Source organism: Centruroides sculpturatus, unplaced genomic scaffold (genome assembly GCF_000671375.1).
Source record: "Centruroides sculpturatus isolate CEXI.00-Female unplaced genomic scaffold, Cexi_2.0 scaffold1542, whole genome shotgun sequence".
NCBI lineage: Eukaryota > Metazoa > Arthropoda > Arachnida > Scorpiones > Buthidae > Centruroides > Centruroides sculpturatus.
In genome coordinates this window covers 86,918-159,006 of record NW_019386062.1, presented here as the reverse complement: position 1 = coordinate 159,006, position 72,089 = coordinate 86,918, and positions in this window count along the sequence as shown.

The window sequence follows — 72,089 nt, the reverse complement described above, 5'->3', positions numbered from 1 at the left end:
CTCTTATTTAGAAACTAGGAAATGAATTAATTTTTAAACGTAGATAATTTTAAAGTAAAATACGAGAAAGTATTTTACTTTTAACGTATCAATCGATTTTAAAGTCTTCCATAACTATTAAAGACAAGAAAGTATCTTCTACGCCTCGAATTCTATGTTTTATTAACGTGTATTTATATATTTCTTACTTTTCACTCTTGAGGCAATACATAGGTGTATATAAAATTTCGACTGGTTAATATATTTCTTGTAATCTTATAATATAATCGAGATGGGTTGATAATAACAATAACAATAATAACAACTCTACAACCTTGCCGTGGTGGAAGAGATTCAGGAATTTTACTGATCCATAAGGAAATGCAGGCTGGAACACAAGTTCCTGGTAGAGATACCCGTACTTGTAAGGTCTATAGGGAGAAATAAAGCTAAGAGTGACCACACTCACATTGTGTGGAGATATTTATCATGGTAGTAACCAGGTATAAGTGAGATATCGGCTCGGACGTCTCCTGGGTTAACAAGATCCGCGTTCGTGAGTTAGGTATTTTTGGGCACGAGAAAGACATTTTCGTAAAAAGAATATTAGTAACAATATTCACCAACGTGGCGCTTCCAGCGCTGCAAGCAACAAACATTATCACTTCTGAAGGCCATGAACAGTGTGCTCGATAGAAAATCTTTTGTCATGCTTCCCATTTGTACTGCGATATCGTCTTTCAAGACTGTCAAATTTATAGGCTGTCTTCAATAAATCACACTTTTCAAGTGTCCCGGAAATGACACCGTTTGTTCTTTAGTCGCAGCACCGAAAGTTCCACAGTGGCGAGTTTTGGTTTTTTTTTTCGGAAATATCTTTCGCATATCTCGAAATGTTGCCATACAGATTTTAACTAGAGGAGAAGGTGGTATTATGGAACCCCAATTACATTTTAGTGAATTGTAAACAAGGTATCATAACTACACCCACATTTTTTGTGGAAAAAGTANCTATTAATTAATAGTATAAAATTAATTTTTGAAACAAAACTGTACTATACGTAAATTATTTCTGAAATTTCTGGTATTTTAGTTTGTTTCCTAATTTAATATAAAAATTGTCTACTAGATACAGCACAGATTAAACAAATGTTCTGTATCTAATTTAATTAGTTATTGTAACAGGCCTGTGCTTAAAAATTGGTGAAGGAACACATATTACATAATTTAGTATAAAGGATCAACACAATGCCATGGATGAGGATGAACAGTGATTACAGGAAATTATGATATTTACCAAAGATACCGTTGGTAAATGCCATTATTATTTTTTAAAATTTTCGAAATTTCTGCATAAAACAACATAGGAAGGATACTTGAATGTAGAAAACAAATTCCACAAATGGAATGCATTATAACGTGACAGAGAAGTGAATTGTGCATTGTAAGACATAAACACGAGAAATATGGATACGAATTCCATTTTGTATCTTTATAAAAAATTGAAAACTCAATTAAACTGGGTCAACTGCGTAATTATAAATAAAATATTCATTTATTATTTTTATAAAAAATTGAAAACTCAATTAAACTGGGTCAATTGCGTAATTATAAATAAAATATTCATTTATAATTATAATTAGACTAGCTGTTACCCGCGGCTTTGCCAGCGCGGATTTTGCAAGCAAACCCCATTTATATTCAGTATTTCAACAACCATAGTAATTGTTATACAACACCTACCGCTGAGAGTGATGAGAATTACCGAGAATTAAACGAACTATTTTTCAATTTGATCAATTTTATGGAACGTTTACAATCGTTCTATAATCGAACCAATATGCAATAACAAATTCAAATTTAAAACGGTTCGAACATTTGGTTAAAAAATCGAAACATATAAAAATATTTATAAAAATGTCTGAAATGTTATTAATTTAATACACCTAAGTCCTTAATAAAAACTAAACGTACTTATAAACAAAAAAAAACCCATTTAAAATAGTACAGTTGAAGCCGTTCTTCCGGTTATACCTTAATTCTTTCCTTCTTCCCCCGCAGCGGAATTTCGAAAAATCTATTCTTAATTAATGTGCATTTCCATGACGTACCCTAACGGTGTACCAAATTTCACCTTTTTAGGTTCAGCGGTTTGCTCTGAGCGATAATGAATCAGTCAATCATTCATTCATTCAGTCAGGACAAGTAATTTTATATATTTGGATAAATGTTATTAATTGTATAAAATTATATAAATAAAATTTGTATTTAAGAACCGATAAAATGTGTTATTGCTTAGCATAGAAGAAAGTGTAACTGTGAAAATAATTAAACTTATATAATTATTAATGTATTTTAAACTAAATAAATTATGCTAGAAACCTGAAAATATTTTTAAAAGTAGTTTTATTGTGAGAAGAGGAGATTTTACTTTGTTTTCTGCTGTGGATGTAAATCTTAACAATAAACTCTTATTTACTAACTAAAAAAATGAATTAATTTTTAAATGTAGATAATTTTAAAGTGAAATACGAGAAATTAATTGTATGATTATACTATAAAATTAAATAATGTTTTAAACGTATCAATCGATTTTAAAATCTTCCATAACTAGAAAAGACAAGAAAGTATCTTCTACGCCTCGAATTATTTATTAACGTGTATTTATATATTCTTCTTTGGCCTTAGTCCCGATTAACAGCGGGGTCGGCACATCTGGATTGATTTTATTTTGAATTTCTATTTGGCCTGATCATGGGCCTGATCTGGGTGTAGGCCTACGGCTTGCAGGTCATGACGTAGCGTGTCCACCCAACGCTGCCTCGGGCGGCCCCTTAAGCGGAACACAGATACCTCCAAATTTAGGCCCATGTGAATGATGGAGTCGGTGTCAGTACGGATCACATGGCCATAAAGGCGCAGGCGCCACTCGCGCGCTTTCTCGTTGATCTCAGCAATGCCATACCGTGCTCTGATGTCTACGTTGGGTACTCGATTAAGTCTGGTAAGGCCACTCATCCAACGCAACATCCTAGTCTCCATAGTAGCATGTCGACGACCTTCGTAGTTGGCTTGCACCCGGCTCCATACAGTGCGACAGGCCGGACGATGGTTCGCTAAATCTTTGACTTAAGTTGGTCCTTGATGCGTCGGTCGCACAGCACACTTGCTATTGAGCGCCACTTCTGCCAGGCGGCATTGACGTGTGCAACTGCCTCATGGTACAAGTCTCCGTTGGCAGAGATCACAGACCCAAGATATTTAAACTGCTCAGCTCGGGGTAGGCTGACGCCATCGACAATGAATGTGCCTTCCTCAGTCGGGGTTGTCGTTAAGTACTCCGTCTTCTTCAGGTTCAGTTAGAGGCCATGTTGTGCAAGGCGACTACACCACATCTGGACGAGCTGCTGCAGGTCGATCTNTTGAACAATTACAAAATACACAGCAAATGTTAGGAATCGCGATCGTATAATTTGCCACCAACATTAATAACATAGGCAAGATACTTGAATGTGGAAAACAAATTCCACAAATGGAACGCATTATGACAAGAGAAACAAATGATTTGTGCATTTATATGTCAATATTTATAAGTTTATAATAATAAAATCAAGTTTTACATAACATATATAATTAGATGTTGTGATATTTGGTAAATAATTTATTCAAATTAATATTACGAAAATAAATTGTTTGACTTAAATAAAATTGGGCTGCAATTTAAAAAAGTTGTAGACTTATAAATTCCGACTGAGGCGTTTCGTTTGTCTGTTCGTCAACTTTCCATAATGTATAGAACAAAGTTAGACAGATAAAAGACGAGACCGGATAAGGATACAGTAAGGCCTTAAGTATATAAGAACTTCCGATGAAACCGGAAGTCAGGTTATTTCAATTTAAAAATGTTTCCCCTGAAAGATGACCCACACGATTTTATTACTAAAGGAAAGTATGATGTATGAAGTGGGGAGATCATACTTTAAACTATGAAAATATAGAACAAATTTAATGTAGACAGTGAGGTTTAGATTAGGAAATTATGGAAACAGTTGAGAAAATGCAAGCACTCGTAAAATAATTGGTACAGGAAGAGATAAAAATCAATCCAAACAATACAAGTATGTAAAATCTCAACTTCTTGTATGGAACTCGCCCAACCAAAATCCTAATTCTCATGAAGATAACGATAGTGATAAATGTAAATCTAATAAGGGAACGATCATCTGATAAGCAGAACGACTTTGATATGCTTAAAAAGTCTCATTAGAAGATAGCATGATAAGTGCTAAGAAATTATATTGCAAGTTAAACATGCCATATATTATTAAAAACACGTTTTTTCCTTTCTGTATATTGCATATTAATGTACTAAAGTTTACATTTAGTTAACATTTTCTATTAAAAATAAACACGAATTTTACAAAAATAAAACATATATCCACTATTCTTGAATTAGCTAATATAAACTAATCGGACGAGAACCAGGATAATACAGCTCTTATCTTTAAATTTGGGTCATTCTACTCTTTTACGAAATAATTACAAGAATTTTTTTATGTATTTTACAATTACGAAACATAACGATAATTCAAATATTAAGAAACTTTTCCGTTATTTGTGGTTGGGTGTATTCTGCCATTTAAGACATCCATTCTAAAAACAAACATAAACAGTTGAATTAGTAAAGGAAATTTTTTAGAAATTTAATGTTTACCTACGAAAATAATTTCATATCATTTCATATTTTTCATTTTTTTAGAAATTTAAATCGCAAGGAATTTCTAAGCAAAAATTCCTTTGATTTCATAAATTTAACTGTTTATTGACGATTTATTCTCCAAACTTCAAAAATTACAAATATTTCCAAGATTTCTCATACGATTGTTTACATGTTTACATAAATGTTCGTTGCAAGAGAAGATTCAATTTTGGTTTATACCAATACATTCTTAAATGTATCTCTGAGCAAAATTGTTGACGATTTAGTAATCGAGACTCACACACTCGAACTATTAAGCGTTTAAAAGCATAACAATATATAACTCTGTCTTATTAAGCATCAACAGTTGAAAACAAAGTTTCTAAAAAGTTCTAAATTTCATCGCCTAGTAACTTTGTTTTATTACTTATTTCGAGCTGAAATAAACATGGAACAAGAGATTGAACTGTGTTTGAGATGTTATCTTCAACCGTTGCTATCCATGGCCTTAGTGTTCGGTGTGGATCCTTTCGTAGAATGCAGTTGCCAATGTCCGACTACAAGCAACTCTCTGACCAAGTTCCTGAAAGCCTTCTATTTTAATTTGGTAGAATACATTTCATTTCTTAATTTATTTCTATTCTTTCTTTGTAATATTCCGGGATTGGACGAATATGTTCCTTGTTTTGAAGCTTGGAAAATAGTTGGAAAAGACACATCTATCCCTAAATTAGGAATGACTCTTTACGTGCTGATTTATACATTAGCGAACAGTGTCCTGAAGAAAAAAAAGATGAATACAAGAATTAAATTACGAAATGTTACAATTTCGGATAAAGAACGTTTTAATAATCAATTAAACTTTACTTCCAAGAATATCTTTCTTCGTATTTGTTGTCTCATTCCAGCGCTAGAAATTACAATTACTCTTGTGTTTTATCTGGCATTCAAAGCGGGATATCAATCATATAATGAAGCACTTTTTTGCAATGTAGCATTGGGATTTTCTATGACGTATGCTATTGGAATACATCTGATTATTTGGGATGTTTTCCTTCTTGTCGTTTTAGTACTTAAAACTGGATTTCTGAATTTATCGAAAGAACTTTCATTAATTAATAAGAACAGCAGAAATTTATATTATCGAATAGAATCGATAATCCTTTGTCACGATCAATTGTGGCTGTTTGTTAATCACATGAACAACGACTATCACTGTATAATATCTGTCGGATATTTTATTTTAATGCTGAATACATGTTTATTCATTTATATTTCGTTATTTATAAAGATGCACAGCGCCGTAACGATAATATTTATCGTTTCAACATCATTTTCAATTGCAGTATGCCTTATAGTCGCCATTTTAGCGTCTATGTCAATTGCCGCGGTGAGATTTTTCTCATTAATTATATAATTGTGTATATTGTAATAAATGTAAATTTGTTGTTTAAGATGCAGAATGGCTTTCAAGACATTCGAAAATTCGCAGACTGTAATTTGTCGCTTGAACAGAAGCTAAAGGTAAGTATTTGTGAAGTTCGTGTATGATTATAAAGCCATTCATTTAAAAGTTTTAAATATACTATCGTTAATAATACTAATAATACTATTGTCCACGTAATGAAAATGAATAATCTACTTGTTTTAGACATTTCTTTGAATTGGTTATAATACATAAAATGCCACCGTACATGATAATTAACAGAAATAACATCTTAATGAATACAGTAGATACGATATGTCCAAAAATTATAAAGGGATTACAGTTGAATACACAATAATGTTACCTTCCTTATTAATTACATTAAAAATATGTCCCAATAACTTAAATATTGTATCCTGACAATTAATACTGCCAGTTTTCTGGCACCATTTAAATTGAAATTATTGTTTAACCCAGTTTGCATGTATGGTTAAGGATATTATTTTTTAGGCAAATTAAATTTCATAGATTTATGTCTAACGGTTAGCGTTGTCTGGAGACTTTTCTTCTTATACAATAGTCATTTACAAGTTATTAAAATCCGTGAGAGAATTGATTTACTTAGAAAAATTACAGAACGTGATGACGAAGATCTCAATCTTCGTCATCACGTTCAGTAATTTCTAAAAATTTCCTTAATGATTGATCATTTTATATTTCAGATAACTTTGATGTTTTTATTAATTTTTGTGCTCTTTTGTTACTTTTTAATACAGAATTGTCAACGATAGGCAGAGATGTGTCGAAATATTGCCGATCTGCTCAAATATTTGAGAATCTGTTGATTTCACTTTCTTTCCGATTTTAACAATAATTATTTGCCTTTTACAAAAACGAATTCCATGTATATTAAATAGCAGATTTATAATTACAATACACGTTCATTAGTGTATTTGTGTCTCGACTAGTAATTTGTTTCTTTGAACAGAAATTATAATTACTGCCTTTATTCTTTTGAAACAATATCATTTTAAATGTCGAGAAGTGACGTCACTTAAAATGATTGCATTTATAATTAAACAACGCGCCTTGTAATTATCATAAAATGCATATGATTGTTTAAATTGTTAAATTCATTTTTGACAATAAAACGTTATGTCAAATTAGACAATTCATGCCAATGATTTTCTTGAGCAGATTTTAAATTTTATGAAGAGATTCGGAAAAGCTTCTTTATCGATTTCAGTGGAAGACTTCTTCAGCATTACAAAAAAGTTTCCCATCAAGGTAAAATCTTTAAACGATAAAGATAAGTAATTTAATGCTCCGTGGTTGAGAGACATTAAAATATTTTTAACCGCGATGGCTCATTTTCTCGTCTTTCTCGTCCCCCTGAAATCAATTGAAAATACTACTGATCATCGGTAGTTGGTGTCTGGTCCTCGCCCAATCGACAAAATAGCCGTGTGAAGTATTCCGATATAATTCCCATTTATAAACAAAGCTAATTTCATATACAATAGCCCTTTGCACATCTCTCGTGCGTTGAATCACCTTATCCCGTAGAAATAATCCGTTCTTTCGCAATATAGTAAAGCATCGCTTACCGTTTTTTCCCCTCCCTTATATAAAGTGTGTATTTCATTTGTCGATATCTGAACGTATTTTATAAGGAAATTATTTACTAATAATTGATTTCTGACTATTATTTAATATGGAAACTTTGTCGATATTTCTATCTTTAATGCTATAATAAAAATTTTTCTTATAAGTTAAAAATCTAACAAAAAGCTTCGTAACTTTCCCGGCTGTTAAAAGATTATATTTATAATGTAATTTTTATATAGGATGATGGAGAAGTATTTAACGTATACGGACGGTAGTAAAAACATAGTTATAATCTAATATTTAAACATACTTTGTGTATTAGAAGGAATGATCACATTATTATTTTTTTTTTCCCCTTTTTTTTTGCTGGTTAAAAATCGAGGACGTGAAGAAATAATAGGATAGTGTGTAGTATCTGGAGGAAAGACGGAATTAATAAACATTTTAATCGTTATTAGCATTTAGAATATATTATAAAACCTTCTCACTATCCCGAACATTAAGCCTTTTGCCATTTTATAATAATTTATCACGACAGATGCCGACACGTATATTTTTTAATGGAAGGTTAGGCAACTCCTGCTTGATTTTTCTGTTAGCTTTAACTTAACTTAGCGAAAGACCTTCAACAGATTTTTGTGTTTCGGATAGTGGCAAACTGGTATGCAACTCTACGGGAATTTAACATGGCTGCATTTATTGTACGTGCCCTAATGTAAGAAAATGATTTATAAATATATTATTGAAATATTCATTTTTCATTATAAATAAAATTTTCTCGAATATATTTAATCTTTCAGATTTCCTAGCCCATTTTCCATAAAACATTAGCCATTGTTTTATTAGAATATTCAANTGTACGTGCCCTAATGTAAGAAAATGATTTATAAATATATTATTGAAATATTCATTTTTCATTATAAATAAAATTTTCTCGAATATATTTAATCTTTTGTAGCCCATTTTCTATGAAACATTAGCCATTGTTTTATTAGAATATACAAACTGTTTTTCGTTTTCTTTTTGTGTGAATCACACAGATTAATATTTTCTACATCATGCAAAAAAAAAAAAGAAAAATAGAAATTTCAGTTTCTAAATAGTAATTGAAGCAAATATCTGATATTTGAAAACTCCAAAAATATTTCATTAATTTATTTATCAAATTATTGTTCTTATTTCGGCCCTTTTGAAAGTTTTCAAAAACGTACAGTATTGTAATTCAATGAAATAAGTTTACTGATGACTTGTCCAATTTCCATTTCAAATGTAATAGTTGAAGAAGGGGAAAAAGTGCTTATTTATTACATTTACAGCGTTAAGAAAAACGAAATTACTCTGGTACAATATTTGTAATATGTTTCTCTGCAGATGGCCAATTCTCTGTACTCCATATTCTCCAGTCTGTGGAATTTGAGAAGCATCCAGCAACATAACGAAAGATGCACAGAAATATCACTTTTTGATGCACTAACACACAATTCAGAAATGAAGTAAGAACTACAAAAGACGAAAATGAAAATTTATTCGGAAGTTAAAGGGAAACCGAAACTTGTACAAAAGAACTTGAATTATATTAAAATAATAAAGTATTCTGTACTTTTCTACTTGTGTTTCGTTTTATTCATCGTGTACTTATACTCTTATAGACAGCGAAACATTTAATTTCTTCAATCAATTATAAAAATTATTAGTTGAATATTTTTGTGGATGATTTACAGTGCAGTTAATTAATTTTATTCAAAAAATGTAATTCAAATAATTACAAAAATTAATTATGATAAATTGTCGGAATGGTAAATCTTTATTCAATTTTTATAGAAATTATTAGTGCGAACGTAATAACGATAATAATAAGTGGTAATAATATTAAAGGAATGATACAATTTCCTGTAGAACGACCCAACATTAAGTAATCAATTAATATTATGTTTGGCCGGCACCTCACCGTTAAAATGAATGAATTAAGTATTAAACTTTAGCTCTTTTGACACGGTATTTTTTCGCTTCCAGAATCTACTGTGCCAGATGAAGAAAGGAAGAAAATAAAGCTTTTTTTTTAAGCTATTTTTGAATTTTTCTTTTGCTATAGTTTCGGAACTGCTTTATAGAAAATCTTGAAATTGTGCACAGTACCAAAGAAAACAATTACCTTTCGAACGAGATATTCAAAATTACCTTTGACGTTTAGGGGCAGAAAAATCGACCCCCAAAATTGGCAATTCTGATTTCTGTATATACGATCCGTCGGTGACTCTTTACATGGCGGATAGTCACGTCCGTAACTCTCGATAATTTACAGAATTAGCTCATACTAAGTAGCAAATTGAATGTATAGCAAACATTTCGTTGGTGGATAAAAATAAATTTATTTATTACTTAATACTTTTGAAAATGAAAAGAAATAAAGTACATTATCAGTACAGGGCCTGAAAAATACACAATTGTCAGGTGAAAGCGAAGAAATAAATCTCTTAGTTCGGCTTCACTGCAAAACTCCAGAAGAGTGAATGTTATGGGAAAACTGTATTTAGCGTACGAACGGTGTCAAATCACACCATATTTGTTAAGTAATACAAAGAAGACGAGCGAATGTTAACTATAAAGGAAATACAAAGTTTCTAAACCTGGATTAAGAATCTCGACTCTTGCCATTCCTTCTCTAATACTTAAGAAGCATATCAAATTACGAGATAAAGTTCTTCTATAATAAATGTCTAGAAAAAATTCAACATGACAGATATACGTATAAAATATTCTTTTAGAATATTTTAGTATACTGCGCTAAAAGAAATGAGGCTGGAGTTTCTTTTAATAAGGCTCGAACATCAATAGACACAACATTTCAATCTTTAACCATGTTCTGAACATTCATTTATTTTTATTTTTGTCGTCTATATAAATTAATTTGTACATATTATATTTTTCTAGTTTTATATTATTTAATCTCTTTCTGATTAAAAATAAATTAATTTATTCTCTGTTCTCCGCGAATAATGCGTGTGTATTATTTGTCTAATATTTTCGAAATACAAACACGCAGCAAATATTACGAATTGCAATAGTGGAAACCCGAATCGAAAACATAAACAACATATTTGAATGCAGAAAACAAATTCTACAAATTCGAGGCATTGTGACGTGACAGAGAAGTGATTTGTGCGTTGTAGGACACAAAGGAAACAAATATGGACACGAATTCCATTTTGTATCTTTATTATGGAATGTAAACACGGCTACATCTATGTGAATTGCGTAAGTTTAATGAGACGTTCTTTAGTAATTATAATTACAAAAATATTTCATTCGAGTCTATTTATTATTCTGTTATGTCAATTTGTAAGAAACATAAAATTAAAACATTACTATAGTTACTGTAGTAATGTAAACTATAATTTCACACTATATATACCATAGTATAGTATATACCAAGGGTCGCCAAACTTTTTTAACCTTCGGCCCCCAACAACTTCCATAATGTCACATTGACCCCCACCGTAAAGTTTTATTACAAGTGCAAGTGTATGAGAAAAAAAAACGAAAGAAAGAGAAATGATTTTACTATGCATTTCCTTTAATTTGACATACTTTAGATTTATTTGTAACTCACAATCAGTGAGACGGGTGAGCTTAATGTTCCTTCGGAAGATTAGCAATATTTGGGTTAAAATTTATTAGCTTTAGTGTTAAATCACCTCGAAGTTCCACATTTAACTTATTTCTCTGTTTGGTTAAGATGATATTAACACGGCTAAAACCAGCTTCGACTATGTATGAACTTAGAAATGCCAAGAAAAGTGGATTTACAATATCACAAAGTTTGTTGTATTTTTTTGTTATGTTTACATTCGTCCAGAAATTGCTTAAAGTTAAATTTTTGAAAAGTGTTTTTGCTTCAAAGTCTTCTAATAATTCTATAATTTCATCTTGCAGATTGATGTCGATGTTTTCGATCTGAGCGGAAAATGGCACCATAATCCATTCTGGGATATCGATATTTTCTAAATCTGCAAAACGCACTTTAAAATCATTGCTCAATTTTTGAAGATGATTTGTATATATTTTCAAGTCTTCATGTATTATTTGCAATTTTATTAGATTTGAAAGGTACTGAAAATCTTTACATAACAATGAAGATTTAAAAAAGTTTAATTTAACTTGGAAGCCTAAAAGAATTGTCCGAGCTTGAATAATTGTGACATCTTCACCTTGGAGCCTTGTTTGAACGTTATTGAATTTTACAAATAAGTCCGCTAAATAAAAAATGTGGTTCTTATGTTTTTGTAGTTCATCACTCAGAACAGAATTTATTTCGGTAAGAAATTCTATCGTAGAATCAAATAACTCAACGAGCCTTTGTAAACATGCATCTGACTTCGGTGTGTAAAAGTAACTGGTTTGTTAATTCGTCATTTTTCTCACAAAGTTTGGAAAACAATCTCAATTTAAGAGGGTGGGCTCTAATTTGATTAATAGATTTAATACAAAACTGTAAAGCGAGGTTAACAATAAACGAGGCGTTGCAGCTTTAGGCGTATAATTATTTTTTTCTTTTAACAAATAGATACACAACTAAAAACCGCAGTGCGTAGTTTATTGGATCTAAGAAAAACAAGGCTAGCCCGTTAGCGAAGTGGGATACAACAGTTAAGTTGGTCTACCCCCTTGAGAGATAGTAGTAATGAAAAATCTTTTGTTCTAATTGCTTCATTCCAGGAACCCCTACCATCCTCGAAACTTACTTGTAGAAGTCCCGCAAACGTCAACCGGACTAATTTTCTATTTTTTTTTTTCTGATTCGCTTTCACTCCAACGTGAATATTTAAAATCAAAAATTAAAAAAAATGGTTTTTTCAGAGCGTAATTTTGAAATTAAGCGAGCATTAAGGGGCAGCTAGTGAGCAGTGGTTGGGTCACTAGTGAAGCAGTAGTAACCGAAACTTGGTTAGAAACTTGTAGTAGTTACTTTTATTCTCTTTATAGAACGCTTTACAGTATTTACGTGGAATACTAAAATTAAATGAACAGCGTCTAAAAATGACTATAGAGTTGCTAGTTAGCGTACTGAGAATACAAGCTTATGAATGCTACGAATGCTTGACGTGCTATGTAAGTAAGAACCGGAGCACGGACTCGGCAATTTCTGTCCGTCCTGTGAGACGTGATCTATAGCCATTTTACATGTTGACAGGTAGCTGTACTATTAAATTCATTGAAACAATAATATGTATAGCTAAATTTGTGATTTTTAGTTTCAATTTTTCCATCTACCCCCCAATCGACCCCCTAGCCGCATCGACCCCCCAATAATGTTACATCGACCACTTTGGCGACCCCTGGTATATACTGTAGTATAGTATATATAGTGTATAATTATAGTTTGTTATATTCTATAAATTATTTATTTAAATTAATTATAAAAAGTAAATTTTTTTCGTCAGATAATTATTGTAGTTACAGTATATTTTAATTGTAAATATGAATTTAAATTCATTAAAATTTTTTTCATCCTGATTAAGTGACATTTTTTCTTCCATGTTGTGTATAATTATTCTTCGTGCAATTCGTGAACTGAGCTCTTTCCAACGTGTATCATCCCTCTTTATAAATAGATTAACACTTAAAAATTTCCAGTTTTTCCTTTGAGAAAGACTATTTTTTATTATAACTTATTTATCCCCAAATGCATTTCGCCAGTACACTGGCCTTCTCAGTAGGGCTCCAAGCTGCACAATACAATTCAATTAGCCAATCACTACAACTATCTATTACAATTTAGCAAATGGTTTATAGTTCGGAAGGTTTCACGTCTCCGTAAGTCATACAAGAAGAAAAATTCGAATTTTCGTGTATTCACATACAGTACAATAAAGTGTTTAAATTGTGGCAACAGATTGTATGTGGGAAGTATTTTCACGTAAATACAGTCGACTCCAATATAACGTGCGTTCCTATAACGGAAATTTCTATAAGGTAGCGAAAAAATTGTAGCAACATTCGTATAAAGGAGCTCCTAAAACGTCGTCGCCGACTCGTTTCGCGACAAGATTGATAGAATCTGGACCAATAGTGGATGAGCAGCCGAACTACTTTCTTCCGCCCTGCGCTACGCTACAGAGAGGCTAAATTGAGTTTATTATCGTCTGTACAGTATGTAAATTAGGTACCGTAAGTCTAATACAGCACTAATTTTATACATTTCTTGTGAAAGAAACATTTCTTATTCAACGGCCATAAAAATTATTTCTATTAATGATGTCTCCAGAGGTCAAGTTATTTTTCTGCGAAAAATTCGTTATCAGAAATCGCGGCAGCCGTTTCGTGTGCTGTTCCGCGACGAAAACAAGCTTTGAGCAACGGCGTAGTCGAACGGTGCACACTCGGTAAGTAATCCTATAATTTTTTGTTTATAGCATAGTTTATACAGATTATTCCCAAAAAGTTATACGTGTTTTGGAAATGTTGAGTGGAATTAATCTAGAATCGGTTAATTTTATAGAAGAAAACCTTTCAAACAGCCTTATTCCGTAAACTTCACACGTGTCGGGCTGCGATTGGCTCATGTAGTTAATGATTCCTACAACGTAAAATTCGATTAACGTGGAACGCATCTAAGCGTTATAGGGGATCTACTGTATTGCGTTTATAGAAAAGTTATTGAACTGCAATTTGAAAAAATCGTAGGCATATAAAGCTGCATGGATTGGAGCATTGTTTTCTGCAAACACTTAGAAGGCACTTCCAATTGTTTTACTAAATGAAAGACCTAAGGTAAAATAAAAGCAATAGCATTCATTCTACCACTAACGAAAGTAAATATTAGGTTTAAATCCTGTCAACGAGTAACACTATTACCTGGTTGCTAGAGTACATTTGTTCTTCACTTCTTACATCGTAGCAATATTTCAGATCATGTGAACCATCGAAAGCTAATTCCATTAGTAAACAAAATCTGTCTCAATCTGTGTTTCAAGACAGGAATGTCTATCCCGTGGCTCACTGCACTCTAAACTTTCCACGTACATTTTCATTTATTTTGGTATTGTATGTCGTAACAATTATTCTTGTTATACTGGATACACAGTGATGATGTAATGACGTAATTGGTGCTAGAAAACTATTATAAACAATGCTTTTCGTGCATGAAAAACATCAAAACTGTTGAAAAAAATAGGTTGAATAATTCCTATTTAACTAACATTCGTAGAATTAAGACTAATACCATGAAAGCAGATATTGACAATACATTAAAATAAAGGTAATATCAAAAATCGTATCGAATTTATTTTTATTTTTTATGGGTATGATTTTTTTTACCGTCAATAATACAGTATTTTTGTAATTATATATATTTGTTATTAAAATTTGATATTCAGATTTTCAACTTTCAAAACCATATATTTATATGAAATATCCTTGTGGCTTGTTCAATATACGTAAATTTGTAATTTGGCCGATTAGGAAAATCAATTGGACAACCGTATTTTAGGATATCATTTCTTTGGCCAGCTCAATTTGGTACTTTTATTAGTAACAGATAAAGATTGCTCAGTCTTTCGTTACACTATAGTCCAGGAATGGCCAACATACAGCCCGTGGGCCAGATCCGGCACGTCTAATGAATTTATGTGGCCCATGATCAATCTTTCAATATTAGCTACTGAAGTCCGAATAGCTCAATGAAAAATTCTGACGCCTAAAAAAATTCAACAATTCACTGAGCGTATAGAGGTAATCCTCCATTACAAATCTTATCCTAAGTACAGCGTAGAATGTTAATAAAGCATGATAACGTGAAAAATGTACCTGTAATCTCTATCTACAATTTAGTCCCTACGGGGTGACACCACAATGAGATCTCGCACCACCTCAAAATCTTCCTAGGGCAGCCTTTGGTTTTCTTTCCAATTCGGCCCTGGGGCAAAAATTGTTGGCTATAGTCGCTTATAAGTCTTACAAAGTCTTGATGTAATGACGATAATTTTAAGGTAATATTAAAGATTTCTTTAGTAATTTGTAGTTTCTGTTTTTCCGGTAACTTTGACAGACTTTCATAGTTCGGGGTTTTCATAGCTTGTGAAATCAAAATGTTGTACAGGATTTTAACATCCTTTTTTGAATTAAAATGATTTCCTTTATAATTAAAAACGCGCCTTGTATTTATTATAAATGTGTAATTATATTTCACAAATTAAACTTATTTTTTGACAATTAATTATTGCACCAGATTAGACAATTCACGCCAATGATTTGTTTGAACAGATTTTGAATTTAATGAAAAGATCCTTTGTCGATTTCAGCAGAAGACTTCTTCAACATAACAAGAAATTTCTTAATGTAAAACTTCTAAACGTTACAGATAAGTAATATAATGCTCCATGGTAGAGAGACATTAAAATATTACATAACGAGGATTGTTTATTCTAATGGTGTAGTGTCAGACGGTGGTAAATTGGTGCTCTACCAACGAAGTGCCAACGGGTAACGTTCCGGAATGTGAATTTTTACTTTACTGACTGTTATATATAACACAGGGAAAGTATGGCGATCAGGAAAAATACTTCCCATTAGATTTTTACACTTTTGGGATGAAATGACGTTTCAAACGTGAAATACAAAAAACTTCCAGGGTAATTTCAGTATGTATGGAATTCATAAACTCATTTCTTTCGAAATTAAAACTTGTAAATACGAGTTAATAGAAATTAAAAGTTGCATAGATCCTAATTGTTTCGTTCACCGTAGTACATGCATGTAAGGGTTTTGATATAGCATATGGTGCTAATATAATGCTACACAACAGGCAATTTATAAATTTATTAGTAATCTTTTATGTTCTGATATAAATGGATGGAATTAGCCCAAAATTCAGAATTATTGCTAGTTGGAAAGATTCAAATCGATGCGAATAAAAATAGCTTTTTAGGCAGGTAGTTCCATTTGTAAAAGATTCAGACTTACGACAACGAATAAATAAATAAATAAATGAACGAAGTCTTCATTGAAGAATGTATATTTGAAAGCAAACATTTTCGCATCCTGAACAAACAAAAAGGAAATATTTTTAAAATATGAGTTTACATTTGAAATGGAATATTATAATTATAAAAATTAATATTTGATTAGTATTATAATTAACTAAAGAAGTTGTTAATACCACATTATGTAACAATTGAATTATTCTAAGTGTGTTGTATGCAAATCGTTCACTTATGTAAGTGGCCAAAATATTTAAATATGTTTCAAATACAAATATTTCATCATCATTATTATATTGAAGTATTATTAGTGCATTTCTGGTTGATAGGATCTTCTAACCGTGTCCATTTTTTCTTGACCCATGCTTTATTTTTCCAATTCATGCCACAGCATCTCATCGATGCTGTGGCATAAATTGGAGTAGCAAATGCTGTGGCATGAATTGGAGTAGCAGTACAAGATGTCAGGTACAGAGAGCGATGAAATAGCATTTCATGCTATTTCATCGCTCCGTCTGTACCTGACATCTTGTACTGCTCACAAAAAGTCTTGAATTCTCGAGGTCTTGTGGGTACCAGTCTAGGATTAGGATAATTGCATTCCATCTGTTGTCTTCTCTTCTGGTCTATTGCCATTTTGAACGTTTGATCTTCTCTATGATATATGGTTGCCTTTGCTCGATCTCTGTTCCAAGTGATTCGCTGTTTCTCTTCTTGCAATGCTCAGAATTCAACTTTTTCTACTTATTTGTGTAATCTGTAGACTCAGTATTGTTTTCTTTATTAGTGTCCAAATTTAGGCTCCGCAGGTTAATGCAGGAAGAACCGAAACAAATACCAAAGACCGGAATTTATGTATAAGTGTTCCAAAATGCCAAATATTTGACGTAATTCGGTGTTTTAAAATAGAAAAGGACAGAATTTCTTGTGCAGTACTTGAAAATTGAAATACTGCAGTAAATTCTTTCAGTGTAGAAGTATTTGAAAATATTTCACTTGTTTTTTCACAAACAATAAATGTTGTTTGCAATGTTTAATTTATTTATTTAACAATAATATAACAATAAAACATTAACAATATAACAATATAACAATATAAACAATATAACAACAATAAAACATCCGAATAATATATAATACATATAATACACATCCGAAAAAATATATATATATGAATATATATATATATTTTTCGGATGTCTATTAATTCAAAAACCAGCGTGAAAAATTTTTATCGCGATTTTAATGAACCTTTAATGGCGCACGATTGACGCTTAATTGTTTTTATGGGATTTTTTAAAATTTGTTAATTTTTATATAAATAAAAAAATTGTATATGTATGCATATGGATTATTCTTGTATATACAATCCGTCGGCCACTCTTTACACGTCCGCGACTCTCAATAATTTACAGAATTAGCTCATACAAATTAGCAAATTGAATGTAAAGCAAACATTTTGTTGGCCGATAAAAATAAATTTCTTTATTACTTAATACTTTTGAAAATGAGAATAAATAAAGTACATTTCCAGAACAAGGCCAGAAAAATAGACAAATGTCAGTTGAAAGCGAAGAAATAAAACTCGCTTTTCGGCTTCACTGCAAAACCCCAGCCGAGTAAATGTTACACGAAAACTGTATTTAGCTTACGAGACGGTATCAAATCACACCTTATTTATTAATTAATCGAAAGAAGACGAACGAATGTTAACGATAAAGGAAATACAAAGTTTGTAAACCTTGATTAAGAATCTCGACTCTTGCCATTCAAATACTCAAGAAACAAATCAAATTACGAAATAAGTTCTATAATAAATATCTTGAAAAAATTCAACATATTAGATATACGTATAAAATATTCGTTTAGAATATTTTAGTATACTGTACTAAAAGAAATGAGGCAAGAGTTTCTCTCAATCTGCCTCGAACAACAACAAAATAGACACAACAACATTTCAATCTTTAACAATGTTCTGAAAACATTAGTTTATTTTTATTTATGTCGTTTATATAAATTAATGTTTACATATTATATTTTTATAGTTTTATATTATTTAAACTATTTCCAACTAAAAATAAATTAATTTATTCTCTGTTCTCCGCGAATAATGCGTGTGTGTTATTTGTCGAATGATACGAAATACAAACACGCAGCAAATATTACGAATTGCAATCGTGGAAATTGCTACCCAAATCGAAAACGTAAACAACATATTTGAATGCAGAAAACAAATTCTACAAATTCGAGGCATTACGACGTGACAGACAAGTGATTCCTGCGTTGTAGGACACAAAGGAGACAAATATGGACACGAATTCCATTTTGTATCTTTATTATGAAATGTAAACACGGCTAGATCTATGTGAATTGCGTAAGTTTAATGAGACGTTCTTTTCTAATTATAATTACAAAAATATTTCAATCGCGTTAAGCTATTTATTATTTCGTATTTGTCAGTTTGTAACAAACCTAAAATTAAAACATTACTATAGTATATATAGCGTGAGAACCGAAGGAGTAGAGCGCCAAGCGTTTCTCGACTTATCGGCTTCTTTGTCAGGGGATGGCTTGGGTAATTGAGTGGGAGAGATAGCGAGGTCCTGACAAGGTGGCGGATGTATTCAAGGATGAGACACAATTAAGGATAAGATATACATATTTAATTAACAACAAGCGATACAGATCAAGTATATTCAAATTCAATTAAAAAGAAAAAAATGTAATAATAATAACTTATTATTACATTTTATAATAATAAGTTATTTTATTATAACACTTATTATATAATAAATGATATAATAAGTGCATCAGGCCTTAAGTATATAAGAACTTCTGATGCAAACCGCAAGTCAGGTTATTTCATTTCATAAATTTTCCTTGTGAAAGATGACCCACACGACTCTATTGCAAAAGAAAAGTATGATGTATGGAGGCGAGTTGCTACTAATATTAAGTTGAGAGGTACTATTTTAAACTATAAAAATATTAAAAAAGTTAATCAGATTAACGTAGACAATGACGTTTTGATTAGGAAATTATGCAAACAGTTGAGAAAATACAAGCGCTAAAATAATTGGTACAAGAAGAGATAAAAATCAATCCAAACAATACAAATATGTAAAATCTCAACTTCTTGTATGGAACTCGTCGATCATTTGAGAAGAAGAACGACTTTGATATATTTAAGGAGTGTCATCAGAAGATAGCGTGATAAGTGCTAAAAAACGATATTGCGGGTTAAACATGCCATATATTATTAAAAACACGGTTTACCCCTCTTTCCTTGAGTGCTGTATATTGCTTATTAATGTACTAAAGTTTACAATTAGTTTACATTTTCTATTAGGAATACACACGAATTTTGCAAAAATAAAACTTATATCCACTATTTTTGAATTAGCTAATATGAACTAATCGGACAAGGACCAGGTTAATACAGCTTTTATCTTTAACATCATTTTGAGACATTCTACCCCTTTACAAAATATTTACAAGATTTTTTATGTATTTTACAATTACGAAACATAACGATAATTCAAATATTAAGAAACTTTGCTGTTATTTATGGTTGTGTGTATTCTGCGATTTAAGACATCCATCCATTGTAATGACATAAATAAACTGTTGCAATAGTAAATCAGATCTCTTTTAGTAATTTAATTGTGTGTCTACAAACAGAATGCCATACCGCATCCTTCATTCTTATGTCTAACATTCCATTGACGATTTGTTCTGCAAACTTCAAAACTTATAAATAATTCCAAGATTTGTCATACGATTGTTTACATATTTAACATAAATGTTCGTTGCAACAGAAGACTCGAGTCATATGCTTTGGAATATACCAATACATTCTTAAAAGTATCTCTGAGCAGAATTGTTGACGATTTAGTAATCGAGACTCCACACACTCGAACTATTAAGCGTTTAAAAGCACAACAATATATAAATCAGTTTTATCAAGCATCAACATTTGAAGTAAGTTTGTAAAAGTTCTAAATTTCATCTCATAGCAACTTCATTTTATTACTTATTTCGAGTTGAAATAAACATGGAAATTGAACTGTGTTTGAAATGTTATCTTCAACCGTTGCTATCCATGGCCTTAGTGTTCGGTGTGGATCCTTTCGTACAATGCAATTGCCAATGTTCGACTAGAAGCAATTCTCTGACCAAGTTCCTGAAAGCCTTCTATTTTAATTTGGTGGAATACATTTCATTTCTTAATTTACTTTTAGTCCTTCTTTTCAACATTCCGGGAATGGTCAAATATGTTCCTTGTTTTACAGTATGGAAAGTAATTGGAAAAGACACATCTATCCCAAAATTAGGAATGACTCTTTACGTACTGATTTATACATTAGCAAATAGTGTCTTGAAGAGAAAAAAGATGAATACAAGAATTGAATTACGAAATGTTACAATTTCGGATAAAGAACGTTTGAATAATCAATTAAACTTTAGTTCCAAGACAACCTTTCTTCAGATTTTTTGTTGCCTTCCAGAACTAGAAATTATAAATACGTTTTTTTTTATCTGGCATTCAAAGCGGGACATCAATCATATAATGAAGCAATTTTCTGCAATGTAGCGTTGGGAATTTCTATGACGTATGTCATTGGAGCACAAGTCATTATTTGGAATGTTTTTCTTCTTGTCGTTTTAATACTTAAAACTGGATTTCTGAATTTATCGAAAGAACTTTCATTAATTAATAAGAACAGCAGAAATTTATATTATCGAATAGAATCGATAATTCTTTGTCACGATCAATTGTGGCTGTTTGTTAATCATATGAACAACGACTACGGCGTTATATTATCTCTCGGATATTTTATGCTAATGTTGCTTACGTGTTTATGCATTTACAGTTTATTATTTATAAAGATGCATGCTGCCGTAACAATAATATTTGTCAGCGCCACCTCATCTCTCATAATTGCATGCCTTCTACTCGCGTTTTCATTGTCTACATTTACTGCCGCGGTAAGATTTTTCTCATTAATTATATAATTGTGCTCCTTGTAATAAATGTAAATTTGTTCTTTCAGATGCAGAATGGCTTTCAAGACGTTCGAAAATTCGCACATTGTAATTTGGAGCTTGAGCAGAAGCTGAAAGTAAGTATTTGTAAAGTTCGTGTATGATTATCAAATCATTCATTTAAAAGTTTTAAACATTATTTACTATTGTTCAGACAATGAAAATGACTAATATACAGTACTTGTTTTAGGCATTTCTCGGAATTTAGTATAATACGTAAAATGACACCGTACATGATAATGAACAGAAATAGCATCTTAATGAATACAGTAGATACGATATGTCCGAAAATTAAGAAGGGATTATAGTTGGATAAACAATAAAGTTACATCCCTTATTAATTACTTTAAAAATATGACCCAATAACTTGAATATTGTATCTTGACAATACTGCCAGTTTTCTGGCACCATTTAAATTGAAATTATTCTTTAAATCATTTTGCATGTATGGTCAAGGATATTATTTTTTTGGCCAATTTAATGTGTCAGATTAATGCCTAACGATTAGAGTTGTCTGGAGACTTTTCTTGTTATAGAATAGTCATGTAGAAGTTATTAAAATCCGTGAGAAAATTGACTTACTTAGAGGAATTACAGAACACGATGACGAAAATCACGTTTAGTAATTCTTAAAAATTTCCTTAATTGATCATTTTGTACTCGGATAACATTTATGTTTCTATTAATTTTTGGGCTCTTTTATTACTTTTTAATTCAGAATTGTCAACGATAGGCAGAGATATGCCGAAATATTTGAAAATCTGTCGATATCACTTTTTTCCGATTTCAACAATAATTATTGGTATTTTACAAAAACGAACGTCCTGTATATAAAATAGCAGATTTATATTTAATACAAATAATTTTACAATAATACACAAGAAAATACACGAATGAATTGTTCATTAGTGTACTTGCGTTTTATTTGAATGGTTTATTTGAACAGAAGTTATAATTACTGCCTTTATTCTTTGAAACAATAGCAATAAATGTCGAGAAGTGATTTGTTTTATTACAGTTAATTATTTTACTGAATATAAGTTTTCTCATTTCTTTTCATACAACATTTGAAATTAAATTGTACATATAGAATTGTACAATGAAAATATAGAATTGATGAAATCACGTCACTTAAAACGATTGCATTTATAATTAAAAAACGAGCCTTGTAATTATCATAAAATGTATATTATTGTTTAAATTGTTAAATTTATTTCTGACAAAACGTTACGTCAGATTAGAAATTCATGCCAATTTGAGCAGATTTTAAATTTTATGAAGAGATTTGGAAAAGCTTCTTTATCGATTTCAATGGAGGACTTCTTCAACATTACAAAGAAATTTCCCATCAAGGTAAAGTTGGCTGGTTATCGACCAATCAATAAAATAGTTATGTGAAGTTTTTCGGGATAATGCCGATTTATAAATAACGCTAATTTCATATCCAATAGCCCTTTGCACATCTCTGGTGCGTTGAATCACCTTATCCCATAGAAATAATCTGTTTCCCTCGCAATATAATAAAGCATCCCTTATCGTTTTTTTTTGCCCTCCCTTACATAAAGTGTGTATTTCATTTGTCGATATCTGAACGTATTTTATAAGGAAATAATTTACTAATAATTAATTTTCCGACTGTTATTTAATTTGAAAACATTATCGATATTTGTATCTTTAATGATAAATTAAAAATTTTTCTTATAATTGAAAAATCCAACAAAAAGCTTCGTAATTTTAACGGCTGTTATAAGATTAGAATGTAATTTCTATACATAGAATAATCGAAAAGTAATTAACGTATACGGACGATAGTGAGAATAGTTTATAATCTGATCTTCAAATACAGCAAAATGAAATCGTGTTATTACGTTGAGTGGGGGTTTTATTTTTTTCATTTATCTTGAAGTTTAATCACTTCTGTGCCTGTTGTCGAAAATTTATGAAATTTCGCAGTGAAATTTGCGTATTAAAATGATTGATGCCATTATCTTTTTGCTGGTTATAAATAGAAAACGTGAAGAAATAATAGGGTAGTGTGTACTATCTCGAGGGAAGACGGACTCGATAAACATTTTAATCGTTATTAGCATTTACAATATATTATTAACCTCCTCACTACCCTGAAAATTAAGCTTTTTGCCATTTTATAAAAATTTACGACAGATGTCGACAGGTACATTTATTGATGGGAAATTAGGCAACTCATTGCTTCATTTTTCTGTTAGCTTTAACTTCTCAGCTAGCGAAAGAAATTCAACAGATTTTCGTGTTTCGGAAAGTATCAAATTGGTATGAAACTCTACGGGAATTTAACACGGCTTCGTTTATTGTACGTGTCGTAATGTAAAGAAATCATTTACAAATATATTATTGAAATAGTCATTTTTCATTAAAAATAGAATTTTCTCAAATATATTTAACGTTTTAGATTTCGTAGCCAATTTTTTTCCGTTTTCTTCTTGTGTGAATCACACAGATTAATATTTTCTACATTATGCAGAAGAAAATAGATATTTCAGTTTTTAGATAATAATTGAAGCAAATGTTTTAAATTTTCAACAATACATAAAGTATAAAATATTTCATAAATTTACTGTACTTATCAAATTATAATTCTGTTTCGGCCCTTCTCTTTGAAAGTTCTGAAGAACGAATTATAAATCATTTTTTTTTTCAAAATAAGTTTACTGGTGACGTCCAATTTCCATTTCAAATGTAATAATTGAAGAAGAGAAAAAAGAGTTTATGTATTACATTTACAGTATTAATTACTTGTTCCTCCAACTGTTTTTTAGAAATTTTTAATTAAACGTAAAAAATACTTAAAACTGAAAAAAACGAAACTAATGCGTTAATTTTGAAGAGGAAGCTTCAAAGTTTAACTTTCATTGACTTGCCTTTTTGCGAAATCTGACACCAAAGAGTGATTGTGTTTACAGCTGTATGACCTTGAGAACAGCTGGTATCATCTTTCGCGGAACATTCTCATAAAATCTACAGGAGGCGAAGGGTTTAAAGTAGGGTGAATACTAGCTGGCCATATATTTTTAAATGTTTTTTAAAAATTACGTTTTTTATTGCCATTTCCGACCTTTCCGACTTAATTAAACGTATAAATAATAAAATATATTAATTAAAAAAATTAAAAAACTATTGGAGGTCATTTTTGACATCAGTAACTAGCTTTACATAACTTCACCGAAGTAAAATCCGTGCACTATAACTTTAGAACGATGAATGAAATTTGATAAAAAAAATCCTATAAAAATCAATTAAGCGTTAATCGTGCGTCATTAAAGGTAGATTAAAATCGCAATAAAATTTTTTCGCGCGGAAAAAATTTAAAAAAAAAAAAATTGGAGAATAAAAATCATCCAAAAAAAATTTGGAGGGTCCAAAAGATCGTTTGTTTTGTAACGTTATGTAACATGCCCGAGTGTTCTCGGGTCCGGATGACAAGGTCTGTTAAGAAAAGCAAAATTACCGTAGTACAATATCTGTAATTTGTTTCTCTGCAGATGGCCAATTCTCTGTACTCCATATTCTCCAGTCTGTGGAATTTGAGAAGCATCCAGCAACAAAACGAAAGATGCACAGAAATATCACTTTTTGATGCACTAACACACAATTCAGAAATGAAGTAAGAACTACAAGAGACGAAAATGAAAATTCATTCGGATGTTAAAAGGAAACCGGAATTCAATTGTACAAAAGAACTTGAATTATATTAAAATAATAAAGTCTTCCGTATTTTTCTATTGTGTTTCATTTTATTCATCGTGTACTTTCAAAGAAAGAGAAAGATTTAATTTCTTCAATCAATTATAAAAATTATTAGTTGAATTTCCTTGTGGATGATTTAAAATGCAGTTAATTAACTTTATTGAAAAAAGCTAACTAAAATAATTACAAAATTTCATTAACACACAATATGATGAAATGTCGCACACTGGAAATTCTTTATTAAATTTTTATAGAATTTGTTAGTGCGATCGCAATAACAATAAGTGGTAATAATATAATAGCATTGAAACAATTTACTATAGAACGACCCAAAATAAAGTAAACATTAACAGTTTGTAGGACTTTGTCTTGCCTGGACTGTCTCTATTTGCTATTCTGTGTCAGATTTGTTTTTGAATGTGGAAACTGCTTGATCGTTTGCATTCGTCTGGTTTCTTGACTGATGCGGCATATGTTCGATGAGCGAAAAATGTGGAGACTAAAGGATCCAGGCGAATGTGTTATTGCCAATAAAATGTGTTATTGCTTAGTATAGAAGTGTTTTTCAACCTTTATGAATACGTGACCCCTTTACAAGTTAAAAAAATTCTGGCGACTCCCAGGGCCATATTAAAACTATATCAGTGATTTTAAAAACTACGTATTTAATTTTCTTTCTGTTGAGACCTAAATATCGATCGAAAAACCAATTGTACTTTAAAATAAAAACGCAAAGCCTTCTTAGTGAAATTGTAGTTTTATTTATTATAGTGTAGGACCTACAAACACTTGTCTTTTTCTTTTACCCGCGACCCCCCGTATAAGGCTTTGCGACCCCCCTGCGGGTCGCGACCCACAGGTTAAAAAACACTGGTATAGAAGAAGGTGTAACTGTGAAATTAATTGAACTTATATAATTATTAATGTATTTTAAACTAAATAAATTCTGTTAAAAATCTTAAAATATTTTTAAAAATAGTTTTATTGTGAGAAGAGGAGATTTTACTTTGTTTTCTGCTGTGGATGTAAATCTTAACAATAAACTCTTATTTACTAACTAAAAAATGAATTAATTTTTAAACGTAGATAATTTTAAAGTGAAAGACAAGAAAGTAATTGTATGATTATACTCTAAAATTAAATGATGTTATAAACGTATCAATCGATTTTAAAGTCTTCCATAACTAGAAAACACACGAAAGTATCTTCTACGCCTCGAATTCTTTATTTTACAACGTGTGTTTATATATTCCTTACTTTTCACTCTTCATGCAATATATAGGTGTATATAAATTTTCACCTGATTAATATATTTCTTCTAATCTTATGATATAATCGATATAGGTTAATAATAACAATAATAATAATAACAACTGTACAACCAGACCGTGGTGGAAGAGCCTAGTAATTTTACTGATCCATAGGGCAATGCAGGCTGGAACACAAGCTCCTGGTAGGGACACCCATGCCAGTAAAATGTATGGGGAGAAATGAAGCTAAGGGTGATCACACCCACATTCTGTGGAGATATTTATCATGGTAGTAACCAGGTCTAAGTGAGATACCGGCTCGGACGTCGCCTGAGTTAACAAGGTACGCGTTCGTGAGTTAGGCATTTTTGGGCACGAGAAAAACATTTCCGTATAAAACAAATATTAGTAACAATACTTGCAAACGTGGCGATTTCAGCTCTGCAAGCATCAAATATTATCACTTCTGAAGGCCATGAACACGTGCTTGATGGAGGATCTTCTGTGATGCTTCCCATTTGTACTGTAATATTGTGTTTCAAGACTGCCAAATTTATAGGCTGTCTTCAATAAATCACACTTTTCAAGTGTCCCGGAAATGAAACCGCTTGTTCTTTGGTCTCGGCACCGAAAGTTCCACAGTAGCGAGTTTGGTACTAATTTTATTTCGAAAATGTCTTTTGCATATCACGAAATGTTGCCAAACAGATTCTAACAACAGAATATGTCTGTAGGCACTGTCAAAAGAGGATACTTTACGTTTACCTGGTACGTACAGTACTTCATCTTGATTTGCATTGTATTTTTAACTCGGGAATCAATTTCAATAACATTTTTGCAGTTTTTATATAAAAGAAAGATTTTCTAAATGTTAGATGAATTTTCAAATTGATAAAGAAAAAACTTCGCAACAAAAGTTCTGTTCCAAAGATTCATACAGTAAACACAAACACTATTAATGGGATTGTCTCTTAAAGAAAAAGTATAACGTACTGTACAAGAGCAAGCCACTACTAATTTGAGGTATACAACATACACTTTAAATTACATATATAAAAAATATAATAAAAAAATTGTAGTCCGTCATCGTGACGATGCCACAATAAATAATTCCCCGTTACTATTATCTTTTATTATTAAAATGCAGATCCTTTCTCTACATGTATATTATCACTGAGCTAAATGTGACAATTCTTCAGATTAGAAGGTAATATAGAAGCTCGATAACATTAAATCCACAGTCATCTTTAGCACGGAACAATCTCCGGCATCATCACATTTAACTCTCACTTCTCTACCTTTCATCCAATAGTAAAAGTTTCACGACAGCGTTTATAAACTATAACAATTATGTTATTATATTTTTAAAAAATTTAATATTTTCTACAGTTCCGAAATAACATTGAAAATTCGTAATCCAAACATTTCGTTTGTTCGTGTTTGGAATTCGATGTCGATCGAGCCTATTCCATTTCGAAGGAATACTTGAATAAAGGCATTCTTTACATAAGACAATCTCTTCCAGGAATTCTAAATATGTAAAATAAGACGAAAATTATTTATTATTCTAAAACATTCCACAAACAATTCTTTACGATTACGACTTTAGAATTTCTTAAATAAATTTTATATGTTTACAAAAGATAATACATCAAAAAGAATTGCCATAATCGTTGCTGGACATTAATAATATAACCTTCGGTTTGTAACAACAGACACAGATTGTAAACTATTTGCTATTCGACAAAGTTACAAACTACGTATTAAATAATTATACAACTTGTAAACTGATTTTACCGAACATCGACTGATAAAAGGAACGCTGTTCATTATTCTACAATTTTTTAATTTAAATATGCAAATAAAATTTTAATAACTGCGGTTATAATTTACTTTATTCGTTTACTTTAAACGAAAGTAAACATGGAAGAAGAAATTGAATTGTGTTTGAGATGTTATCTCCGACCGTTGCTATCCATGGCCTTAGTGTTCGGTGTGGATCCTTTCTTAGAATGCAATTACCAGTGTTCGGCTAGAAGCAATTCACTGGTCGACTTGGTGAAAGCCTTCTATTTCGAACTGGTGGAATATGTTTCTTATTTTTCTTCATTTCTATTAATTTTCTCGAACATTCCAGCAATAAACGATTGGATTCCTTGAGCTAGAGCATTCAAAGTGCAGTCGAACCCCGGTTAACGAACGTAATCCGTTCCACGAGTCCGTTCGTTAACCGAATTGTTCGTTAACCGAAGCAATTTTTCCCATAGAAATTAATGCAAATACAATTAATCTGTTCTAGACGTCAGTATTTTTGTAATTTTATTTGTGAAATGGGTTTTCTTTAATGAAAATATAGGAAAACGTGCTCATAAACAGTCGATCTAGGTTAAATTTTCGAAAAAGGGGAAAGATTTGACGGGTATAAAAATATCACATACGATCGTTAAAGTTCTAAAATGACAGATAGCAGAAACAATGAACTAACTTATGAGCGTAAGGCTTATAGGTTTATCAACAATCTCTGATTAGAGTCGACGAACAGGTGTCAAATAAACGCCTCGGAACAAACCTTTCTCGTGACCTGATCTGGTTTCGGTTTTCCCCTGGAAACAAAGAAGAAAACAATCGGGAAGCGAGGTATGGGACGCAGGACCAATCAAAAGATGAGATTCAAGGAAGAAATACTGTATACCTCGACTTGCAAGCGTATTATTTACTACTAAAGCGTAGTAAATAATATAATTTACAGCGAATATGCGAAAAAGACGACGGGCTATCACTCTTTATTTTGATTTCGTATTTTTTATGAAATAAAAATGTGAAATGTTGCAATAAACCGATATTTTGTTTATTAAGAACAAATAAATAAATGATCGTTTTTGTATTAGTTCAAATTTTAAAAAGTATTTTGCAATAAAAATGCAAAAACTTGCGTGAATTTCGTGTCACTAAAAGAAATAATGTCGTAATTTAAAAATTTCCTAAAACCAATTAAAATATATACAGTACATACAATAAAATACGGTAGATTTAAATACATAAAGTACAGTTGCTTAGAGTTTAATTAATATTCATATATTGATTAACTTTAACAAGGAGAACAAACATGTCGTTGGTAAACATGTCGTTGGTAAACATGTCATTGTTATTTGTTAGAGGTGTTCAAAATTATGCAATTATTTAAAATTCATTATGCGTATAAAATTTTTAGAGCCTTTTTATTGCAAAAATGCATATAAAAAGGCAACGACGTTAATTTCAGTAATATTTATAAACTCTGATAATTATTTTCTATACACCAATTTTTCACATTTTCGAGGACTTCCCGGAAACTATAAGTTGTAGAACCTCTAAGCTTTTTCCTGATTTTATTCTTCCTATTAACACCTAACCTATTTGCCCAATTTGCATCACTTTTCAAGCGTACTTTCTACACAGTTCGGAAAATAGAGGTTAGTATATTTAATATATTTAATATTTTGTATATAATTATAAAATTTTCTTATACAAACATCGGCCGAAATAACGTACTCATTAGAGACTTTTATAGTAATTATTATGACGTTTGGGTGTTAAATTTATTTCAATCTCTGAAACACCATTCAAGACTCACACATACATCAACATTTTCATCTGTCTACTGCAATGTTCCAAAGAATAATCTGTTTTCTGGTTTTCTTTTATAAACTACTAGTATTCAAACACTACATTTTCTAGTTTTACAGTATTTAAAATCTTTCTAATTAAAAATAATTTATTCTCTCCACGAGTAATGCGGGTGTATTATTTGTCGAATGTTGAACAATTACACAATACACAGCAAATGTTAGGAATCGCGATCGTATAATTGGCCACCAACATTAATAACATAGGCAAGATACTTGAATGTGGAAAAGAAATTCCACAAATGAAATGATTTGTGCATTTATTTGTCAATATTTATAAATTTGTAATAATAAAATCAAGTTTTGCATAACATATATATTTATATTTTGTGATATTCGATAAATTATTTATTCAAATTAATATTACGAAAATAAATTGTTTGACTTAAATAATTGAGCTGCAATTTAAAAAAGTTGTAGACCTATAAATTCCCACTGAGTCGTTTCGTTTGTCTGTTCGTCTACTTTCCATAATCTATCGAACGGAATTAGACAGATGAAAGACGAGATCGGATAAAGATACAATAAGTGCATCAGGCCTTAAGTATATAAAAACTTCCGATCCAAACCGGAAGTTATTATTTCAATTCAAAAATGTTCCCCCTGAAAGATGACCCACACGACTCTATTGCAAAAGAAAAGTATGATGTATGAAGTGGAAAGGTCGTATTTTAAACTATAAAAATATAAAAAAAAATTAATCAGATATATGTAGACAGTGAGGTTTCGATTAGGAAATTATGGAAACAGTTGAAAAAATACAAGCACTAAAATAATTGATACGAGAAGAGGTAAAAATCAATCCAAACAATACAAATATATAAAATCTCAACTTCTTGTATAGAACTCGCGCAATCAAAATTCTAATTCTGATGAAGATAACGATGATGATAAATATAAATCCAGTAAGGCAGCGATCATCTGAGAAGCAGAACGACTTTGATATCCTTAAGGAGTTTCATTATAAGACTGCGTGATAAGTGCTAAGAAATGATATTGCGAGTTAAACATGCAATACATTATTTCAAACACGAAGACGTTTTTTTCCTTCTTTCCTTGATTTCTTTCTGTATATTGCTTATTAATGTACTAAAGTTTACATTTAGTTTACATTTTCTATTAGAAATATTCTTGAATTAGGTAATATTGAAATTAGATTTCTTTTAAAAATTTAATGTTTACCTACGAAAATAATTTCATACCATATCCTTCATTTTTGAGTGTAATCGCAAGCAATTTCCAAAGCGGAAATTCCTTTCATTTCTTAAATCTAACATTCCATTGACGATATATTCTGCAAATTTTAAAAATTATAAATATTTCCAAGATTTCTCATCCGATTGTTTACATACTTACATAAATGTTCGTTGCAACAGAAGATTCGAGTAATATTTTTCGGATTATATCAATACATTCCTTAATGTATTTCTGAGCAGAATTATTGACGATTTAGTAATCGAGAATCAAACACTCGAACTATTAAGCGTTTAAAAACATGACAATATATAAATTGGTATTATCAAGCATCAACAGTTTCTATAAGTTTTAAAAAGTTTTAAATTTCATCGTCTAGTAACTTTATTTTATTACTTATTTCGAGTTGAAATAAACATGGAACAAGAAATTGAACTGTGTTTGAAGTGTTATCTTCAGCCGTTGCTATCCATGGCCTTAGTGTTCGGTGTGGATCCTTTCGTAGAATGCAATTGCCAATGTTCGGCTACAAGCAATTCTCTGACCAACTTCCTGAAAGCCTTCTATTTTAATTTGGTAGAATACATTTCATTTCTTAATTTACTTCTAGTCCTTCTTTGCAACATTCCGGGAATGGACAAATATGTTCCTTGTTTTACAGTATGGAAAATAATTGGAAAAGACACATCTATCCCAAAATTAGGAATGACTCTTTACGTACTGATTTATACATTAGCGAATAGTGTCCTGAAGAAAAAAAAGATGAATACAACAATTAAATTAAGAAATATTGCAAATTCGGATAAAGAACGTTTGAATAATCAATTAAACTTTCGTTCCAAGGCTATCTTTCTTAATATTTGTTGTTTTCTTACAGCGCTAAAAATTATAATTACGCTTATGTTTTATCTGGCATTCAAAGCGGGATATCAATCATGTAATGAAGCCCTTTTTTGCAATGTAGCATTGGGATTTTCTATGACGTATGTCATTGGAGTACATCTGATTATTTGGGATGTTTTTCTTCTTATCGTTTTAGTACTTAAAACTGGATTTCTGAGTTTATCGAATGAACTTTTATTAATTAATAAGAACAGCAGAAATTTATATTATCGAATAGAATCGATAATCCTTTGTCACGACCAATTGTGGTTGTTTGTTAATCACGCAAGCAACGTCTACCACAGTATAATATCTGTCGGATATTTTATTTTAATGCTGCTTACGTGTTTATTCATTTATAGTTTATTATTTATAAAGATGCATGCCGCCGTAACAATAATGTTTATCGGCGGCACGTCATTTTTCATATTAACATGCCTTATAGTCGCCAGTTCACTGTCTACATTTACTGCCGCGGTGAGATTTTTCTCATTAATTATATAATTGTGTGCGTTGTAATAAATGTAAATTTCTTGTTACAGATGCAGAATGGCTTTCAAGAGATTCGAAAATTCGCCGACTGTAATTTGGAGCTTGAGCAGAAGCTGAAAGTAAGTATTTGTAAAGTTCGTGTATGATTATAAAACCATTCATTTAAAAGTTTTAAATATTATTTACTATAGTTCAGACTATGAAAATGACTAATATACATGTTTTAGACATTCCTCGAAAATGGCTATACTACATAAAATGACACCGTACATGATAATGAACAGAAATAGCATCTTAATGAATACAGCAGATACGATATGTCCGAAAATTATGAAGGGATTATAGTTGAATAAACAATAAAGTTACCTTCCTTATTAATTACTTTAAAAATATGACCCAATAACTCGAATATTGTAATCCTGGCAACCAATACTGCATGCCCTCTAGCACCATTTAAATTAAAATTATTCTTTAAACAAGTTTGCACGTATGGTCAATGATAAATCCGATTTAATGTGATAGATTTATTCTTAATGGTTAGAGTTGTCTGGCGAGTTTTTTTTTATACAATAGTAATTTGAAGTTATTAAAATTCGAGAAAGAGTTGATTTATTAGGAACTTATATAAGAACTTATTTTATTGAATATAAATTTTGTCATATCTTTTTATATAACTTTTGAAATTCAAACATAAATTTATTTTATTGATGAACTCACGTCACTTAAAATAATTGCATTTATAATTAAAAAACGCGCCTTATAATTATCATAAAATGCATATTATTGCATAAGTTGTTAAATTCAGTTTTGACGAAACGTTATGTCAAATTAGACAATTCATGCCAATGATTTTCTTGAGCAGATTTTAAATTTTATGAAGAGATTCGGAAAAGCTTCTTTATCAATTTCGATAGAAGACTTCTTCAACGTAACAAAGAAATTTCCCATCAAGGTAAAGTTTTTAAACGTTACAGATAAGTAATTTAACGCTCGGTAGTTGACAGACATTAAAATTTTTTTAATTGCGATTGATCATTTCCCCGTCTTTCTCGTTCCCCGGAGAACAATTGGAAATATTACTGATCACCGGTAGTTGTTGGCTGGTCCTTGACCAGTCAAAAAAAAAAAAAAATCGTGTGAAGTGTTCCGGGATAATTCCCATTTATAAATAAGGCTAATTTCATATCCAATAGCCCTTTGCACATCTGTCGTGCGTTGAATCACCTTATCCCATAGAAATAATCCGTTTTCCTCGCAACATAGTAAGGCATCGCTTATCTTTTTTATTTTGCCCTCTCTTATGTAAAGTGTGTATTTCATTTGTCGATATCTCTGAACGTATTTTATAAGGAGATAATTTATTTATAATTGATTTTTCGACTATCATTTAATATGGAAACTTTGTCGAAATTTGTATCTTTAATACTGTAATAAAAATTTTTCTTATAAGTGAAAAATTGAACAAAAAGCTTTGTAACTTTCCCGGCTATTCAAAGATTATATTTAGAATGTAATTTCTATACAAGATGGCGGAGAACTAATTAACGTATACGGACGGTAGTAAAAACATAGTTATAATCTAATATTTAAATATAGCAAAATCAACTCCTGTTATTACTGTGTGTGGTAGCACTAATTTGTTTATCTATCTTATAAGCTTAATCACTTCTGTGCCTGTTGTCGAACGTTTCTGAAATTTCGCAAAGAAGATTGTGTATTAGAATACATAGATGACTATTTTTTTTTCTGCTGGTTAAAAGTCGAGGACGTGAAGAAATAATAGGGTAGTGTGTAGTATCTGGAGGAAAGACGGACTTAATAAACATTTTAATCGTTATTAGCATTTACAATATATTATACAACCTTCTCACTACGCTGAAAATTAAGCCATTTGCCATTTTATGACAATTTATCACGACAGACGCCGACACCTACATTTTTTAATAAAAGGTTAGGCTTGATTTTTCTGTTAGCTTTAACTTAGCGAAAACTTTCAACAGATTTTCCTGTTTATGAAAGCATTGAATTGGTATGCAACTCTACGGGAATTTAACATGGCTGCGTTTATTCTACGTGTTGTAATGTAAGAATATCATTTATAGATATATTATTGAAATATTCATTTTTCATTAAAAATAGAATTTTCTCGAATATATTTAATGTTTTAGATTTCGTAGCCCATATTCTATGAAACATTAGCCATTGTTTTATTAGAATATTGAAGCTTTTTTCCCGTTTTCTGATTGTGTGAATCACACAGATTACTATTATTAATTTCTATATCAGGCAGTATAAAATAGAAATTTCAGTTTCTAGATAATAATTGAAGCAAATATTTTAAATTTCCATAATATTCGAAGCAAATATTTTAAATTTATGAAATATTTTATACTTTATATATTATAAAGTATAAAATATTTCATAAATTTACTGTATTTATCAAATTATAATTATGTTTTGGCCTTTCTTTTTGAAAGTTCTGAAGAACGTATTTTAAATCAATTTTTTTCAAAGAAAGTTTACTGGTGACGTCCAATTTCCACTTCAAATGTAATAATTGAAGAAGGGGGAAAAGTGCTTATTTATTACATTTACAGTGTTAAGAAAAACGAAATTACTGTGGTACAATACCTGTAATTTGTTTCTCTGCAGATGGCCAATTCTCTCTACTCCATATTCTCCAGTCTGTGGAATTTGAGAAACATCCAGCAACAAAACGAAAGATGCACAGAAATATCACTTTTTAATGCACTAACACAGAATTCAGAAATGAAGTAAGAACTACAAACGACGAAAATGAAAATTCATTCGGATGTTAAAAGAAAACCAGAACTTGTACAAAAGAACTTGAATTATATTAAAATAATAAAGTATTCTGTATTTTTCTACTTGTGTTTCGTTTTATTCATCGTGTTTTTTACTCTTATAGACAGCGAAACATTTAATTTCTTCAATCAATTGTAATAAAAATTATTAGTTGAATTTCTTTGTGGATAATTTACAATGCAGTTAATTAATTTTATTCAAAAACAGTTATTGAAATAATTACAAAAATTGATTAACTCACGTCATGATGAAATGTCGCACTGGAAAATCTTTATTAAATTTTTATAGAATTTGTTAGTGCGAACGCAATAACGATAATAATAAGTGGTAATAATATTAAAGCAATGACACAATTTCCTGTAGAACAAGCCAACTTAAAGTAACCATTAATAGTTTGGCCGACACTTCGCTGAAAGAAGAAAGAATTAAGTATAAAACTTTAGCTCTTTTGACACGGTAGTTTTTTCGCTACCAGAATCTACTGTGCCAAAGGAAGGAAATACAGCTTTTTAAAGCTATTTTTGAATTTACCGATTGCTATAGTTTCGGAACTGCTTTATAGAAAATATTGAAATTCTGCACGCTACCTAAGAAAACAATTACCTTTCTAACGAGTTATTCAAAATTACTTTTAGACGCATAAAAATGAGTTTCCGAAATTGGTAAATCTGATTTCTGTATACACGAAAACTATCACACAAAAACTGTATTTAGCCTACGAGACGGTATAATAGATAGAAGACGAGCGAATGTTAACGATAAAGGAAATACAAAGTTTGTAAACCTGAATTAATTAAGAATTTCGACTCTTGCCATTCCTTGTCTAATACTCAAGAAGCAAATCAAATTACGAAATAAGTTCTTCTATAATAAATGTCTAGAAAAAATTCAACACGACAGATATACTGTATGTATAAAATATTCGTTTAGAATATTTTAGTATACTACACTAAAAGAAATGAGGCTAGAGTTTCTTTTAATCTGCCTCGAACATCGATAGACGATTGATCATTTCCCCGTCTTTCTCGTTCCCCGGAGAACAATTGGAAATATTACTGATCACCGGTAGTTGTTGGCTGGTCCTTGACCAGTNTTGCTATAGTTTCGGAACTGCTTTATAGAAAATATTGAAATTCTGCACGCTACCTAAGAAAACAATTACCTTTCTAACGAGTTATTCAAAATTACTTTTAGACGCATAAAAATGAGTTTCCGAAATTGGTAAATCTGATTTCTGTATACACGAAAACTATCACACAAAAACTGTATTTAGCCTACGAGACGGTATAATAGATAGAAGACGAGCGAATGTTAACGATAAAGGAAATACAAAGTTTGTAAACCTGAATTAATTAAGAATTTCGACTCTTGCCATTCCTTGTCTAATACTCAAGAAGCAAATCAAATTACGAAATAAGTTCTTCTATAATAAATGTCTAGAAAAAATTCAACACGACAGATATACTGTATGTATAAAATATTCGTTTAGAATATTTTAGTATACTACACTAAAAGAAATGAGGCTAGAGTTTCTTTTAATCTGCCTCGAACATCGATAGACACAACATCATTTCAACTTTTAGCCATGTTCTAAAAACATTAATTGATTTTTATTTATGTCGTTTATATAAATTAATATCTACATATTATATTTTTCTAGTTTTATATTATTTAAACTCTTTCTAATTAAAAATAAATTAATTTATTCTCTGTTCTCTACGAATAATGCTTGTGTATTATTTGTCGAATGTTACGAAATACAAACACGCAGAAAATATTACGAATTGCAATCGTAGAAATTGCAACCCGAATCGAAAACATAAACAACATAAACAAAATATTTGAATGCAGAAAACAAATTCTACAAATTCGAAACATTATGACGTGACAGAGAAGTGATTTGTGCGTTGTATTACACAAAGGAGACAAACATGAACACGAATTCCATTCTGTATCTTTATTATGGAATGTAAACACGGCTACATCTATGTGAATTGCGTAAGTTTCATGAGACGTTCTTTTATAATTATAATTACAGAAATATTTCAATCGAGTTAAGCTATTTATTATTCCGTATTTGTCAATTTGTAACAACTATAAAATTAAAACGTTACTATAGTATATATAGTGTGAGAACCGATGGGGTAGAGTGCCAAGCGTCTCCCCACTTATCAGCTTCTTTGTCAGGGGATGGCTTGGGTAATTGAGTGGGAGGGATAGCGAGGTCGTGACAAGGTGTCGGATGTACTCAAGGATGGCACACAATTACGGATAAGATGCACATATTTAATTAACAACAAGCGATACAGATCAAGTACTGTACATTCAAATTCAATTAAAAAGGAACAATATAATATTAATAATAATAATAACTCTCCCGTGGTCACCACCTGATCGTGGTGGGACAGCCAGTAATTTTACTGAATCATAGAGCAATGCAGGCTGGAGCACAAGCTCCTGATAGGGACACCCATGCCAGTAAGGTCTATGTAGCGAAATGAAGCTAACAGTGACCACACTCACATTCTGTAGAAATAATTATTATGGTAGTAACCAGATCAAAGTGCGTCATACCGGCTCGGATGTCGCCCGGGTTAACAAGGTGCGCGTTCGTGGGTTAGGAAGATGCTCACGTTCAAAAAATAGGCCACTGTCTCCTTTGGTTAGTGGTGGCGAAAGCAGCGCCGGCCCAAGCATGGCTACTGCAATGCCCTCAACAGATATGAGGAACCAACCTAGACTTGGTGTTTCTGTGGCAATGCATCCACAGACCACAAAGGCTGGAAAACCACGCCAACGAATGAAATGGACATTAGGAATGAATGAGTTTATCATCCGTACTTACTACACCATCACAAAACTCGAAACAAACATGACAGCATACAGATAACCACTACACTATAGATTCACACAACAATATCCTCACCTCACTGTCACCGAACAAAGGGTTGTTGATCAAAAAAGAACAATTATACACAACAACCTTATCCCACAAACAACACTTGAACTTATCAAACAACAGGTTGCTGATCAAATACATCAACAGACAGAAACATTTAACATTAATGAAGATCACGTAACCTGTCAGGATAATCCAGCAACAAGCACTGATTACAGCACACACACAACAAGTACCACTAATGATACTGCAGGCACTTCCCCATCCATCACTGATAACGTAGACATAGAATTAGTTAATACACTATCACTTATATTTCAGGAAACACTCACTAAATATACAGGCACAGATTTCACAAAAAGACCACGAATACCAAAAATCAACACATCAAAGGTAGTAGGGAAAGCACTAAATTACGTAAACACTCACTTAATACCACACTACATCCATTTAATTTCTACCCTCTCAGACATTCATACATTAGTTTATGCTGGGGCAGTCACAGTAGTGACACACCATGGACTGAACATACAATCACAGACAGGCACACACAAAACACAATTGTATCACAAGCCTGGCTGGCAGAGAAGAATAGAAACACAAATAAATGACATTAGACAGCAATTAGGCAGGCTGACACAATACACTAAAAACAACATAACACCCAAATTAAAGAAACAACTCAAAAACATTTTCAAGAAAATTAAAACACACACAAAACATGAACATCACAACACACACATTACAGAATACATCGATACACTAAAACAAAAACTCGCAGCCAAAGCACGTAGACTCAAACGATACAAAACATGTACACTACGAAAACAACAAAATAAATTATTCACAAACAATGAAAAACTTTTCTACAGACAAATCAGTACCAAAACAAACACTGATACACAGCACAGTGGCACACCAACAGAAGAAGAACTCACAACTTATTGGTCATCTCTTTGGTCCAATGCTGTTACACACAATGCTGATGCAGGCTGGATCAAGGAGGAGAACAGAAACTTGCATAACATACCAAGTATGCCCTGTGCTGAAATAAACATACACGACATTCGCTACGCTGTTAACAGAACACACAACTGGAAGACACCTGGTGTAGACAACATTCACAATTTCTGGTATAAAAAGTTTACATCACTGCACCAGGAACTAGCTAAACATCTAACACACATCATCATCAATCCACAAGACATGCCAAAATTTCTTACTCGGGGCATTACCTACATGAAACCTAAAAACAACAAAACCACAGACCCCACACAATACAGACCAATTACATGTCTTCCAACACTCTACAAATTATTGACATCCTGTATCACAAACAAAATATACAAACATGTTGAAGAACACGACATTCTTACAGAACAACAAAAAGGTTGCCGTAGAAATCACAGGGGATGCAAAGAACAGTTACTCATAGATTCAGTCATTCTACGGCAAGCACACAAACAACACAGAAACATACACATGGCATATATAGACTACAGAAAAGCATTTGACAGTGTTCCACACAGTTGGCTGCTACATATACTACACATGTACAAAATACATCCATCACTTATTGCATTCTTCCAAAACACTATGCAGCACCGGAGAACAACACTACATCTCTATTTATCCACTTTAAAAAGTGGATAAATAATATTGTGTGAAGAATTCTTTCGTTCTTGTAGAAGTGTCAGAACCTACAAGAAAAGGCTGACACTTGATCTTTTTTAACATTGTGAAGTTTTCTACCAATTTTTACCTGTATTTAAGATGTATTCTTCAAAGCAATTTTTTAAAACTGTTACTTCTATGGTGGTGTATAAGGGATAAAGATGGACTCAAAAATTTTTTGACTTTTTGTAAATGTCTAAACTTCGATTATGAAAAAACTTCACATAGAAAAAGGAATCCTGAAGAAAGAAGCTTTTACACTTGGAAATGGAGACGTTATTGAATCCATGGAAGAGGGCGAGTTCTACAAGTATTTAGGATTCCAACAGGCCAAACTAACAGAACATACACAAATAAAGCGAAGATTTAATTAAAGAATATCAAAGTAGGTTAAATGCTATCCTCAGAACACAGTTAAATGCAAAACACACAGTTAAAGCAATAAACACATATGTCATCCCTGTACTCACATACTCGTTTGGAGTTATACAATGGACTCACACAGATCTCGAGCAACTTCAAAGGAAAACAAGAACAACGTTTACTAAGCATAAACAACATCATCCTAAATCCGCCACAGAAAGATTAACCCTTCCACGTAAAGATGGCGGACGTGGCCTGATTGACATAGTTAACCTTCACTACAAACAAATACAGTCACTGCGAGAGTTTTTCTACAAGAAACAAGAAACATCACAGTTACATAAAGCAGTAACTCTAGCAGACTCAAATAACACACCATTAAACTTACACTCACAACATACAGACATGACACAACATATAAAAAGCATAGACAACATTAAGCAATCATGGGCTCAAAAGGCTCTCCATGGCAGGCATCCTTACGACCTGGCCCAGGATTTTGTTGACAAAACTGCGTCAAACAGCTGGTTAGATCGGGGATGCCTCTTTGGGGAGACGGAAGGATTCATGATTGCCATACAGGATCAGGTCATAAATACTAAAAACTACAGAAAACACATACTCAAAGATACAACACTCACAAATGACACATGCAGAAAATGTCACATCATGCCAGAAACTATACTACACATTACTTCTGGGTGCAAGCTCTTGGCACAGACAGATTACTTACATAGACACAATCAAGTAGCAAATATAATACACTAAGAGCTTGCAAAGAAACACAAATTGGTAGAAACACAAAATCCATGAACCATACTACAAATATATTCCACAGACAGTATTAGAAAACAACACGCACAAACTGTACTACAACATAGCCATAATTACAGATAAAACAATTCACCAGAACAGACCAGACATCACACTCATTGACAAACACAATAAAATCACATACATTATAGACATAGCATTCCAAACACTCACAATGTACAAAACACATGCACTGAAAAGATGAGCAAGTACACAGAACTCGCCCAGGAAATAAGACATCCGTGAAGGATGGATAGGGTGCTTATTGTACCTGTCGTTCTCTCCTGTACAGGTGTGATACCACACACACTACACAAAAGCCTGGGAACATTACAATTGAATAGAAATACATACATCACACTACAGAAGGCCACTATATTGAATACATGCCATATTGTTAGAAAATTCCTGAATACAGACACTGACACACTTATTTTACTTTAGTTTTATTTTGGTTGCTATGCCTTCACTCTGGTCTGGCATAGTACACAGCCACCGGTGTCAACCGAGTATAACCCATTAAACCCAACATAATGATAAGGATTCCGCGTTGCGACAAGAATAGACGGTCATTGTTCCGTCTTAAAATTCGGGACCTCCGTAGGTCAGCTATCCTTTCCATTAACTTTCTAAAATCTAATCTAAAACCGAGAGAGAGGGAAGTAAACATTTTTCTAAGTCGTTACCTCGTTAGCAGTGGCGATCAAGGACTGCGAAGTTTCCAAGTCGAGAGCAGGTGGTTCAAATCGGCCCGGTTCAGGATTTTTTCCTCGGAGATCGCCCGAAATGCGGGTTCGATCCCTTTTTATACACGTCCCGGAGAAGGAATTATACGGGGAAAATCTGATGCAATCGCCTTTGCGTCAAAAATTGTTTACTTTACTTGTCAGACATCGAACGGTTTTTTTGATTTATTACGTTTTCTACCTGTTATTGTGACACTTTCCCTTCATAAATTTGACTACAGCTGTCAAACGTCTTAAATTAATTGCCGCAAGTGGCTAAGTTCAGAAGATCTGTGGGCCACACTACTGATGATTGCGTAATAGTGAGTCATTTGATCAAATAGGTCTACCCTTGCAGTTGATTTGTTTGTTACACTCTATCATGTAACAGGTGGAGATTCTTGTTAATTGGCTACTGATTTGTACATTGTAACACAGGTGGAACTGAATAATCTCCTGGGGTGAGAAATTAAAAGAAATAATGTCGTTATTTAAAAATTTCCTAAAACAAATGAGAATACATATACTACATACAATAAAATACGGTAGATTTAAATACATAAAGTACACTGTCGCTTAGAGTTTAATTAATATTCATATATTAATTGACTTTAATTAATTTAATATTATTAATATAATCTTATATTAATATCAATTAACAATCCAGTACTAATTTCAGGAGTACAACATATATTTTGGATTAAATATATTAAAAATATAATAAAAAAATTGCAGCCTGTCACTGTGACAATTCCACAATAATTAATTGCCCGTTACTATTATCTTTTATTATTAAAATACAGATCCTTTCTCTACATGTGTATTATCACTGAGCTAAATGTGATAATTCCTCAGATTAGAATGTAATATAGAAGCTCGATAACATTAAATCCACAGTCATCTTTAGCACGGAACAATCTCCCGCATCATCACATCTTACTCTCACTTCTCTACCTTTCATCCAATAGTAAAAGTTTCACGACAGCGTTTATAAACTATAACAATTATGTTATTATATTTTTAAAAAATTTAATATTTTCTACAGTTCCGAAATAACATTGAAAATTCAGATATCGAAATCGTAATCCAAACATTTCGTTTGTTCGTGTTTGGAATTCGATGTCGATCGAGCCTATTCCATTTCGAATGAATACTTGAATAAAGGCATTCTTTACATAAGACAACATCGTCCAGGAGTTCTAAATATGTAAAATAAGACGAAAATTATTTATTATTTTAAAACATTCCACAAACAATTCTTTACGATTACGACTTTAGAATTTCTTAAATAAATTTTATATGTTTACAAAAGATAATACATCAAAAAGAATTGCCATAATCGTTGCTGGACATTACTAATATAATCTTCGGTTTGTAACAACAGACACAGATTGTAAACTGTTTGCTATTCGACAAAGTTACAAACTACGTATTAAATAATTATACAACTTGTAAAGTGATTTTGCCGAGCATCGACTGATAAAAGGAACTCTATTCATTATCCTAAAATTTTTTTATTTAAATATACAAGTAAAATTCTAATAACTGCGGTTATAATTTACTTTATTCGTTTACTTTAAACGAAAGTAAACATGGAAGAAGAAATTGAATTATGTTTGAGATGTTATCTCCGACCGTTGCTATCCATGGCCTTGGTGTCCGGTGTGGATCCTTTCTTAGAATGCAATTGCCAGCGTTCGACTAGAAGCAATTCACTGGTGAAGTTGGTAAAAGCCTTCTATTTCGAAATGGTAGAATATGTTTCTTATTTTTCTGTATTTCTATTGATTATCTCCAACATTCCAGTATTAAACGAGTGTATTCCTTGCGCTAGAGCAATCAAAGTAATTGGAGACGACACAACAATTATCAAACTAACAATTACTGGTAGCATGATAATGTATACGATAACGAACAGTTCGATGAAACGGAAAAAAATGAATACGACGATTAAATTAAGAAAGATATCTTTCCCGGATAAAGAAAAAATAAATTATCAATTAAAATTACTATCCAAGTATCTGGTTTTCATCATTTGCTTTTGCTTTGTACTGACACTAATTCTAACTGTTACTTTGTTCTATTTTGCTTTCAAAAGAGGATATTATTCACGTAACGAAGCATTATTCTGCAATATTGCAACGGAAATTTCTTACATGTATTTCTTCGCCGGACAAAACTCTATTTGGGCTATTTTTACTATAGTTTTTTCAATAGTAAAAACTGGATTTTTGAGTTTATCCAAAGAACTTTTATTAATTAACAAGAATAACAGAAATTTGTTTCATCAAACAGAATCTCTAATCCTTTGTCACGATCAATTGTGGCTGTTTACAAATGACGTAAACAAAATCCATGGCTCTGTTTTCCTGCTCGATTACTTTATTCTGATGTTGTTAACATGTTTATTCATTTACAATGTTTTATTCGTCAAAATGCACGAGATCGTGACGTTACTAGCTTTTTCCATTACACTGCTTTTCCTGGTAGCTTGTTTTATGGTCGCCTCTTTAGTATCTACATTTAATGCCGCAGTAAGTATTATTATAATTGCTTAAGTAATGGAAGTTTATTTTTCAATAAATTAACATTTATTTCAGATGCAAAATGGCTTTCAAGACATTTGGATATTCGCCGATTGTCGTTTGGATCTTGAACAGAGGCTAAAAGTTAGTATTTATGCAATTATCCTAGAACAATTATTGAATTTATATCGTTAAATGTTCTTTTATGTCAATAAAATACTGTATCGAAAATTAAATTTATGTAAATGATTTGGTTAAACAGATTTTGAATTTTATGAAAAGATTCGGAAAAGCATCTTTATCGATTTCGGCGCAAGGCTACTTCATTGTAACGAAGAAATTTCCCATCAAGGTAGAATGTTAAATCTTAGAGATAAGTAATTCATTGTTTTCATATATTAATAATGTTTTATCGAAATGTGTAAAATTATGTATCACGTGAACGTTAAGCTTAATATCACACATTTCGAATGGATAAATAATAATAATACAACAGTTTAATGTAATTACTCTCCTCTCCCTTCGTTGCCATTGTGTTCGTTTAAATTATGTAAGATTTCTTTACCTGCCTGATTTTTGTGCGTGTCAAAAAAGGAAAAAAAAAATGGAGAAAAATTTCTAATATCAACTTGTAATATTACTTTATTTTCATAAAAAAATAAAAATATATTATTTATTTAAGTTCAATACATTATGACTTATCTCACTAATGAATATGATTTTAACATATAAAAATCATATTCACTGATGTGATAATCTTAAAATTATAATTAAATTACCACAAAAAAATAAAAATAAAAAATAAAATATAATACCAGGAATTAATTCTATAATTTGTCTTTTCGGGAATGAATTTTACAATTTTTCTCATTTAAAGGAATTCGAAACATAAAATTAAATTGTTCAATATTTTATAGAGAAAAATGTACAGCTAAATGTATTTTGTTATTTATTATATTTAAAGAGTTATTAAAATATTTCTATTTGATTTGTTCGCAGATGGCAAATTCTCTGTATTCGATATATTCGAGTCTGTTGAATTTGAGAAGTGCTGAGCAAAAAACTGTAAATTGTTCAAAGAAATCTCTGCTGTGAAAAGAGGATTCGATTTGAAAGCGAACAGCGAAAACCAGACATTTTCTTTTTGATTTTCAATGAAGAAACCATCAATTACAACATTAATTTTAAAATTTCATTGTGAATTGTTGATTCTAAATGTAATTACTAATGTAATGTAAAGCGTAGTAAATAATATAATTTACAGCGAATATGTGAAAAAGACAAACTGTCTTTGTGTCTATCACTCTTTATTTTGATTTTGTATTTTTTATGAAATAAAAATATGAAATGTTGCAATAAACCGATATTTTGTTTACAAAAAACAAATAAAATAATAAACGTTTTTGTATTTTATAACAAAAATGCAAAAACTTGCGTGAATTTCGTGTCACTAAAAGAAATAATGTCGTAAGTTAAAAAATTTCCTAAAACCAATCAGAATACATACTGTACATACAATAAAATACGCTAGGTTTATATACATAAAGTACACAATTGCTTAGAGTTTAGTTAATATATACATTCATATATTATATATAATATTCATATATAATCAATATTCATATATTGATTATATATAAATATTAACTAAACTCTTAGCAACTTTAACAATCAGAACAATGATTGTGTGTGACTATCGTTAATTTACAGAATTAGCTTATACAAATTAGCGAATTGAATGTAAAGCAAACATTTCGTTCCCCGATAAAAATAAATTTATTTATTACTTAATACTTTTGAAAATGAAAAAGAAATAAAGTACATTAGCAGTACAGGGCCCGAAAAATAGATAATTGTCAGGTAAAAGCGAAGGAATAAAACTCGTAGTTCGGCTTCACTGCAAAAAAGTTACAGGAAAACTGTATTTAGCGTACGAGACGGTGTCAAATCACATCTTAACCACTCGCGAATGTTAACGATGTTAAATTCTTCTATAATAAATGTCTAGAAAAAATTCAACATGACAGATATACGTATAAAATATTTTTTTAGAATATTTTAGTATACTACAGTAAAAGAAATGAGGCTAGAGTTTCTTTTAATCTGCCTCGAATATCGATAGACACAANTCGCAGATGGCAAATTCTCTGTATTCGAGTCTGTTGAATTTGAGAAGTGAGGAGCAAGAAACTGTAAAATGTTCAAACAAACTTCTGCTGAGAAAAAAGGATTCGATTTGAAAGCGAAAAGCGGAAACTAGACATTTTCTTTTTGATTTTCAATGAAGAAACCATAAATTACAGCATTAATTTTAAAATTTTATTGTGAATTGTTCATTCTAAATGTAATTACTAATATAAGAAAATGTAAATTAGTAATGTAATTACTTATGTAAAGCGTACTAAATAATATAATTTAGAGCGAATATGTGAAAAAGACGACAAGTCTTTATTTATGTCTGTCACTCTTTGTTTTGATTTTGTATTTTTTATGAAATAAAAATGTGAAATGTTGCAACAAACCAATATTTTGTTCACTAAGAACAAATAAAATAATGATCGTTTTGGTATTACTTCAAATTTTAAAAAGTATTTTACGATAAAATTGCACACAACTTGCGTGAATTTCGTGTAACTAAAAGAAATAATGTCGTAATGTAAAAATTTCCTAAAACCAATATACAGTACATACATTAAAATACGGTAGATTTAAATATATAAAGTACACAGTTGCTTAGAGTTTATTAATATTCATATATTGATTAACTTTAACAATGAGAACAAAGATGTCGTTGGTAAATATGTCATTGTTNGTAATGTAAAAATTTCCTAAAACCAATATACAGTACATACATTAAAATACGGTAGATTTAAATATATAAAGTACACAGTTGCTTAGAGTTTATTAATATTCATATATTGATTAACTTTAACAATGAGAACAAAGATGTCGTTGGTAAATATGTCATTGTTATTTCTTAGAGGTGTTCAAAATTATGCAATTTCTTAAAATTCTAATGCGTATAAAATTTTGTAGAGCCTTTTTATTGAAAAAATGCATACAAAAAGGCAACGACGTTAACTTCAGTAATATTTATAAACTCTGGAAAATATTTTCTATACTTCAATTTTTTATATTTTCCAGGACTTCCTGGAAACTATAAGCTGCAGAACCTCGAAGCTTATTCCTGATTTTATTCATTCTATTTATACCTAACCCAGGCATGGCCGACATAAGCCCGCGGGCCAGATGCGGCCCGTCTAATAAATTTATGTGGCCCGAGATCAATTTTTCATTATTCTGTCCTAAGTACTGCGTAGAATGTTAATAAAGCATGATAATGTAAAAAATGTATCTGTAATCTCTACCTACAATTCAAATTTTTTTTCGTAAACAATTAATATTCAAAGTCTACATTTTCTAGTTTTATAGTATTTAAAATTTTTCTAATTAAAAATAATTTATTCTCTCCACAAGTAATGCGTGTGTATTATTTGTCGAATGTTGAATAATTACATAATACACAGCAAATGTTACGAATTGCGATCGTATACAGTGGTGCCTCGTATAACGTACGCCTCGAACAACGGACGCTGCGAACAACGGACTTTCTGTTTGGCCGTTACGTGACTCGAGCAACGGACTTTCTGTTTGGCCGTTACGTGACTCGAGCAACGGACTTTCTGTTTGGCCGTTACGTGACTCGAGCAACGGACTGCTGCGAACAACGGACTTTCCGTTCGACGGTCACGTGAGGCGAACAACGGTCTTTCTGCGAACAAGTGCGAATGATGTTTTTACTCTTTCGCCGTTGCCAATGACAATCTGCTATTTTTATAATATATTACTATTATTAGAATAAATTATTAGTATATCTGAAGTACAGAGTCCCGTTAGGATTCGGCTTGCTCCCTTGTTTATTATGTACTGTACAGTACATCAACTCAGTGCAGGATATTTACATTTATTCTAGTGTTGTGCAAATCATGGCTTCTAAAAAAAACAGAAAGGTAAATTTAATTGAAACAAAGCAAGAAATCATCAGAAGGAATAAAAGTTGACAAAAACTTCCTTGTCAAATGGGGAGAGGTTCGGGAGTTTACCAACACTTATTATCCAAACAGAGCTGAGGCCAATAGGATCAATGATCTCTACAATGACACCCTTGCCCGTCATTTCCGATAGGTGTTGAAGAAGAGAGAGAAACAAACCACCTCGGACATGTTTTTCAAGAAGTCAGTTGCCAAAAAACAAAGGATGGAACAAGAGGAGTTGACCCTGCAAGTTCCGGTAGCCTCTCCTGAATCTGACTCCGATTAAAAAACAATAAAAAAGAGACCTGCTGCAATGTTTAAAAAGTCTGTATCTATATGAATGTGTGAAGAACGTGTTTCTCCACCTCCTCACAACATCTGACTACCCGGCATAATTGGTAACTGTTCCATTTTCATTTTTTTTATGGTGCAGTATGGTTATTTTATGCTGCGGAACAAATTATATGCTTTAACATGTATTTCTATGGGAAAATGCGTTTCGTATAACGGACTTTTCACTTAACGGACATGCACCTGAAACGGATTAAGTACGTTATACGAGGCACCACTGTAATTTTTTACCAACATCAATAACATAGGCAAGATACTTGAATGTAGAAAACAAATTCCACAAATGGAATGCATTATGACAAGAGAAACAAATGATTNGAATAATGCGTATGTATTATTTGTCGAATGTTTTGTAATGCAAACACACAGCAAATATTACAAATTGCAATCGTGGAAATTGCTACCCGAATCGAAAACATAAACAACATATTTGAATGCAGAAAACAAATTCTACAAATTCGAGGCATTATGACGTGACAGAGAAGTGATTTGTGCCTTGTATTACACAAAGGAGACAAATATGGACACGAATTCCATTCTGTATCTTTATTATGGAATGTAAACACGACTAGATCTATGTAAATTGCGTAAGTTTAATGAGACGTTCTTTTCTAATTATAATTACAGAAATATTTCAATCGAGTTAAGCTATTTATTATTTCGTATTTGTCAATTTGTAACAAACATAAAATTAGAACATTACTATAGTATATATAGTGTGTGAACCGAAGGGGTAGAGCGCCAAGTGTCTGCCCACTTATCGGCTTCTTTGTCAGGGCATGGCTTGGGTAATTGAGTGGGAGGGATAGCGAGGTCGTGACAAGGTGTCGGATGTACTCAAGGATGACACACAATTAAGGATAAGATACACATATTTAATTAACAACAAGCGATACAGATCAAGTACATTCAAATTCAATTAAAAAGGAAAAATGTAATAATAATAATAATAATTCCGCGTCGCGACAAGAATAGACTGTCGTTGTTTCGTCTTAAAATTCTAGACCTCCGTAGGTCAGCTATCCTTTCCTTTAACTTTCTAAAATCTAATCTAAAACCGAGAGAGAGAGAGAAGTAAACATTTTTCTAAGTCGTTACCTCGTTAGCAGTGGCGATCAAGGACTGCGAAGTTCCCAAGTCGAAAGCAGGTGGTTCGAATCGGCCCGGTTCAGGATCTTCTCGGAGATCGCCCCGAAGTGCGGGTACGATCCCTTTTTATACACGTCCCGGATAAGGAATTATGGAAGGAAAATATGGCTAAGTTCAGAACATCTGCGGGGCCACATGGGTGATGATTGTGTAATAGTGAATTATTTGATCGGATAGGTCTACCCTTGCAATTGATTTGTTTGTTACCGTCTATCATGTAACAGGTGAAGATTGTTCTTAATTGGGTACTGGTTTGTACATTGTAAAAGCTGGAACTGAATAATCTCCTGATATAAGAAATTAAAAGAAATAATGTTGTAATTTAAAAATTTCCTAAAACCAATCAGAATACATACATTACATACGATAAAATACGATAGATTTAATTACATAAAGTACACAGTTGCTTAGAGTTTAATTAATATTCATATATTGATTAACTTCAACAATCAGAACAAAGACATCGTTGGTAAACATGTCATTGTTATTTATTAGTGTTCAAAATTATGCAATTTCTTAAAATTCTAATGCGTATAAAATTTTTTAGAGCCTTTTTGTTGAAAAATGCATATAAAAAGGCAACGATGTTGACTCCAGTAATATTTATAAACTCTGGAAAATATTTTCTATACTTCAATTTTTCATATTTTCGAAGTTTCCCGAAAACTATAAGCTGTAGAGCCTCAAAGTTTTTACTGATTTTATTGTTTCTATTAATACGTAACCTATATTTGCAGAATTTGCATCAGTTTTCAAGCGTACTTTCTACACTGTTCGGAAAACAGAAGCTAATATAATTATAAAATTTTCTTATACAAACGTCGGCCGAAATTACGTACTCATTGAAGACTTTTATGTTAATTATTATGACGTTTGGGTGTTAAATTTTTTTTAATCTCTGAAACACCTTCAAAACTCACACATATATCAACATTTTCATTAATCTATTGCAACGTTTTAAAGAATAATCTGTTTTCCGGTTTTTTTTTATAAACAATATTCAAACTATACATTTTCTAGTTTTATACTATTTAAAATTTTTCTAAATAAAAATAATTTATTTTCTCCTCAAGTAATGCGTGTGTATTATTTGTCGAATGTTGAACAATTACACAATACACAACAAATGTTAGGAATTGCGATCGTATAATTTGCTACCAACATCAATAACATAGGCAAGATACTTGAATGTGGAAAACAAATTCCACAAATGGAATGCATTATGACAAGAGAAACAAATGATTTGTGCATTTATTTGCCAATATTTATAAATTTATAATGATAAAATCAACTTTAGCATAATAAGGTAAAGATGCCTATTATGAGATAGGCGCCAAATATGAGATACCAAGGTTTTGGCCAAACTATTAACGGCAACTATTTGGCTCTAGTGTTTTCCGAAGCGTCCTGGCAATAGCTCCAAACGTGTGTCAGTGCACGCTGGCCAGAGGTGCTGTTAGATCGTGGGTGTGCAGATTTTCACAAAAGCACAAAACAAATTTTTTGACATTAAATGTTTACGAGGTATGTAACAACGTTATTATTACGCTAAATTCTTTTAATTTACATTCATTGTATCAATTATACGGTCAATTTCACGATATTAGTGCAGTACTATTGTTTTCTTTGTCAGCAAAAAAAGTAGGCAGCCGTTTTGTAAAATTTGAATGTGTTCCCAATATGAGACACATGAGGGTTCCTAATATGAGATATCTCATTTCATATATGAGGTGAAAGTATACGTATTAGTTTAAGTTCTTTTTTTATATATTTTAGATGGCCCCAATTAAAAGGAAAACCTGGCACCACAGTGCCATGATACGAGCCGTGGATGCAGTACGGAGCAATCAAATAGGTTACTTAAAGGCATCAAAACAATTCGGTGTTCCTAAGGATACCCCAGAAAAGGCCGGATGGCCAAGAGGTCACGGTGACAGCCTACCGCTCTGGGGGACCCGGGATCGAATCTGGACGGGTCAAGACTGTCCAGAATCTGGGGTACCCCTAGTATCTCATAATAGGAGACCATTTACCTAAGACGTGATTTCGGACTTTTTTCATTTTATCTAATATAACTAAAAATGTATTATGCTTAGGACTAAATAGCAATTATATTGTTAAATATATTAAATTCCCTATTCAAAATTGTAATTTGTAAAGCTCCAAGTGCAATAGTTATTTTTTTATAGTCAAAAATAAAAATGGTATCTCATATTCGGCATCCTTACCTTATATATAATTACATTTTGTGATATTCGGTAAATTATTTATTCAAATTAATATTACGAAGATAAATTGTTTGACTTTAATGATTAAGCTGCAATTTGAAAAACTTTTAGACTTATAAATTCTCACTGACGTCTTTTCGTTTGTCCGGTGTCTGTCCGTCCAATTTTCCATAATTTATCGAACAAAGTTAGACAGATGAAAGACGAGATCGGATAAGGATACAATAAGTGCATGAGGCCTTAAGTATATAAGAACTTCCGTTGCAAACCAAAAGTCAGGTTATTTCAATTCAAAAATTTTTTTCCTGAAAGATGATCCACACGACTCTATTGCTAAAAGAAAGTATGATGTATGGAAGTGAGTCACTACTAATATCAAAAGGAGAGATCATATTTTAAAGTATAAAATTAAAAAAAGTTAATCAGTTTAATGTTGACAGTGAGGTTTTTATTAGGAAATTATGAAAACAGTTGAGAAAATGCAAGCACTAAAATAATTGGTACAAGAAGAGATAAAAATCAATACAAACAACACAAATATGTAAAATCTCAACTTCTTGTATGGAACTGTCGATCATTTGAGAAGAAGAACGACTTTGATATATTTAAGGAGTCTCATTAGAAGGTAGCGTGATAAGTGCTAAAAAATGATATTGCGGGTTAAACACGCCATACATTATTAAAAAAACGGTTTTCCCCTCTTTCCTTGAGTTCTGTATATTGCTTATTAATGTACTAAAGTTTACATTTAGTCTACATTTTCTATTAAGAATACACACGAATTATACAAAAATAAAACTTATATCCACTATTCTTGAATTAGCTAATATGAATTAATCGGACGAGGACCATGTTAATACAGCTTTTATCTTTAACGTCATTTTGGGACATTCTACTCTTTTACAAAATAATTACAAGATTTTTCATGTATTTTACAATTACGAAACATAACGAGAATTCAAATATTAAGGGCACGTTCGTAAAGTGGAACGAGTTAAACGAGAATGACGTCATCGTTATTCTTATTTCGTTAGACTTTTCGAACGATTCGTTTAGAACTAAATGGCTGTTTCTAATATCGAAAATACGAATGTTGTTTGTACAGCCTTATCCGAAATATTTTTTTTTTTTTACATTGCTTCGGGTGGACAGTTACTTCATCTCTTAATTCACAATCTAAACACTCGAGTAGATTTAAAAACATCGATATCGTCGGGCGCCATTCTCTTAACGAAGTAAACTAACTCTTTTTTTCGTAACTTCGTTAGAGTTTCGTTCGAAACGTCATCATCGCAGCGCATGTGCACTGAGCGAGACTACTACTATTCGAACGATTCGTTACTAACGCGTTTAACTCGTTTGACTTTACGAACGTACCCTAAGAAACTTTGCCGTTATTTGTGGTTGTGTGTATTCTGCGATTTAAGACATCTATAAATAAACAATTGCAATACTAAAACAGATCACTTTTAGAAATTTAATTGTTTGTCTACAAAGAGAATGCCATACCACGTCCTTCATTCTTATGTCTAACATTCCACTGACAATTTATTCCGCAAACTTCAAAAATTATAAATATTTCCAAGATTTCTCATACGATTGTTCACATATTTACATAAATGTTCGTTGCAACAGAAAATTCGCGTTATATGTTTTGAATTATACCAATGCATTCTTAAATGTATCTATGAGCAGAATTGTTGACGATTTAGTAATCGAAACTCACACACTTGAACTATTAAGCGTTTAAAAGCACAGCAATATACGAATTTTCTTATCAAGCATCAACAGTTGAAAAAAGTTTCTAAAAGTTCTAAATTTCATCGCCTAGTAACTTTATTTTATTACTTATTTCGAGTTGAAGTAAACATGGAATAAGAGATAGAACTGTGTTTGAGATGTTATCTTCAGCCGTTGCTATCCATGGCCTTATTGTTCGGTGTGGATCCTTTCTTAGAATGCAATTGCCAATGTTCGACTACAAGCAATTCTCTGGTCAAGTTCCTGAAAGCCTTCTATTTTAATTTGGTGGAATACATTTCATATCTTAATTTATTTCTATTCCTTCTTTTCAACTTTCCAGGATTGGAAGAATATGTTCCTTGTTCTGAAGCATTGAAAATAATTAGAGAAGACACATCTATCCCTAAATTAGGGTTGACTCTTTACGTTCTGCTTTATACATTATCAAATAGTGTCTTAAAGAGAAAAAAGATAAATTCAAGAATTAAATTAAGAAATATTACAATTTCGGATAAAGAAGCAATTTTCTGCAATGTAGCATTGGGAATTTCTATGACGTATGTCATCGGAGTAAAACACATTATTTGTGTTGTTTTTCTTTTTGTCTTTTTAATACTTAAAACCGGATTTCTGAGTTTATCGAAAGAACTTTCATTAATTAATAAGAACAGCAGAAATTTATATTATCAAATAGAATCGATAATCCTTTGTCACGATCAATTGTGGCTGTTTATTAATCACGCAAACAATATCTACTGTAGTATAATATCTGTTGTATATTTTATTTTAATGCTGGTGATGTGTTTAAACATTTATATTTCCTTATTTATAAAGTTGCACACCGCCGTAAGAATAATATTTATCTTTTCCACATTATTATCAATTGTAGTATGCCTTATAGTCGCCATTTCACTGTCTACATTTACTGCCGCGGTGAGATTTTTCTCATTAATTATATAATTGTGTTTCTTGTAATAAATGTAATAAATGTGAATTTCTTGTTGCAGATGCAGAATGGCTTTCAAGACATTCGAAAATTCGCAGACTGTAATTTGTTGCTTGAGCAGAAGCTGAAAGTAAGTATTTATAAAGTTCGTGTATGATTATAAAACCATTCATTTAAAAGTTTTAAATATTATTTACTATTGTTCAGACAATGAAAACGAATAATATACTTGTTTTAGATATTTTTTGGAATTGGCTATAATACATAAAATGCCACCGTACACGATAATTAACAGAAATAACATCTTAATGAATACAATAGATACGATATGTGCGAACGTTAAGGAGGTATTATAGTTGAATAAACAATAAAGTTACCTTCCTTATTAATTACTTTAAAGTTATGACCCAATAACCTGAATATAACTAATATTGCATGCCGTCTGGCATCAATTAAATTGAAATTATTCTTTAAACAATTTGCATGTATGGTCAAGGATATTATTTTTTGGCAAATTCAATTTTTGTTGTTTCTATTAATTTTTGGACTATTTTATTACTTTTTAATTCAGAATTGTCAACGATAAGCAGAGATGTGCCGAAATATTTGAAAATCTGCCGATTCTNATTTTGTGATATTCGGTAAATTATTTATTGAAATTAATATTACGAAAATAAATTATTTAACTTAAATAAAATTGGGCTGCAATTTGATAAAGGTGTAAACCTATAAATTCCCACTGACGTCTTACATAGAAGCCCAGGATTATTTTAACTAATTTCATTAATAAAAAATTAAGACTATAGAAAATAAATTTTGGAATTCTTTTTGCCCATTATCATCCTTTTATTCCAGTTCAGGAACCACAAAACAGCCGGCGACGTGAAGCGACACTAAAATAAAACTTATATCCACTATTCTTGAATTAGCTAATATGAACTAATCGGGAGAGGACCAGGTTAATACAGCTTTTATCTTTAACGTCATTTGGGACATTTTACTCTTTTACAAAATAATTACAAGATTTTTCATGTATTTTACAATTACGAAACATAACGCAAAACTTAAATATTAAGAAACTTGCCGTTATTTGTGGTTGTGTGTATTCTGCATATTCTGTGTATTCTCTTTTAGCAATTTAATTGTATGTCTACAAACAGAATGCCATACCATCTCCTTCATTCTTACGTCTAATATTCCATTCACGATTTATTCTGCAAACTTCAAAAATTAAAAATATTTGCAAGACTTCTCATAGGATTGTTTACATATTTACATAAATCTTCGTTGCAAGAAGAGGTCCGAATTATATGTTTTCGATTATACCAATACATTCTTAAATGTATCTCTGAGCAGAATTGTTGACGATTTAGTAATCGAGACTCGCACACTCGAACTATTAAGCGTTTAAAAGCACAATAATATATGAATCTGTCTTTATCAAGCATCAACAGTTGAAAAAAGTTTCTAAAAGTTCTTTCATCGCCTAGTAACTTCATTTTATTACTTATTTCGAGTTGAAATAAAATGGAACAAGAAATTGAACTGTGTTTGAGATGTTATCTACGACCTTTGCTATCCATGATCTTGGTGTTCGGTGTGGATCCTTTCGTAGAATGCAATTGCCAGTGTTCGACTAGAAGCAATTCTCTGACCAAGTTCCTGAAAGCCTTTTACTTTAATTTGGTGGAATACATTTCACTTCTTAATTTATTTGTAGTCCTTCTTTTCAACATTCCGGGATTGGACGAATATGTTCCGTGTTTTATAGTATCGAAAATAATTGGAGAAGACACATCTATCCCTAAATTAGGGTTGACTCTTTACGTACTGCTCTATACACTATCAAATAATGTCTTGAAGAGAAAAAAGATGAATACAACAATTAAATTAAGAAATATTACAAATTCGGATAAAGAACGTTTTAATAATCAATTAAACTTAAGTTCCAAGACAACCTTTCTTCAGATTTGTTGTTTCCTCCCAGCTATACAAACTATAATTACGCTTGTGTTTTATCTGGCATTCAAAGCGGGACATCAATCATGTAATGAAGCAATTTTCTGCAGTGTCGCATTAGGAATTTCTATCACGTATCTCACTGGAGCACAACTCATTATTTGGGATCTTCTTCTTCTTGTCGTTGTGATACTTAAAACTGGATTTTTGAGTTTATCGAAAGAACTTTTATTAATTAATAAGAACAGTAGAAATTTATATTATCGGATAGAATCGATAATTCTTTGTCACGATCAATTGTGGTTGTTTATTAATCATATAAACAACGACTACGGCTTTATATTATCTGTCGGATATTTTATTTTAATGCTGCTTACGTGTTTATTCATTTATACTTTATTATTTATAAAAATGCACCCCATCATAACAGTAATATTTATCGGCGGCACCTCATTTTTCACATTAGCATGTCTTATAGTCGCCATTTTAGCGTCTAGATTTACTGCCGCGGTGAGATTTTTTTTCATGAATTATATAATTGTGTGTCTTGTAATAAATGTAAATTTGTTGTTTCAGATGCAGAATGGCTTTCAAGACATTCGAAAATTCGCAGACTGTAATTTGTCGCTTGAGCAGAAGCTGAAAGTAAGTATTTGTAAAGTTCGTGCATTTATTTAAAAGGTTTAAATATTATTTACTATTATTCAGACAATGAAAGTGACTAATATACTTGTTTTAGACATTTTTTGGAATTGGTTATAATACATAAAATGCCAATAATTAACAGAAAAAAAAATCTTAATACAGTAAATACGATAAGTCCGAAAATTATGAAGGGATTATAGTTGAATAAACAATAAAGTTACCTTCCTTATGAATTAGTCTACTTTAAAAATATGATCCAATAACTTGAAAATCGTATTCTGGCAACTAATACTGCATGCCGTCTGGCATCAATTAAATTGAAATTATTCTTTAAACAATTTGCATGTATGGTCAAAGATATTATTTTTTGGCAAATTCAATTTTTGTTGTTTCTATTAATTTTTGGGCTATTTTATTACTTTTTAATTCAGAATTGTCAACGATAAGCATAGATGTGCTGAAATAGTTGGGAATCTGTCGATTCCACTTTCTTTCCGATTACAAAAAAAATTATTAGCCTTTTGTACAAAAAAAATTATTAGCCTTTTAGAAAAAACGAATTTCTTGTATATAAAATAGGAGATTTATTATTACAATAATACACAAGAAAATACACGTTGATTAGTGTATTTGCGTCTAGACTAATAATTTGTTTATTTGAACAGAAATTATAATTACTGCCTTTATTCTTTTGAAAGAATATCATTAAATATCGATAAGAGATTTGTTTCATTACTGGAACTTAATTTCTTGAATATAAATTTTCTCATTTCTTTTTATACAACTTTTGAAATTAAAACGTAAATTTTGGCCTATTTCATTTATCAAATACAGAATTGATCAAATCACGTCACTTAAAGTGATTGCATTTATAATTAAAAATCGAGCCTTGTAATTATCGTAAAATGCATATTATTGTTTATATTGTTAAATTAATTTTTTTGAGCAGATTTTGAATTTTATGAAGAGATTCGGAAAAGCTTCTTTATCGATTTCAATGGAAGACTTCTTCAACATTACAAAGAAATTTCCCATCAAGGTAAAACCTTTAAACGTTACAGATAAGTAATTTAACGCTCCGTGGTTCAGAGACATTAAAATATTTTTAACCGCGATGGCTCATTTCCCCGTCTTTCTCTTTTTCCTGAGATGAATTGAAAATATTAATGATCACCGGCTGGTGTCTAGTTTTCGACCAATCACCAAAATAGTTATGTAAAGTGTTTCGGGATAATTCCCATTTATAAATAAGACTAATTTCATATCGAATAGCTCTATGCACATCTCTCGTAGGTTGAATCACCTTACCGCATAGAAATAATCCGTTCCCCACCCAATATAATAAAGTATCGCTTATCGTTTTTGCCATTTTATAATAATTTATTACCACAGATGCCGACAGGTGCATTTTTTAATGGGATATTACGCAACTCATTGCTTGATTTTTCTGTTAGCTTTAACTTCTCAGCTAGCGAAAGACCTTTAACAGATTTTCCTGTTTATGAAAGTGTTAAATTCTTACGAAACTGTTCGGATATTTATAGATCTTTTATAAATCTTTTATAGATATATTATTGAAATATTCATTTTTGATTATAAATAAAATTTACTCGAATATATTTAATCTTTTAGATTTCGTAGCCCATATTCTATGAAACATTAGCCATTGTTTTATTAGAATATTCAAACCTTTTCTCCGTTTTCTTCTTGTGTAAATCACACAGATTACTATTTTCTACATCATGCAGAAGAAAATAGAAATTTCAGTTTCTAAATAATAATTGAAGCAATTTTTTTAAATTTCCAACAATACATAAAGTATAAAATATTTCATAAATTTAGTGTATTTATCAAATTATAATTCTGTTTCGGCCCTTCTTCTTGATAGTTCTGAAGAACGAATTATAAATCAAATTTTTTTAAAAGAAGTTTACCGGTGACGTTCAATTTCCATTTTAAATGTAATAATTGAAGAAGAGAAAAAAAGCTTATTTATTACATTTACATTATTAAGAAAAGCGAAATTACCGTGGTACAATATTTGTATTTGTTTTTATGCAGATGGCCAATTCTGTGTACTCCATTTTCTCCAGTTTGTTGAATTTGAGAAACATCAAGCAACAAAACGAAAGATGCACAGAAATATCACTTTTTAATGCACTAACACACAATTCAGAAATGAAGTAAGAACTACAAGAAACGAAATTATAAAAATTCTGTCGGAAGTCAAAAGGAATACGAAACTTAATTGTACAAAAGAACTTGAACTATATTAAAATAATAAAGTCGTCTGTACTTTTCTACTTGTGTTTCGTATTATTCATTGTGTACCTTTACTCTAAAAGACAGAGAAATATTCAATTTCTTCAATCGTTATAAAAATTTTTAGTTGAATTTCTTCGAGAATCATTTCTAATAAAGTTTATTGATTAATTTTATTGAAAAAGGTAATTGAAACAATTGCAAAAATTGATTAACAAACATTATGATAATATGCCACACGGAAAATCTTTNCGAAAGAACTTTCATTAATTAATAAGAACAGCAGAAATTTATATTATCAAATAGAATCGATAATCCTTTGTCACGATCAATTGTGGTTGTTTATTAATCATATAAACAACGACTACGGCTTTATAATATCTATCGGATATTTTATTTTAATGCTGAATACGTGTTTATTCATTTATAGTTTATAATTTATAAAAATGCACACCGCCATGACAATAATATTTATCATCAGCATCTTAATTCTCATATTAACATGCCTTCTACTCGCCATTTCACTGTCGACATTTACTGCCGCGGTGAGATTTTTCTCATTAATTATATAATTGTGTGCCTTGTAATAAATGTAAATTTCTCTTTTCAGATGCAGAATGACTTTCAAGAGATTCGAAAATTCGCCGACTGTAATTTGTCGCTTGAGCAGAAGCTGAAGGTAAGTATTTGTAAAGTTCGTGTATGATTATAAAACCATTTATTTAAAAATTTTAAATATTATTTACTATTGTTCAGACAATGAAAATGAATAATATACTTGTTTTAGACATTTTTTGGAATTGGTTATAATACATAAAATGCAATTGTACTGTACATGATAATTAACAGAAATAGCATCTTAATGAATACAGTAGATACGATATGTCCGAAAATTATAAAGGGATTACAGTTGAATAAACAATAAAGTTACCTTCCTTATTAATTACTTTAAAAATATGACCCAATAATTTGAATATTGTATCCTGACAACTAATACTGCAAGGCATCTGGCACTATTTAAATTGAAATTATTCTTTAAACAGTTTGCATGTATGGTTAAGAATATTATTTTTTTGGCAAATTTAATTTCATAGATTTACGCCTAACGGTTAGAGTTATTTGGCGAGTTTCCTTATACAATAGTCATTTAGAAGTTATTAAAATCCGTGAGAGAATTGACTTAATTAGAGGAATTACGGAACGCGATGACGATGATCACGTTCAGTAATTCCTAAAAATTTGCTTAATTGATCATTTTGTACTTAATTGATAACTTTGATGTTTCTATTAGCTTTTGCGCTTTTTAGGCACAGATCTGTCGAAATATTTGAAAATATCTCGATTCCACTTTCTTTCTGATTTCAAAAATAATTATTTGATTTTTACAAAAACGAATTCTCTGTATTTAAAATAGCAGATTTTTAATTACAATTATACTTAAGAAAATACACGTTCATTAGTGTATTTCCGTCTCGACTAGTAATTTGTTTATTTGAACAGAAATTATAATTACTGCATTTATTCTTTTGAAACAATATCATTAAATATCGATAAGAGATTTGTTTCATTACTGGAACTTAATTTCTTGAATATAAATTTTCTCATTTATTTTTATACAACTTTTGAAATTAAAACGTAAATTTTGGCCTATTTCATTTATCAAATACAGAATTGATCAAATCACGTCACTTAATGTGATTGCATTTATAATTAAAAATCTAGCCTTGTAATTATCGTAAAATGCATATTATTGTTTAAATTGTTAAATTTATTTTTTTGAGCAGATTTTGAATTTTATGAAGAGATTCGGAAAAGCTTCTTTATCGATTTCAATGGAAGACTTCTTGATCATTACCAAGAAATTTCCCATTAAGGTAACGTTACAGATTAATTTAACACAGATTAATTTAACGTAACAGATTAATTGTAAACGTTACAGATTAATTTAATGCTCCGTGGTTGAGAGACATTAAAATATTTTTAACCGCGATTGCTCATTTCTTCGTCTTTCTCGCCCCCCTGAGATCACCGGTAGTTGGTGGCTGGTACTCGCCCAATCAACAAAATAGTTGTATGAAGTGTTCCGGGATAATTCCGATTTATAAATAAAGTTAATTTTGTATCTTATAGCCCTTTGCACATCTCTCGTCGATTGATTCACTTTATTCCATAGAAATAATCCGTTCCCCATCCAATATAATAAAGCATCGCTTACCGTTTTTTTGCCCTCCCTTATATTTCATTTGTCCATATCTCTGAACGTATTTTATAAGGAAATTATTTACTTATAATAGATTTTTCGACTATCATTTAATATGAAAACTTTGTCGATATTTGTATCTTTGATAATAAATTAAACTTTTTTTTATAAGTTAAAAATCCAGCAAAGAGCTTTGTAACTTCCACGGCTGTTAATGTAAATATATAAAATTGCTTGTCCTGACTGACTGAATGACTCACTGACTGATTCATCATCGCCCAGAGCAAACCGCTTAACCTAAAGAGGTGAAATTTGGTACACAGTTAGGGTACTGTACGTCATGGAAACGCACACTAAGAAGAGATTTTTCGAAATTCCCCCACGGAGGAGAGGGAGAGGATTAAGGCTTAATCGGAAGAATGGCTTCTACTGTACTATTTTAGATGCGATTTTTTGTTTTTATCTGCGTGTTTATCTGTAGGGTACGCCATGGGAATTCACATCAAGAAGGGATTTTTCAAAATTTCCCCGCGGGGGGAAGAGGTAGAGCATTCAGGCTTAACCGGAAAAACGGCTTCTACTGTACTATTTTAGATACGATTTTTTGTTTTCAACTACGTTTAGTCTTCATCGAGTACTTAGGTGTATTAAATTGATAACATTTCAGACATTGTTATAAATATTTTTATCTATTTCGATTTAAAAAAGTTTGATCCGTTTTAAATTCAAATTTGTTATTGCATATTGGGTCGATTATAGAACGATTGTAAATGTTCCAGAAAATTGATCAAATTGAAAATAGTTCGTTTGATTCTTGGCAATTCTCTTCAGTGGTAGGTGTTATATGACAATTACTATGGTTATTGAAATATTAAATGTAAATGGGGTTTGCAAAAACCCCATTTACATTTAATATTGCTTGCAAAACCTCCGCAGACGAAGTTGCGGGTAACAGCTAGTATAGTATATTTAGAATGTAATTTCTATACATAGAATGATCGAAAAGTAACTGACGTATACCGACGGTAATAAAACATAGTTTATAATCTGATCTTTAAATACAGCAAAATCAAATCAAAAAAGAAAGAAACGTGCTTATTTATTACATTTACATTAGAAAAGCGAAATTACCGTGGTACAATATTTGTATTTATTTCTCTGCAGATGGCCAATTCTCTGTACTCCATATTCTCCAGTCTGTGGAATTTGAGAAGTATCCAGCAACAAAACGAAAGATGCACAGAAATATCACTTTTTAATGCACTAACACACAGTTCAGGAATGAAGTAAGAACTACAAACGACGAAAATGAAAATTTTTTTGGAAGTAAAAAGCAAACCGGAATTCAACTGTACAAAAGAACTTGAACTATGTTAAAATAATAAAATCTTATGTACTTTTCTACTTGTGTTTCGTTTTATTCATCGTGTACGCAGCCTTACTCTTAAAGACAGAGAAAGATTTAATTTCTTCAATCAATCATAAAAATTATTAGTTGAATTTCTTTGTGTATGATTTACTGTGCAGTTAATTAATTTTATTCAATAATGTAATTCAAATCATTACAGAAATTAATTATGATAAAATGTCGGAATGGTAAAACTTTATTAAATTTTTATAGAAATTATTAGTGCGAACGTAATAACGATAATAATAATAGGTAATACAGTAGATTCCCCTATAAAACCGTTTCCTATAGTTATGATTCCTATAAAAATTGTGGCATTATCCGTAAACAACGGTAAAAATAACTCCTATAATACGTAAAACGTCATCGGGCAGCCGAACTACTTACCCGCCGTCCGTAGCGCCACGCTACGGACGTTTAGTCGGATANAGAAGCTAAAAATTATTTTGATTACTGCCTAAATTTCCCCTTTCCTGTGTAACATTATCACAAATTTTTATACATTGACATGCTTAAATATTTCTTTATTTAAATCAAATTTATTACCGAGTTTATATAAAGAATTTGCATTTCTAATCTGGATAATTATAACATATTTATGTGCCTAAAAGAAGCTAAAAATTATTTTGTTCACTGCCTAAATTTCCCGTTTCCTGTGTAACATTATCAGAAATTTTTATACATTGACATGCTTAAATATCTCTTATGTTTCTCTTAATAGTCAGGAAGACGTGTAAAATATTCACAAAAAATCTTCCATTTTTCTTCTCTGTCACACCTCTGAAATAAAAATATTTTAATGGGAAGTTAATATTTTATTGTAGGTTCTACTCCGCCTATTTTTATTATATACTAGTATACAGTAAAACCCCTCTAGTCCGCCCTCGGCTAGTCCGTCACTCCGGATAATCCGACCGTGGTCGGAGTCGAGAAACTTGTCCCGAATCGTCGGTGACTCACCGTCCGTAGCGTTTTTCTGTGTTCGTTACAGTATATGTTTTACATTGTGTGTACATGTACAGTTTTGTTTGTGTTTTTAACATGTCAGGAGTGAAACGTAAACACGTTACTCTTTCATTAAATGAAAAATTAGCAGTACTACAAAGACTGGACAAAGGGGAAGAATGTTTATTTTACTTTTTTCTGATAATCCGATCTTTTTTGCGTTCCGACCATACCCCCAGTCCCAAAGTGACGGATTAGAGGGGTTCTACTGTATATTGACAAGACTATGTCTTGTTTATAAAATCGTAGTGCCGGTCAATATTATCAGCTTAGACTATGAAGGAGTACATGTCGAGAGTTGATACTTCGCACAGAGTATTAGGTGCCCAAATCATTTGCGCATAAAAAAATCCAGACTCGTAGGTAATCGGGGGACCGAGAACCGAGTTAAAATAAATTACAAAATGGCGACCTTCTTCTACAAACAGGCAAAACAACCACCTCATCCCACCGAAGTCACGTAGGAAAGAGTATCATCCACAGTCATTCTAAAAAGTGAACTCAGACCTTAGAACTGAACACGTAGTTTCTTCTATGTTAAATAAAATTTGTAATGTAATTTTGTAAATTTAAGAGTGCTTCAAGTATGACGTTAAAACAATTTTATGTCGTTACAAGTGGGTTTTTTAACACTACCTAGTATAGGAAAATCGTGGGACCGATTAAAATTTGACATGTAGAGCAGAGAGCGCTACCGCGTGAGTTTCGCCCTTTGACCTCACTTTGCTCCTAAACTCTAAAGAGAAGAGACATCTTTTTACCTCATTTAGTTAACCTTTCGATTCGATAGCCGTAACGATCTTAAATTTGTGTTATATCTCGACACTATTGTTAATATCGCGTAGCCGATCCAAATTAAGTAAATTATTTGCCTGGGTCATTTCTCAATTTTTACCGGCAGAACAAAAGACGTGGACTTCACGGACAAGGTAGGACGTGCCACGTACAGATTTTAGCCATGCCGTTAACGACCTTATACTAGGGTTGTCGTTACATCCGATGACATTATAATCGGGATAAAGTGTATATTTGTTTGTGCAAAATAAAAAAATAATTTCATAATACAATAGCCACGATTATTTTTTTCAAAAACGGGAAATTTTCGTTAGGCATCGACGAAAATTCAACCCGGGCCGACACGCAACGGAAAGAAATTTCGACATAGATAGGTTAATTTCACCGAAAATGCATGGTGGACGACCTCATGGACATGACCGGCGAAGTCTGAACGATCGCGCTCAAAACCAGCGATACGGAAGAAGATTGGAGAATGAGAACGAGACCCGCTTGAACGTCAAAGTGATTCCGCTTAGTAGTNATGAAAATTTGAGTCGAATTAGTCTAGAATCGATTAATTTTATGAAAGAAAACCTTTCAGTCCGTAAGAAAACCTTGTAGTCCGTAAACTATGATTCCTACAAAATTGATTCATAAAGAACGGAACGTATCTACCGTCTTATAGGGGGATCTACTGTAATATTAAAACAATGACACGATTTCCTGTAGAACTGTTTTTCAACCTTCTTGAATAAGCGACCCCTTTACAAGTTAAAAAATTCTGGCGACCCCCCAGGGCCATATTAAAACTATGTCAATGATTTTAAAACTACGTATTGAAGTTTCTTTCTGTTGAGACCTAAATATCAATCAAAAAACCAATTGTACTGTAAAATAAACAGGCACAACCTTCTCACTGAGATTGTAGTGTAGGACCTACAAACACTTGTCTTTTTCTTTTCCCGTTACCCCCGTGTAAGGCATTGCGAACCCTCTCAGGGTCACGGGTTGAAAAACACTGCTGTAGAATGACCCAACATAAAATAACCATTAATAATATGTTTCTTCGGCACCTCACCGATAGAATGAAATAATTAAGTATAAAACTTTAAGTCTTTTGACACGGTAGTTTTTTTGCTACTAAAATCTACTGTGCCAAATGAACAAAGGAAGAAAATACAGCTTTTTTAAAGCTATTTTTGCATTTTCCGATTGCTATGCTTTCGGAACTGCTTTATAGAAAATATTGAAATTCTGCACATTACCTAAGACAACAATTACCTTTCGAACGAGATATTCAAAATTTCTTTACACGTTTCGAAAATCGATTCCCGAAATTAGCAATTCTGGTTTCTGTATATACGATCGGTCGGTGACTGTTGATAATTTACAGAATTAGCTCAAACAAATTAGCAAATTGAATGTAAACCAACATTTACATTCAATTTGACGATAAAAATAGATAATTGTCAGGTAAATGCGAAGAAATAAAACTCGTAGTTCGGCTTCACTGAATAAATGTTACACGAAAACTGTATTTAGCATACGAGACGGTGTCAAATCACACCTTATTTATTAATTAATCGAAAGAAGACGATAGAATGTTAACTATAAAGGGAATACAAAGTTTCTAAACCTGGATTAAGAATCTCGACTCTTGCCATTCCTTCTCTAATACTTAAGAAGCAAATTAAATTACGGGAGAAATTCTTCTATAATAAATTTCTGGAAAAAATTCGAAAGGACAGATATACGTATAAAATATTCTTTTAGAATATTTTAGTATACTGCACTAAAAGAAATGAGGCTAGAGTTTTTTTTAATCTGCCTCGAATATCGATAGACACGACAACATTTCAATCTTTAACCATGTTCTAAAAACATTAATTTATACTTATTTATGTCGTCTATATAAATTAATATCTATCTATTATATTTTTATAGTTTTATATTATTTAAACTCTTTCTAATTAAAAATAAATTAATTTATTCTCTGTTCTTTGCGAATAATGCGTGTGTATTATTTGTCGAATGTTTCGTAATGCAAATACGCAGCAAATATTACAAATTGCAATCGTGGAAATTGCTACCCGAATCGGAAACATAAACAAAATATTTGAATGCAGAAAACAAATTCTACAAATTCGAANTTTTTTAATTGATTGATGATTGATTCAATCAACTAATTTGTTGATTGTATTAACTTGATTCTTTAGATATTGAAAATTAAATAAATAACATTATGTTAATTTAAGCGTACAGAAACGTTGCTGTTGTTCCAGCAAAAATCTTATTTTCACTTTACCGAGTGCCTAGTAGGTAATTTGCAGATTACCTAGATAATCTGAACATTACCTAGGTAATTTGAAAAATGGAATAATTTTCGCAACTTTAACGGATTACCCTAGTTAATCTGCAGATTAGCTAGGTAATGCGCACATTAACGGATTTCGAGCTTTAGCGGTAACATATATAGTGTATAATTATAGTTTGTTATATTTTATAAATTATTTATTTAAATTAATTATAAAAAATAAATTTTTCTGTCAGATAATTATTGTAGTTACAGTATATTTCAATTGTAAATATGAATTTAAATTTATTAACATTTTTTTCTTTCTGATTAAATGACATTCTTACTTCCATGTTTTGTATAATTATTCTTCATGCAATTCGTGAACTGAGCTTTTTCCAACGTGTATCATCCCTCTTTATAAATAGATGAACACTTAAAAATCTTCAGTTTTTTCCTTTCAGAGAGACTATTTTTATTACAACTTATTTATCCCCAAATGCATTTCGCCAGTACAGTGGCCTCCTCAGTAGGGCTCCAAGCTGCACAATACAATTCAATTAGCCAATCACTGCAACTCTCCCTTACAATTTAGCAAATAGTTTAAATTAATTACGGAGACGTGAAATTTTCCGATCATTAGTAAAGAAAATCTCTCTCAATCTGTGTTCCAGGACAGGAATGTCCAACCTCCGGCTCACTGCACCTTAAGGTTTTTACGTACATGTTCATTTATTTTGGTAATGTATATCGTAACAATTGTTTTCGTAATACTGGATACACTTTGATGTTGTGATAACGTAATTGGTGCTAGAAAACTATTATAAAGAATTTTTTCGTGCATGAAAAACATCAAAACCGCTGAAAGAAATAGATCGAGTAATTTCCATTAAGGTTAATACTTAAGATTAATACTAATAAATTAAGATTAATAGGGGAAGGTGGTGCAAGATGGGGCCGTGGGGTAAGACGGAGACGTTTGTTTATTCGTGGTTAACGCGCTTTCATCTATCCGTTATTCGGGGAACTAAATGCCAACCTCAAAAGTGATCACAGGATGAGAGAACGTCCGAATCTCTCTCTTTGTTTGGAAGTAAGACAGTTTTCCACGTTTCGGTAATACTTCATCTAATTTTACTCTCGCTACAAAGTTTCTACAAAGTAAGTATCATTGCGAACTTTTACATTAGCTTTTAGATGACGATATTATGGTATTCGTAGTAACCTTTAAGACTGTAATTGTTTAGTATTGAAGTAAAGTTGAGCCGTGTTTGCAGTCAGTACGGAAAGTGCACGTTGGAGCAAGATGGTGAAGGCAAGACGGGGTACCACATCTTGACCAAGGTTGGCCACGAATTCTGCCGCTGGCAAGAGGCACAGCAATATAGTGCAGTGAACTAGTTTTAAATTCGTTGTCATTGATAATTCTATATCATTTTTTCGAATATATAAAATAATAAGTTTAAAAATGATTTTTTTTATAGAAAATGAAATGTTTCACTTTCAAATTATATCTAACTGTAATAAATTTATACAGTACTGTATATATTCTATTAGTTTATTATTTATGTTTTATTTGTGAAAAGAAATAAAATGTGAGATAACGATCGAAATAAAAATTTTTTTCCACGAAAAACAATATCGTCCGCTTACAAGATAGCGAAACTGAACATGCGCGAAGTGACAGTATCCTCTTGTAAATACGAGTAAGTTCAAACTTTTATATTTATTTATTCAGAAAATAATAATAAATAGCCGTTGTGATAAATGGGAGCATTGTTCTTGCTCCAAAATTGAAGAAAACGACAGTTTAACCATTTTAATTTGTTTTTCTTGTATATAAAAATAATATTCCTTTTGACCTGTGTTTGAAATAAAGTTTTGAAATATAGTTGACACGTGATAATATCCCATTCTTACCCCACTGGTGAGGCAAGATGGTGCATTTATATATAATTTTCGAACCTTCTTTTTAAAAACGTTTTTCAAATATCAAATTTTGTATTTATTACCAAATGTTGCAGTTGCTGAGAATAAAAAAATTATTGTGTTCATTAAAGTGGTTGTCATCTTATGACATTTCAAACCTTCACGTCCTCATCTTGCCCCCTTTCCCTAATTATATTTTGTGATATTCGGTAAATTATTTATTCAAATTAATATTACGAAGCTAAATTGTTTGACTTAAATAATTGGGCCGCAATTTGAAAAAATTGTAGACCTATAAATTCCTACTGACATCGATTCGTTTGTCCGGTGTCTGTCCGTCCATTTTTCCATAATTTGTCGAACAAAGTTAGACAGATGAAAAACGAGACCGGATAAGGATACAATAAGTGCATGAGGCCTTAAGTATATAAGAACTTCCGTTGCAAACCGGAAGTCAGATTATTTCAATTCAAAAATGTTCCCTCTGAAAGATGACCCATACGACTCCATTGCTATAGGAAAGTATGATGTATGAACTGGAGAGATCATATTTTAAACTATNGAATATTGTAAGTTACTGCTAGCAAAACAATGCGAAATATGTAATTATTTTCGGTAATCCGGACACTTTTGGTAATCTGACACACCTTTGGTCCCATACCTGTCAAATTATCAAGGGACAACTGTACTTCATTCCCTCATTATTTCATCTTTTCTCTCATTTTGCCAAAGAAGCATTGAAAATATCTCCACCGACGTGAGCTGAGTTCGTCGGTTGTTTGATATAACTGTCTGGTGTCACTGGACACAATCAATGATCTATTTTGACTCGCAGCAATATTTATTTACAAAAAGTATCCCAAATATCAGTGTGCAAATCATATTCTCTAGTCTTAGAAGTGCAGAAAACTTGCCACATCATAGTAATTCAAAAGCAATGTACTTGCTTCTGTAAACCAAAATAATATTTACGACAATACATTTTCAGCTTCACTTTAGACTAATTTCACCATGTCCAAAATAAAAATGAAAATATGATCTTTTTGGTTACCTGAATAAAGCACCTTTGTTTTTTGCTTCCTATAGGATTCAAGTGACTAACTCCTAAGAATACATTTTATTTGTTAATGTTGCAACTTCCCCTTGACTTAATGAAAAATGAATTTATAATATGCTCATTAAATGCATGTTGCAATTTTGTTTCATTTTAATGCTCCATTTATTTTCAACCCATCAGTTGTTAAACACTGATTTAGAAGTGTTGTTAACCTAGCCTCTTGGGATGCCGTGTGTCGTATATGATACGCAATTTTCCTTCCAAAGAATGACAAGTAGCTCTGCTTTTTTGCTCGCTAAACAATTATATTAATTATACATTTTGTCACTAGAGTTTAATGAAGCTTATTAGACCACATTCATCCCACTGTAACAGAAACGAAGGAAAATATAAGTGATTGTCTGAGCATGTGTTTTTGGAAGTGATCATAAGTATGACTGCTTGATGTTTGTATTCAGTTTTCACTACTTCTATTGATTATAATTTTACAATTTAAACATGTTTTTCTTCAGGAGACTTCTAAGATTATATAAGAGTATTTTTTAAAAACTATATTAATAACAGTATTTCATGAGATGAGCTAACTTTTTAACATGTCCTATACGACACATTGGGTTTCTGTGTTACAAAAATTACATTACATTTTATGAACTGTTTTCGTATTTGCAAGTTATTTACTTTTATAGATATTTGGTCATTAGGACGGCAATATGTATTCTATTATTTATTAAATGAATGTGGTATAACAGATAAAGATTATGAACATGCACAAAACGTATGAGAAGCATTTAAAATTATAAATATGGGTGAGTATTCAGATCTGTATGTAAAAACAGATGTTTTAATACTAGCAGACATCTTTGAGAATTTTAGAGATGTATGCATGAAAACTTATAAATTGGACCCAGCATAGTATTATACAGCACCTGAATTATCATGGGAAGCTATGTTAAAAACAACGAAAGTTAAATTAGATTTTTTAATTGATTATAATATGATTTTGATGATAGAAAAAGGAATCAGAGGTGGAATCTACCAAAGCTGTAATAGATATGGAAAGGCAAATAATAAGTAGGGGAGACCGGGGCAACTTCGGCATGCGGGGCAAGTTTGTCAAGCGCTTTTTTTTAAAAACAAATTAAAAGGAGACTTTGGTTATAGGTTAGGCAGTTGAGTTTTATTGGTGGCTTGTTGAGTGTAGTGTTTTTATTGTTCTCCAACAAGCGTAGTTGAATTATCAAGCAAATTTTCATTTTCGTTCAATTCCATATAATATTTTTTTTCCATTTATATTGAATTGGCAGGTTTTGTTATAATTCCATGATAACGAAAGTTA